Source organism: Marmota flaviventris, chromosome 12, assembly GCF_047511675.1.
Source record: "Marmota flaviventris isolate mMarFla1 chromosome 12, mMarFla1.hap1, whole genome shotgun sequence".
NCBI classification, from domain to species: Eukaryota; Metazoa; Chordata; class Mammalia; order Rodentia; family Sciuridae; genus Marmota; species Marmota flaviventris.
In genome coordinates this window covers 13,873,245-13,944,471 of record NC_092509.1, presented here as the reverse complement: position 1 = coordinate 13,944,471, position 71,227 = coordinate 13,873,245, and the positions used below count along the sequence as shown (strand labels likewise).

At 46.2% G+C, this 71,227-nt stretch overlaps 1 protein-coding gene and 1 long non-coding RNA gene across 3 annotated transcripts; one reads left to right on the top strand and one right to left on the bottom strand.

Moving 5' to 3' along the window:
* The first annotated feature begins 3,826 nt into the window (after positions 1 to 3,826).
* Positions 3,827 to 11,366, top strand: LOC114102565 (uncharacterized). Its single transcript, XR_003584532.2, has 3 exons — positions 3,827 to 4,454; positions 10,690 to 10,857; positions 11,294 to 11,366. It is a non-coding gene; the product is annotated as an uncharacterized lncRNA (long non-coding RNA).
* A 3,932-nt stretch (positions 11,367 to 15,298) lies between these two features.
* On the bottom strand, positions 15,299 to 68,863 carry Edaradd (EDAR associated via death domain). Of its 2 annotated transcripts, none has more exons than XM_027948038.2 (6): positions 68,744 to 68,863; positions 55,791 to 55,849; positions 52,337 to 52,376; positions 48,247 to 48,305; positions 30,385 to 30,430; positions 15,299 to 20,391 (listed from the first exon to the last, which is right to left on the bottom strand). In XM_027948038.2, the coding sequence occupies exons 1-6, from the start codon at positions 68,802 to 68,804 to the stop codon at positions 20,009 to 20,011; spliced, it is 648 nt and encodes a 215-aa protein (XP_027803839.1). In that variant the 5' UTR covers positions 68,805 to 68,863; the 3' UTR covers positions 15,299 to 20,008. The 2 variants fall into 2 exon arrangements, with proteins under 2 accessions (XP_027803839.1, XP_027803840.1); XM_027948039.2 differs by lacking the exon at positions 68,744 to 68,863 and adding an exon at positions 67,624 to 67,935.
* Between the last annotated feature and the right edge of the window lie 2,364 nt (positions 68,864 to 71,227).

The following is a 71,227-nucleotide window of genomic DNA, read 5'->3' as shown; positions in this document are numbered from 1 at the left end:
AAAAGCCAATAAAAGAAAATGCCAGTAAGTGGCTAAGAGGGGGCAGTGGTGAGTGGCATCATATAAGACAAAAAAGAGGAACAGCCAGTTATGCCAATGCCCTGAGGTCATGGTTGATAAAGTGACCAGTGGGCTTAACGACATGGAGGTCAGTCCCTGTGACTGAAGAAGAGAAATGCAAGGTGGAGAAGTGGAAGAAAGGGTGAGCAAAAATATTTAAAGAAATTTTGCTATTTCGAGAACAAAGAAACAACGTCACTGAGAAATCACTGAGGTAAAGGGTAGATTTTAGTTTTCTTGTGTTTAAAGAGAAAAAATACACAATGGTAGCTTTTTGACTTTGTTCATGAGTCACAGTAAGAACTACATAATAATTATATTTATAATTAAAATTATAGAATAAAAAATTCCACAAAACAATGCTTTTGTTATGTGTGAAACAATCTTTTTCACTTAAGAAAAATGCTATTCATAATCCACTAAGATATTTGCAAGACCTGCTAACTGGTGTGACCTGAAGTCTGAGGAATACTTTCAGTGGTGTGTTGGACTCCATTCATTACTGGCCTGTGAGAACCAATTTTGTACATCTTTTCCATGTTGATACCTTGAAATTGGCCAGGATGGGAGTATTTATCATGGAAATAGGCAACTGCTACAAATTAGGATTTTCCCACCTTGAGGCCAGATGTTAAACATTTATCAGCACTCAATTGACTGTGCTCATGTGATGATTGAGAAGCAAGGACATATTCATGCAGGAGAGAAGATGGGTACAAGAGTGATTCTTGAGATGATTTTACCCAAAAAAACAGGCTTAAAAGTTGTTCTCACAAAACAGTGTAGATGTTACAAGTGATTTGCCACAATTACCTTGAGATCTCCAAAGATAAAAGGATCACTTCTGGTTGAATCAACTCATTTTTCTTTTAAATATTTTTTTAGTTGTTGATGGACCTTTATTTGTATGCAGTTCTGAGAATCAAACCCAGTGTCTCACTCATATTAGGCAAGTGCTCTTCTACTGAGCTACAACCCTAGCCCCCTCATTTTTCTTTTCTTTCTTTTTTTCTTTTCTTGGTACTGGGGATTGAGTGAGGGGTGTTTTATCACTGAGCCACAAATCTGGTTCTTTATAGTTGTATTTTGATACAAGGTCTCACTATGTTGCTGAGGCTGACCTGGAGCTTGGGATCTTCCTGCCTTATCTTCCCAAGTAGCTAGGATTATAGGCCTGTATCACTAACACCTGGGTTTTCAACTGTCTTCTCCTCTTATCCAATAAGCCATGGTTATATAGCTCAAAGTAAATTTTATATTACATATTTAGAATAATGTGATATATTTTCGTACAAGAAAATACAAAGTAATTATATATTGCCCACATTTTTTCTAAAAACTTATAGAAATCACAATTTTAGACTTCTGAATTATAAACTCTATGCTCTTGCTACTTGGCAGCATTAAACACCTGCCACATTTCATCAATGATATCAGCCATAGTGTTTCAAGCTGAGAAACATCTGGAAGTGATTTTGCTTATTATAGTGTTGTCATGCTATTTTTGTTGTTCCTATAACTTAAAAACTTTTTTGACCTTTTATTAAATAGTGGTGCCAATGCTGGAAAAATATTCACCAAATCAATAATTTTGAAATGCAAATTAGATACAATAAAACACTGAAGAACTTTAAATAACTGCCTTGATATATCCTGGCCTAAATTTAGAAGCCCAGAACCTGAGACAATATTTTTTTTTAAAGAAAGTAGTATTAAAGCAAAAATTTACCATAATAGCATAGATTCCAGAGCACTAAGAACACATACCTATTTTCCAATTATTCCCATGAGAAAAATAGTCTTGAACTAGGTAGGTTTTAAATTATGACAAGTCTTTGGAAATTCGTTCTTTACTAAACCACAACACTCAAACACCTCATACTGATGGCTACTTCCCTGGGAAGTTTTATGGTTTATGCCATTTGCCTCATCTGATCATCCTCCCAGTCTCAGTGGACACTTGAACTCCTCTTGCTGGACCTAGTATCTCCCACACCCAGGAGCACTGAACTCCTTTCTCCCCTCCCAAACTCCCTGTGTTTGAATTCACCAAGCTTACCTCTTAAGTTCTATAGGATCATGTCCCAAATCTAATCTTCTCAGGTGCAAGAAACAACCTTCTAGAACTAATGATTTTGTCATAAAATAAAAGAATCTTAGTGATGGGAGAAATCTTATGGGGAGTGTAAATTGACTTGTGTCAATGATTCAAGGATGAGGTGCTCTCCTGTTTTTTCAGTACTCTTATATGGCTTGTAGACTATTGTATGCTAATACTATCTCAGCTATTTAACAGGAGAAAGTGTATCTGAAATGACTTAGATTTCAAAGGCAAAACAATGCTAAACATGCAGTATATGTGTTTATAGGTAGAATGTAAAATATATACAATAATGTACATACATATATGTTCTATACAGATTCAATAAATGTAAGCCCTGGAAATAACAGTAAGTTAAAAACAATTAGATCTCCTGGAGCTTAAAATCTAGTTAGGGGCAGTACAATGGTTACACATAGGTATATTTAATGAAGTGCAAAAGAAAGGTTGGGGACTGTGAGCACTCACTGTTATCTCTGTTCCCTTCCTGTGAAGTTGCTGAGGTTCACTGCAAGTGTTCCCTTGGCAGCCCAATCTCAGTTTTAACCAACCCTCCTTCACATAACTAGTCCACTTCAGGCTGTGTTTACACAGCTCTTTGTCAAAGTGATAACTGGAACCTTAATAGTAAGTTTTCTGTGAGAAGTTGAATCAAGGAAGAAATTGAGGTGGTTTTTCAAATAGAAAAAAAAAAAAAAACTTACTGAGTCTGAGTACTTGTTTAATCACTTTAAAGCCTACCTAGAAGTACATATGTGTGGTGATCCCCATGCTCTCACTGTCCAGCTCCAGCAACTCTCAACACAGCAGTCTTGTCTCACACATACCTCACCCACTTCCTGTCCACCACTGGCTCATTTTGAAGCACATCTCACGCTTCATTTTGTCCACAAAAACTTCAGTACCATTTGTTAAAACTTGAAGGCTTATCAAGACACCAATTTCAGTGTTTGGGCCCGAAGACTGCTTGGGTGATTTTTTTTATACTTCTTTGCAATGTGCCTGACCAGTACGTGCAAAATGTTTGATTGTTTCTCTCTCTCTCTCTCTCTTTCTCTCTCTCTCTTTAGATCAGAACTGATCAGTGGTTTTGGATATCATTAGATTGATCCAACAACTATTACAATGTTCCCATTGGTTTTTGCTCAGGTGATTTTAGTACCTAGCTATTGATGGTCATTACCTAGATCCATTATTTCACTGGGAACTGAAAGATAATAGTATCTCAATTCTAGCATTCCTCCTAAACTCATTCTTCTATAACTCTTCTGTAAGGAAATACTGCTACTTTCATCAACTCTTTGGTGACCCCAATATGAAGTTTATTCCAGAACAGCAGAGTAAGTGCTTGATTCTTTTCCTTTACTTAGGGACTTTCAGAAGGATTTGGTTCTCCCAGCCTCCACCAAAAAAGTTAATTGTGTTAGTCAGCTTTCTGTTACTGTAACAAATGCCTAAGATAGATCAACTTAAAGTTTATTTTAGCTCACAGTTTTGGAGGTTTCAGTCCTGGGCTGGCCCTTCTGCTTTCAAGGCTGTGGCGAGGAACACATCATAGCAGGAGCACGTAGTGGAGAAGAACTGCCCACTTCTTGGCCCAGAATGGGAGAAGAGAGGACGGGAGGACTGGGTATGAGTCCAAGCACTTTTTGAGAGTTCATTTAAATCCCCTTCTTGCTCTAGCTTAGGGGGAGGCCCAGTATAAGGACGGCCTTAGGCCTTAGCCTAAGCAACTCCATTTTAAAAAACCTGCAGTCTCCCCAGGCACAAGCTTACAGAGCCCTCCAATATGCCATCAGGCATAGCCTTATAAACAAGTCACTTTCCACAATGCTGACAAGAGTCAGAGTGAAGCCACTTAGTATAAACATGTCACTCACTTGCCTTAACCCTGATAAGAGTCAAGAGTGTAAAATCAGGGCAGAAGCCACCAAACCATATGGCTTGGCTCTAAAATGTAAAACGTCACTAAGAAACCTGGTAACAGCTGATAGGGACCCAAAGGGCAAGCAGAAGCTCCAAAAATTAGTATAAATAATAGAGCAAAAGGACAGACATTCAGCCAGCTGACACTGATGCACACTTGCTGGAGAGCCTGATGAGGACCTGAACTAACATCCCAATTCTTCTCATCATCTTCCTGATCCTCTTCACTTCCTCACCACTCTCAAGCTCTACGGCAGCCTCTTGACCCTGTTGAGAACAGCAACCTCTCCTTACATCTCCTTGACAGCCATCAACCCTACTCCAGAAGAAGCCTCCACCGGTTGCTGACCTGATCGCTGTGGTCTGAGTGAGTGTGCATCTGCTGGACTTAAGGCCTAAGGCTTAAGGCTTTAGATCTGGCACTTGAGCTTAGCACACAGAGGGAATGTCTGTCATGAGTCTGTCCTGATTAAGTGTGTCTGCAGTGCCTGGAGTTAACTTAGAATTGTTTGCTTTGAATTGATTATGTCTGTTGTAGTGCCCAGCATTAAGGGTTGTCACTTCTTGATTAAGAACCTATTGAGTGAATTGTATTGAGTGATTTGAATGAATAAAGCATGTAGGGCAGAAGCGCGTGAACATTCTTTATTTCTCCCCTCAACTGCATAAGTTTCACCTTTGCCCATTGTGATCGCCAGGATACTATGGTGGTAGTGAGGGCCAAGAGACTGATGGGAAAACTCAGAGATGACAGGGACTAGAATCAAGGGCATGCGTGGGATCAGGAACCACACAGAAAGCCAAAGACAAGGAGGATCCAGGAAGGAAACCTGGGGAGATTTGAATAGGAGCCAAGAGAAGATATGGAAGCTTCCATCCAGGAGTGGAAATGGTGATCTGTCTGTAATTCTAGCTACTTGGGAAGCTGAGGCAGGAGGATCTCAAGTTTGAGGCCAGCCTCAGCAACTTAGACCCTAAACAACTTAATGAGACTCTATCTCAAAAACTAAGAAGGGCTGAGGATATAGGTCAGTGGCTAAATATCCCTGGGTTCAATTCCTAGTACCAAGAGAGAGAATGAGAGACAGGAATGAATGTGGCAATAATGCTAAGAGCAGGTTTGGGGCAGGTTGGGAAGGGTTTGAGGTAATTACCCAGAACAGCAGCTGCTCTTCCACATTTTTTCCTGGCTGGCTGGACCCTAGAGCAAAGCCCCAAGGTCGTAGCTTGTGTATAATGCACTGGGGCAGCCAGCTAAAAGAGAGTTTGGGAGCTAACTCAAATCTGTGCTTTATGTGGCATTGAGGCTGGTACTACTTCCCTTCCAGACCAAAACCACATTTTTCTAATTTGCAGAAAAGTACATTTGGCCTGTGACTGCAGAATGGGCAAGAATTGCCCCAAACCTCCTTTCGTGTTAGTGGTAATATCATTTTTTTCCTCTATAATTTGGCTATAATTTTAGCCATTGTCACTTGGTTGAAACATGTTTGTTTCTCTTACACTCAACAATCTTTTTTTAGATGTTTTTCCCTGTGGGTGACTGACCTATTCCCCAGTGATAAGCAGAGTCAATATAAGAGAAGAATTGGCACTTTGGTCCCCATCTCATGGTGCTTAGCTGACTGGACAGATCACGAGGAATGTGCTTGTGATAGTCAAAGGGTGAAGGGACAGTTTTCAGGGTTGTGTAAGTGCTTCCTGGTATCCGAAATGAACTTCTGAGTCCTCATGATGAGGCAAAAACAACCATAAATACTCAGGAGCCCTGTATCTCACATGTGATCCGTATATCATCACCTTCTTCATCTATGGAACAAATTTGTCAGAAAACGATTAATATAGTGTGGAAAGCTGTTGGTGACCCAGGTCAGATTGTGATCCAGCTGTTGCAGGAGGCTCTGTGGGACTCTGGAGGATGGAGATTTTAGGAGAATAGATTGTAGAAAACAAAAACAAAACCACCCAGATGATTTAGCACCAGGGCTTGGAATTTGAGACCAGCAGCCCTCTTCCTGTTTTTCTTTCTATCATTGAACACGTATTAGGCACACATTTTGTGGGCATGCAGGACAGAGGTGTACTAAGATATCACATGTAGAACTGGACCACTCAATATGTCAGTATTGTCGAAACTCTGCCCATCAAAGCTTCATCCTCAGAGCTGCCTTCCTGGTGGAAATTTCCAAGTAGACGCTAACACTGGACCTCCTAGGAGAAGAGACCATGGCCAGGGTGATCAGAAAGCCAGGCTGTTTCTGGAAACATGGCAGTGTTTTGTGTAGGGTGGATTTATAGGTCCAATTTGACCTTTGGTACTTAAGGCAGTTAGTGTATTAGTTTAGCTCCTCTTAATGGCCAGATAATTCAAGACTGTGCGTGTGACAGAGCAACCATTGAGGCAGCCAGCCCCTTGAGGTTTTTCAAGGATGAACCCCTGATTGGGGAACAGAACTGTGCAAGGATGCAAGTTCAGGAATTTAGAACTGGATTCATTTAGAAACTAAATATTTTGAAGAAGTAAAGCAATGAACCTTAAAACTCCAACAACTCCCAGTTCTCACTTGCTTTCTTCCTGTTTGTTTCTGCCAGTAAGTTACAAGGAGAAAAGACATAAAGAGTTTACCACACAGTCCCTGAGGGTAGAGCAGACTTCTCCAGCAGGAGAGAAAGATGAAGCTGAGAGACTGGGCATATCAAGGCATCCGGCTGCTGCATTCAAAGAGGACACTTACCCCAGTGTTAGAGGCCTGGGCCAGGCAGTAGGGTTTTTCTGTTTTAGGACAAGTGAGTGCTGAATTTTTTTTTCAAGTTGTAGATGGACACAATCCTTTTATTTTATTTATTTATTTCTATGTGGTGCTGAGAATCAAACCCAGTGCCTCACATGTGGAGCAAGCGCTCTGCCACTGAGCTACAACCCCAACCCTGAGTACTGGATTTAACCGGATATTTCCCTTGTATCATAGTGGGGGAGTGGAGGGAAGAATCTGAGCTCCCCCAGCCACCTCCATAGGCTCCATTCCATAAGCACACATTCATCTTGCTGGGATGACCCCACTCTACTGCCCAGTGGGGAAGAAATATGTTGCTTTAAAAAGATGAACCCCAATGATTTGGGAAACAGAAACCAGCCAGATGATTTAGCACCAGGACTTGGAACTTGAGACCACTATCCCTCTTCCCGTTGTTTTAAAAGATGTGTTCAGATGCCTGTAATACTTCAAATACATGTACTATCTCAATTCCACCTGGGAATATGAGCTATAAAGTTGAGACCAATGTGCTTGAGATCTTAGGCCTTTAGGGATAATTTGTATTTTGGAGTTTTTAGATGAAATTTTTAATTTGGGATTTTTTAATAAAAATAATGTCCAGGGGCTGAGGCTGGGCTCAGTAATAGAACGCTCGTCTCACATGTGTGAGGCCCTGGGTTTGATCCTCAGCACCACATAAATAAAAAAAATAAAATAAAAAGGAATTGTGTCCACCTACAACTAAAAAAATATTTAAAGAAAAAAAAAAGAATAATGTCCATTTATGCTAGAACATTCTTACAGAGTCTCACTTGACCCTGCCTAGTATGTGAAGGATCTGATTAACCATCTGATTAATCTTCATTGTGGATACATGAAGGTGTAGCTTTGCCCATGCTGTACATGCTACCTGTCTGCTAGTCTCCTAATAGCCATCCTGGTTGTCAGATCAACTCTCATGGTACTGCAGTGCTTGTGTTCACCTAGCAGTCTCATGCTATGTTACAATGCCCTGTTTCATTTGCCTTGCTGTATATCATCATAGGCATTTTATCATCTCATATCATCCCAGAAGAATGGTGAGTATAGTACATGAAGATATTTTGAGAGAGAAACAACATTCACATAACATTTATTACTGCCTATTATTATACTTGTTCTCTTTTATTATTATTGTTAATCTCTTATTGTGCCAAATTTATTAATTAAACCTTGTCATAGGTACATATAGCAAAAAGCATGCATAGGGTTTGGTACTTTCCATAGTTTCAGGTATCCCTAGGGGTCTTGGAATGTGTCCCTGGAGATGAGGGGGACTACTATACTCTGTCACATAAGACCCATACTCTAGTCCATCTGTTCAGGAGGATGTCAAGTCCAATGTTTCAGGTCATTTCTGGCCACTTAGCTTAGAATTCCTGACTGGCCAGCTGAGCACTCTGCCAGGAACTCCATCAAGACCATCAGAACAACTGGCTCTGTCCTACACACTCCTGCAGGCAGACAGCTCCATCACTAAAGGACATTAGATTGCTCTTCCATCCCCATTCTTCTCTGCCAACCTCAGAATGTAGCAATGTGTTTCACCAAAGGAAAATTTCAGTTCCTGGCTTGAGGATCTGCTCAGCTTGCATCTTGATTCTTGTCTGGCTCATGGCTGCCCTCCCTTAGCTAAGCAGTGTGAGCCTGTGGCCTCTTTAATGCACCACTTGCTTAGGGAATTTGGTAGTATGCCCCTGATGCAAAGATGCTTAATTGCAATTGCATATTTAATTGGCCTCTTGTTCTACCCATGAGGCCCGAGCAAGCTTTGAGACATTTCTAATCTTGAAAAAGTTTCCTATTTTATTTGAGTAGAAACAGTAGGCCTGTTTTTTTGTTGCAAAGGAAATTTTGTAGTTATTCCTTTGTTTTTAATAATATCATTATCAGTATGTATTTTTAATGTATTGGCTCATCCTCATTATAGAAGTAATGTATAATCCAGAAGAGTGTCATCCCAGTTACATGGGGTGGCCACAAAGAATAATCCTTCATACATCAAGAAAGACACTGTGCTGTTCCTCCAACATCTTTTTTTTTTTTTTAGAACTGAGGATTGGAACCAGTGCTCACACATGCTAGGAAATCACTTTACCATTGAGCTATATCCCCAGACCTTCTTATTTTTTGAGCCAGGGTCTTGCTAAGTTGTCCAGGTTGGCCTTGAACTTGTGATCCTCCTGCCTCAGGGCCTCCAAGTAGCTGGGTGTATGTCATTGTACCCAGCTTGCAACATCAGTTTTCATGGTAGAGTCCTATGAATAGGCAGAGTTTTTTTTTTTTTTTAAATTCTCCAATAACCTAAGTCTTATAAATATCTAATCTGAACTTTTTAATACATGTAATATATAACTAAAAAAATCAAACAGTCATGACAAGATTTAAGGGTCCCTAAAAGTGTTTCCAGATAATCATCACACTAATAATGTGTGTCTTCCTCAAAACCCAAAGACTCAGGCTCAGGTTGTGGCTCAGTAGTGAAGTGCTTTCCTAGCATGTGTTAGGCACTGGGTTCAATCCTCAGCACCACATAAAAATAAATAAAATAAAAGTATTGTGTCCATCTACAACTAAAAATAAAATTTTAAATAAAATTTTAAAAAATTCCAAAGACTGAACCTGTTCACATTTCTGACCTCAATCAGCTGCCACCTGTGTTGCCGCCTACAATTCTCAGCAGAACACATCCAGCCCATCCTTCCTGCCCACTTCACACTCCTACCCACTGCCAAGACAAACACTCAGGTCCTAGTCTCCTCTCTCCCTTCCTCCTGCCCTCCCTTCTTCCTTCCTTCCTACGTAGGTTTTACTAATTCACTTGAGGGAAACAGAGCTTTTGAAAAATGCTAAGCAGAAGTGAAATTATAGGCATCCCTGGAATGTCCTCCTGGTGTCATTTCTGGGCGAAACACACACATTCACCAGATTACTGGTTTGGAATCCTTGTTGCACCCCTACTAGAAATTTGACCTTAGGCAAGTGACTTAAACTTTCTGTGCCTCAGTTGTCTCATCTTAAAGTGGGGATAAGGAGAATGCTTGCCTTATAGAGCGTGAGGACCAAGTGAGCTAACACACAGAATCTACGTAAACATGGTAAACACCAAGGAAGAACATGAGCTATTATTACTTTTCAAAATCCAGAAATGTTTTGAAGGAAATTCCTTTGGTTTGCAGATACCTTTAACTCCTGGAGAATCAGGTGGAACAACAGGAATCATGTAAGGCCATAGTGCTTCCATCTTGAAGGTACTGCTGAATACCTTCCAAAGACATAGAACATCAAATTAAGCTTTACCCTGGCTTGACATTTCTCATATTTTATGTAGGTGGTCTTTGCAAAATAAAATAACTTAAGAAAGCACCACAGTGGGGCTGTAAGCAGTGGAAACATGGCTTCTGACCCAAACCATAAAGCAGAGAAGGTTGCCTTCCCAGCCAGAGAGGCCAGGGCAGCTCTAGGGATGGGCACTGATTCTCCAAGTCAGGGGAGATCTTGTGCTTCACTATTCTTGGCATTTCCCATTTCTAGAAGTTCTGTGGAAGTGTTTCTTCATCCTTGTGCCAGTCACTCTCATTTGTAATATGAAGAATGAAAAAAAATATAATTTTACCAGTGAGTCTCAGTTTATTACCTAACGATTTTAGCAGTATACTCTAAACAGCATAACTAACAGCTAGATAGAGCTACCATTTGGGTTTCCCAAATTGAGTGAAGCTAAGAATAGTACTCTTGCTTTTGTTCAACCCAATGAAATCCTTTTTTTTTTTTTTATTAAAACATCTCGACTGTAAATACCTGAAGTACATCTTTGAAGATTTCCTTTGAGGATTCTCTGACTGGAGGCCTTCATAACTTTAAAAAAATACATAAAGCTGGTACTTCCTCAAAAACTTCTGGGTGCAATCAAGCATGTTGACAGGCATTTTGAAGAGGCCCTCTTTGCTCACTGTGATGGGGAAGCCTGACCAGGTAGGTTGGAAGTTGCCTGGTATAACACTTTTAGGGAGAGTCAGCTCTGAGGGCATGTGGTATGGACATGGGCCTCCCTACACGGGGTCCATGCTATGCTCCAAAGTGGGCCCTGGGCAGAAGACAGGTCACTCGGGACTGGTTCCTTGGGGGCTGGCATTTGCTCTGTAGCCTCAACTGTTACATGAATTAACCTTTTGGAGAATTCCTGGTGAATCTGCCCCTCTTTTTTTATTGTTATTTTAGTTGTAAATGTATCTTTTATTTTATTTGTTTATCTATATTTCTATTTATTTATTTATTTATTTATATGAGGTATGAGGATTAAACCCAGGGCCTCACACATGCCAGGCAAGTGTTCTATACCACTGAGCCACAACTCCAGCCCCTGAATCTGCCCCCTCTTATCTGAAATCTTTCTAATTATGTGTTCAAGTGTCATCGTGGAGCAAAACATCATCTCCATGGATACTCAGCTTGTTCCCAAATAAGTAGTCGCTGCCAAGAACAGGTAAAACAACGACCATTATGTATTTTCTGTCGAGTAGTGTGTAAAAGGACTTTTTGTTTTCATGAATGAAAGTAAAATAAATCTGTCAGGGCCCTGCACAGAATTTTACTGCTAGTTACCAAGAATGTGTTTGACTTGGACTGGATTTTGAAACTGTTTTTAAATAGAATTTTACTTGAGGTTTTAACTGTAGTTAGACTAGGCTGACAGTGAGACCTCATCACTATGGCTTGAGTAAAGCTGTGATATGTTTTCAGGACAAACACGCATTATGTCCCTGGGAAAGACTCCCTCACCAACAAGGACAGTTATTTTATTTGGCTGTAGTGGAAGGGTAGGAAGACTAATCAGGGAATTAAGCAGGTACGTTTGACTTGGTTTTGATTTCGGATCATTCTAGCATGTGCATGAAAGATGAGCTGTGGTGCAGGCAAAGGGAAGCTGGAGGAGGGACCAGTTTCCGCCACAGCAGTGGCCCAGGCAAGCAGAGATGGGGCTGTGGGCTGCTTGGGGTAGACAGGGCTGAGGATGGGTTCACAGAATTGATCAACGGGATGTGGTCCTGGAGAGGAGTGCAATGCCAAGCTTGAATCCCCAGTTTCTTACTGGCATGGACACTTCGCACAGAGGAAGGTAACCTGGGGTAAAAGCAGATGTTCAGAAGAAACAACGCCTATCATTTTAGACATTTGAAGCACCTGGGACTTCTATTTGATGGAGAGTCAGCATGTGGGTGGAAATGGAGCTAGAGAGACTGGGTAGCAGTGGAAGGACAGGGAAGAAACAAGGCCACATTGAAGGCCACCGTCACTTAGTGATACAGGTGAAGCAGAGGGATCTAGGAAGGAGATGAGAAAGAAAAGAACTAGGAGATAATGGAGCCCCACAGGCCAATGCAGGGTGATTTAATTTAAATCACTTCCACCTACAGACACAAGGCCTCAGTGCCTGCTGAGTCCCCCCCAAGAAGTGGTTTCCTGGGAGTCTTTGCAGGATTGCCCCGGCATCTCGCCCACAGGATTCTCAGGCTTCTCTGGGTGAGGTACTTTCCGCTGGGCATGGTTGACCATTCTCCAGCCATGTGGCCGTGGCTCTTCCCCACTCTGCCATTCCTAATCCTGCTCTGCTGGTGGCCACCTGAGCAATCAGTGCCCTAGAATTTCACAGTGGCCTGTGACGGTGAGGATGTGGTTCCTTTCCTTTAAGTCATAGTGTCTTAGAGAGAGGTATGTTATTTTTTGGAGGGATTCTCAAAGCTTGGGGTATTCATTGGGGGAAGATTCTAGAAGCATCCACTATACTATTTAAAATCCTACTTCTTTCCAGTGAATCTGTCTTGCTTCCTGAATAGTTTGTCTTGGTTCCTTTTCTCAGAATATGCTCTTCTGCATGGTCTGTGTGAGTGACTTCTGAGGGAAGACACTCCCATTGCCTTGATATGCCCAGAGCCACTGAGCAGTGGCCCTGGCTTGCATTCCATCTCACGGGCTCCTTGGACCCATGGTGCCCTCTGTCATGCTATTCTGTTACTCATGGACACTAGGAACCACACGGAGCAAGCTGAGCTCTTCTCCACACAGGACAGGGCTGGGGGTGGGAGAAGGGCCTTGTGCTTCTCTGCCAGACACTTCCCCTGTCACAGAACACTATGGGAAGGGAAGAGTGGGGGAAGGGAAGATTTGGAGATGGGAAGAGCAAACAGCTCTTTCTAGAGGCATGGTCGTGAAGGAAAAGAAAAAGGACAGTTGGTGACTGTCACACATCATGAAATTTAGGAACTTTGGGTCCCATGTTTTAAAGATAATTTAACTTGTGTCTTTGATTTACTCTCCCCTCTGTGTGGTCCAGTTGTTTTCCTTTTGTTGTTTTGTATGAGCCCACATCAAATAATATAGTGACATTCCATGACTTGCACCAGTCCAAGTGCTCCAGCCTCAGCCACCTGGAACTCTTCAGCCTGTGTTCCTGTCCTGGGAAGGAGGAGTTGTCAGCCACAGGTGGAGGTGGTTGGATGGAGGGCTGGACCCTCAAGCAGGAACAGGGTCTTTAGCCCCAAGGAAAGCCAACAAGAGAGCGGTAGCAACAGGGCCCCATGGGACTTTGGTTTGTGTTAGCTGTCACTAGGAGTGGACCTGCCAGCTGCCCAGTGGGCTCACAGGAGTAGAGCCTCTCTGGCTGTCACGACCAGCCTCTTCTCCCAGCACCTTCCCTCTTCCTCTCCGCTGCCCACTCAGACCCCTGCAGTCTCTGCCTCACTTGCCACTGTGGAAACAGCTTCGATATTGTTCAATTATGTTTTTTTCAATTGGGATATAATTCATGTAACATGAAATTCACCATTTTAAATTGATCTATTCAGTGGCTTTAATATTTTCACAATGCTGTGTCCCCACCACTACCTAATTCCAGTACACTTTAGCTTTGATCTCTTGAGCCCAGAAGATAAATGAAAGGGGGTGGACCTCATCAAAAGAAATAAAAATTCCCCATACAGAGGATCCACAGTTTGGTGAGCAAATCCCCTCATTTTGTATTTTCTATTTGTAACATTTTTTTCCCCTTCTTGGGGGCTATAAAATTGTAATGAACTGTATTGCTTTGCTGGCATTATTTATTTATTCCATTAATTCTGTGTATTTAGCATCTCTTCTAGGCCAGGTACTCAGTGCTGGCAAGAGGTAAGTAAGATGAGGTAAATAAGCGAACGAGGCCCCTGTGCTCTGGGATTTGTAGTCTAACAGGGACCATAGATAGTAATCTAGCAATGATTATCACAAGGGTAACAGAAAGACCCCAGTCTAGAGGTCAAGTGCAGTTTCCCTGAGAAAGCAGTAAGGTGAGAGCTGGGGGTGGAGCAGGCTTAGCCAGGGAAGGACAGTGTGAGTGTAGCTGAGGCAGGAGGAGGACACCTGAGTGTGGACTGGGCAAAAGAAGCAGCCTTTGGTGACACCTTCAGCAGGAAAGAGAATGCTGGCCGTTGGGACCCAGAGGTATAAGGTGGCTGAAGCATTAGAGCTGCAGGGGAGTGGAGCAAGATGGCTCCAGGTGATGGAGGCAGGGGGTATCTTGAACCCATGTTGATGATTTGGGATCTTATCTTCAAAATGGGAATCTACTGGTGGGTTGATGGTGGGGATGATAGGATCAACCAACTGTGTGGAGACCAGCTGGGATGTCACTGTAGGGTGGGAAACCATGGTTGCTTGGGTTATGATGGCAGCCTTAAGGTTGGAGACGAGGGAATGGATTTAAGAAGTGATTAGGAGATAAAATAGATGGAAGGAGAGTGAAATCTTATTTATTTTCTTATTTTAGTTGTAGGTGGATACAATACTTTTATTTATCTTTTTTTATGTAGTGCTGAGGATGGAACCCAGTTCCTCACATGTGCTAGGCAAGTGCTCTACCACTGAGCCACAACCCCAGCCCCAGAGAGGGAAGTCTTAAGGGTGACTTGAGCAGGTAGGTGCAGGGAAGACAAGGAACTCTGGTGAGAAACAAGTTTAGAAGGAAGGATCTTGTGTTCAGCTTGGGAAAAAAGGAGACAGGAAATTGCTATTAGACAGGGATATCTGGCAGTTCAGAGGAGAGGCAGAGGGTAACTGAAATCGCCCTTCATACCAATGACAGCACCCGAGATACTTACTGGGTGGTCATTACCTGTCTCTCCTCCTAGCTCAGTACTTCTGGGCCTTGTTGTGCCCACTCCTAGACCATGTTTGCCCTGATCTTTCCAGTCCTGTCTCTGTATGTATACAGTGGCTCTCCTTAGTCTCTAGCTTGAGAGTAGCCCCGTGTTGCTTATTTTTATATCCTTAGCATTCAGGAGCATTTTAGAAACCCACCAGGTATTCAGATGATGGATGACTGACCAGCAGGACACACGAGTCAACGAGTGGGTTGGAATCTACACACAGTATACGTTAGAAATAGTGGTGGACATCAGTCTTTAATTTTGTAGCACCCATTATTATAGTTATAACAATCCTTATTTAGAAGAAAGACAAAGTCATACAGGAGATCAGAACGTAGGCAGCTTTAGAAGTACAGTACAAAGGAATATATAAACAAAGCTCCCCAAGACTTGGTAGTTCAGAAGCACCACCTTCATTATTGCAAATGTCTTCCTTAAAGCTTTGGAGGACATGCTTCAGAGGACTGTGGTCACTGGGATGTCACCTAAGAGCACAGCTTAGCTCAGGAAGTACCAAAGAAGCCGTCCTCTTATATTTCCAAACAAGCTGACAAGCCTAATCATTTCATTTCACGTTGCATGGTTGATGGCTTAGATCTCTTCAGATCAACTGTGGAGCTGGATTCTAGGATGCACCCTGTCTAGACACGGCCCTAGATCCATGACCCTCCACGCCATGGGGAGGAAGAGAACAGACAGGCTCTGCTTTACTATGGTCCTTCCTGACCAGTAGTACCAGCTCACAGCCCCGTATCTTGGCCACAATGCTCTCTAAACCCAGGGGAGACTAGACCCACCCCAGCCATGTGCAACCAAGTGCATGAGGTTTAGGAGGGTGCTGCTGAGTTCCCAAGAAGGAGATGGAAGAACAAATGGGGTGCTTCTCTGTCACTGCTTCCATCCACTCATGTGGGTATGTGCATTTCAGTTACAAAGGCCAAAAATAATTTCAACATGATCAGGCCCAAAGCAGCATTTAAAAAGGAAAGGAAAAGGAGAGGAAATCTGTGCGTGTTCTTGTTGAACGTGTCATGGAGGAAGGGGTGAGACTCCTGCTCCAGAGAGGCAGACCCTTTGCCACTTGGCATCACAGCGCCCCCACTCGGGTGCTAACGTGAAAAGGAGAGAGACCCAACATCCACAGCAACTGACGTCTGTCTGCACAGAGGGAAGGCCCTTCTGAGCGCTCACAGTCATTCCCAGGGCACAGGATCGCACTGAGCTGAACACAGCCCTGAATGGCAGGGTGTACAGTGCTGGGCAAGTCCAGGGGACAGGAACCCATCACAGTCATGCTGCCCTTGTTCTGCCTGTCTGCCAAGCAGTAAAGCAACTGCAGTCTTCCTCTTCAGCAAGACTGCCTGTAAGGCGCCTAACATGGCCCAAACCCAGGCCCAAGGTTGGTGGGAGCTGGCATCTGGAAGAGGCAGGTGTAGATTTTGTACTCCAGCAGAGGGCAGTGCCACAAAGGTTTACTATGAAGGACCAGTGGGGGAGCAGCATCTTTTGTCTATTGCCACATTCTCTGTATTATTAAATAATGATTAGTGTCACAAAAATAGGTGACCCCTTCTTACATTTGCCTTTATAGGTGGGAGGTCCTAGGGAAGATTAAACCCTAACAATTTAAAACCTTACTGTTTTAAATACCATGTGCCCCATTTGGTCTTTTTCCTCCAATGTAGGCCTCCCGTGTAGATCTGTCCCTGGCATGTGATGTCCTCTGTGACTTCCCCTACTCTTTTGTGTGGTACTTTGCTACTGCAACCAAACAAAACCCATATTGCCTAGAGCCTTGTCATGGAATGTTACAGATGGGAGTTTTAAGACGAGCCTGTTACTCTAAAAACCAAAAGGACTTCATCCCAAACAGCTTAGTTTACAGTGAGGTTAATTTAACATAGATCCCTAGGACAGAATGAAGAGCAAAGCTGTGACGTGTTCATGGACTGGCCTTTAACGACTGTTCTATTGGTCATAAAGCAATCTCTTCCCTTTCCACTCCCTGTGCAGTGTCAGGGCGTTATGCGATCACAGTATGTGCTTTCATAAACCGACTCTAAGTGTGGTTGTCTGGGATTCCTGCACGGACAGCTTGTACCTGCACCTCAGTTGAGAATTCGTGTCTGGCACTTTCCCACATGACACAGATCAAAGTCACCCTGCCTTCTCGCAGAGTCTGAAAGAACTTTAGAAAATCTTAGGTTATATTTCTCTCTGCTGACATCATGATGCTAATAATTAAAAATCCTCACAAGGTCAATGTTAACAATTCAGATGTCCATATGTATAAATAATGATATAGGTAAAGCAAATTTATATTAATTCCCCTGTTTTAAAAATCCCTTCTACCTGGGCACTTCCTCATGGAATTATAATAGGAATTTTTAAAAAAGAAGATGGCATTAAAAGCTTTCTAGCTCCCTGGCAGTGAAGTGGTGATAGATCCAGGGGTAGAGGTTATTAGCTGCCAGGACTCTGTACATAATGGCACCAGGTGGGGATGGGAGGCTGCTGTACTTCTGACATAGGAGGTTTTCTGCTCTGGAATTGAACACAAAGGTGCAGACTCCACCATCAAGTCTGGTTGGTCTGAGTGCTGTGTCTTGCTTGAACAAGAAGGGCAAGTTCAGCCGACACAGACAGTAGCTGTGTTTGAGATGTAAAATGGCAAGTCAGTTTAAGGTCAGATTGGGGACTGGACTTGAGGCTGAATATTATTTTTGTTGCCAAGGCCCTGTGGGAGGGGTGGGGAGTCCACCTCTTTAGCTGCTGTTCCAAACCACCACGTGTAATCCTGTGGCTTCACGTGGTTGGGGCTTCAGAGGAGCTGGGGACCAGGCTGAGGCCCAGGAAGGCCTGGAGCAGCAGGGAGGAGGCAGGGTGGATGGCACCGTGTCATCCTTCCCTCTGCTGCACTCTGCCCTCGTCCATCCCGGGCGGAAGGGTAAGGAGGAAGGCCAACCTTCCCGGTCGCCCCGCCACCCAGCTGTCCTGTGTCTCATCTGCTCCTCCTGTTCTGTCTGCATGGGGGAGGCCCTGAGGTGAAGGAGAAAAGGGAACAGGGCAGGTTTTCCCTCCGGCCTCCTCTCCCGCCCCTCACCACTGCCTCTGTGATGGCCAGACTGTGCTGGCCATAGTTGGGCTGAGGGGACCAGTTGGCTGGGAGATGGAGTGAGGAAGAGCTTCCTGGAGGCATTGGCCAGGCAGGGCAGGCAGGGCATTTCCTGGTCTGGGAGCTACCCCTTACATCCAGAGTGGCAGGACACAAGGAGAGATGACTGCCCACTGAAATGTGGGGAGTTGGTGCCTCACAATGCGAAATAATCCCAACCTCTTTAGTTCCATTTCCCCCCAATGCCAAAAATGAATAACACGTTTTCCCACAGCTACGATGTAAGAGCTTGTCATAGGTAGCTCAGCAAGAACGTACTCATACATCAAATCAGATTCCCGGAAGATCAGAACTCCCCCTAACTAGTTCTGTACAGAGCCAGGATCCTGGCCAACAGTACCCATTTTAAAAGCACCTCATCAACCACCAATTTACCAGAGATTCTATTTTTTTAAAATCTGTTTTATTACTGGCTGTTACTTAACTACATCTAGTGATAAGTGACATTTATCTGTAAATCTCACCAGGGAAATGAGCATGGTGTAATCAGCACTGAATCAGAAGGGATGAGTCAGTCTCTAGTAGATTTTGCTACTTAGAGTTTACATTTAGGGGACAGCTGACTCTGCATATTAGCAACCTAACAAAAACCACCATAATTATTAGTGAAAATAAATAGTGGTTCAGAACTTTCTGCTGAGTTAATCCCAATCTTTCTGTGGTACTTTATCAGTCTTATTTACCTCCCTTATTTTATCAGGGACTAAACTGAACAGAGTGCTTAACTTCCAGAGAACCAAACAGCACTGCCATGGGCCCGCCAACCAAACCAAGTCTTTGCCTTGTTCTCTCTTTCCCCTCAAATCTAGAAAATCTGACCTCTCCCATTACAACCCCTTTTGTCCCCACATTTGCCCTTTCCCCAGATGATCAAATAAGGTCACTGAATATCCTTTGAGCCAAATTTTCTTCTGGTTTAAGGTTGGTTTTCAACCTGCCCTCCCTCCTGGCAGGCCTCAGGGTGCCCCTCTTGGTCATCCTGTGAGTGTTGGCGAGGCTCAGCGGGGAGCATCGCCAGTGAGCCCGGTGATTTTTTATTTATTGATTAATTAAGTTTCATCTCAGGGATGAAGTATTCAGACTTATGTAAAAGAAGATGAAGTCAATATTAATTTTATAAAGGTCATAGGTAACAAAAGGGCATTTTGAGTATAATTCATTTTCAAATACCATTCCTGTGGTACTTACAAACGCATGAATTTCTCACTCTGCCCTCCCAGTAATCATCAGTTTGTGTGCTTCTTTTAAAAATACCAAAGTAAATGACATTATCGATAGTCCACATATCATAAAAATGCTTGGATAAAAATGACAGTAGCATAGGACCACATGCTACCGCATCTGTTCATTACCTAAGCACTTTATAACCCAAACAGTAATGAATGGACAGATGAGGTAACATCCCGTTGCTTCTTCCTCTGAGCTTTGAGTGCCCCGGCTCACCTGTGCGCGTCTAGACTGCTGGGTCTGGGACTGAAATCTTCAGCAGTATTCACAGAGAGGAACGTTTTATTTTCATCATGTCATGAACCCATTCTGACCCCTATGTGAGCCTACAAAATATTCTTTCTCAAGTCCAGATTCAAATATTAAATTAAAATAGATGTGCAAAAAGAAAGAAAGATCTGCCACCAAAACATAGCCTACCCCTCCACAGAACCACCAGCGTGGGGGAAAACCAGTGTCCACTGTTCCGTGTCCTCATCCAAGCTCTTAAAGAACAGGCTCACATTCTTCGTGACCCACGGATGTCCCAGCGTGCAGAGGAGCACTAGAAGTGTGCAGGGTGGTCTGCACGCCCCCGCCGGGGCCATTCCTCATCCACCCACCTGCGAAGCACCTTCTCCACGTCGGCCCTGTGATAGAGCCTGCACAGCTCCATCAGCTGGCCTACTGTCCTCTGGCTGTTGCGGAACAGGAACTCCAGGGTGGGGCTCTGGGGCCTCTGCTCCAGGAAGCACAGTTCATCATAGGACATGCCCCATTTGCTTGCAAAATTCCTCCAGTTCTTCACCGTTGGGTGACATGGATCCAGCTTTATCCTGATCACATCTAGCAAGTCCTGATCATTGAGCAAGTCACTGATGGTGGGGGCCCGGAGCGAGCAGGAAGAGCAAGTGCAGTCTTCCCTACAGGACTGGTCCTTAGTAACACCTGCAGGAAGAAACAGAGTTACATGGGAGGCCTGACCTTCACACTCGTTTCTCATCACCTTCATTTTCTGCTGACCTGTCGAAAGCATCAATCAGAGCACATAGCTTTTTCTTAGAAATAGTTCAGAACACTCATTTCTCAGTGTTCAACAACAGTGTTCTTCATCACAGCCAAAGACAAATTGTTTTACTGGAAGCAGTTGTAAGATTTTATAAAGTCAGTCTCCCTTTCTGTCCCAACGCCCAACTGTGGGACCACTGGCCAGAACAAGGGCTCCCAAGGAGTAGGGGCTCTCAAGGGCAGAGCACTAGTCCAGTCCCCACTGGAACCCACCTACACTGTGAGTACCTCCACCCTTGCCCTCAAAGCTTCTTAACAGAAACACAGAGTGTCAGGTTGTGATGGATTGAACAGTTCTTTAAAAAATGAAAACTGGAATATCCACTCCATATGCATATTTGAAAACAAGGGTAACTGAGAGTGCCAGAAACAGACTTCAGATTTATGGCCACCTTATCATCCCTTCCTTTATCTATCTTTTCTTCACCAAGGGGCTCCCTTTGAAGGGGAGCCAAGTGCCTGGGGCATGTGCAGTGAGTTGAACAGGCAGAGGAGAGCTGGGCCTCCCCATGAGAGCACGCCCCCTGCAGAGGGAGGGAGGGTAGCCTCTCACATCTAGTCCTCCACCTCGTTTCACCACCAGGCTCGTGAGTGGGAGGAAGTCGGTGGGCAAGAGATGCTGCCAAGTCATCTATGATAAAGTACTAAGCAGTGACTACACAACATGGCACACCAAGCAACTGAAATTCTGTCACACTGACTCATGAGTCCTTTGGATTTGGGTTTTAAGGGCTACTTAGAGATCACTGACTGGGAAGATTCCGGGAAAGTAATGATGTCCTTGTGTTACTCAGCTTTTTGTTGCTGTGACCAACATATCTGGTAAGAACAACTTAGAGGAGGAAGGAGTTACTTTGGCTCATGACTCAGAAGTTTCAACCCGGGGTCTGATGGCTCCACTGCTCTGGGCCTGAAGTGGGGCAGAACATCATGGTGGAAGGGTTGGTGGAGGAAAGCTGCTTGACTTGTGGAAGCTGGGAAGCAAAGAGGAAAGAGCAAGAGAAAAGATAACCCCTTCCAGTGACCTACTTCCTCCAAGAAGGTTCCACCTCCCAGTAGTCCATTCAGTCATCAAGGGATCAATCCACTGATGAGGTCAGAGCCCTCATGATCCAACCACTTCCCAAAGCCCTACCTCTGTACACTGTTGCATTTCAACATGAGACTCTAGGGAACATTCCAGGCCCAAACCCTAACCTGAACTGCATATGCTATCACACTGGGCAGAGACCTTCCCAATTTAGGAAAGTGAAGAAGTCAGTATCACTTTGGTCATTAAGTTGAGAGCCAGCCATTCTGAGGCAAGTACAAATTCAAAGGCTAAAAAACAAGAGCCATGACAATTATACTCATATTCTTTGACCAAGGGATGTGACCTCTGGGAGTCCAGCTCAAGGAGACTGCTCAAGATATGTACATACATGAACATTTCCATGACACTGTTAGTCATATTATCAAGTTTTTTCTTTTTGGGGGGGATGGGGGGTGTAACTAGGGCTTGAATCCAGAAGTGCTTAACCACTGAGCAACATCCCCAGCCCTTTTTATTTTTTATTTTGAGACAGGGTCTCACTAAGTTGCATAGGGCCTTGCTAAATTGCTGAGGCTGGCTTTGAACTTGTGATCCTCCTGCCTCAGCCTCCCCAGTCACTGTGATCATAGGCAGCTCAATTTTTAAAAACAACTTAAATGCATAAGACTAGGGAACTAGTGATACATGACTGCATTCCTCGATGGAATATGACCTCAATAATCATGAAGACTACATGGCAACCTAGAAAGTGCTTGACATGTTAAGCAAGAAATGTAAGATCTAAAAAACATGTACTCCATGTTTTTTACTGTACTCCAGGATCAGCACAAAGTGTACAGACAAGGTGATATCACAATGGAAGGAGACGTGCAGAAATAATAGCCATTGCCTCAACTTGGCAGGATGTTTCTATGTTTCAAACTTTCTCTGGCACACTTTGTGCTTCTGTAATGATTAAATGACTTGTCAGCATGGAGAGGACTCCTTAGTAGAGCATCCCCTCTCCTAGCCACACTGTGGCCATAACCCTGAGCCTACACTTCCCACCTTGTCTGGGACTCATTTCATCTAGTATTCTTTCTTTCTCCTCATCTTCAGCCACGTTCTCTCTTCTTCATCTACAAATATGTACAGATATCCTCTACCCTAAAAAATAAGAACCTCAAGCTACCAACCTCTGGTCTCATAACATTCTGAAGCCACTTTCTCTTTTTCTTCTTTTATTCACTGTTGAACTACTAGCACAAATATGCAAAACTTGTGGCCTCCTGGTTGCCTCATGTTCTTAATGGTCCTCTTCTTTGGCTTTGAGTCCATCTGACCCAGCCTAGCTCCCGCCAAACCTTGTGAAGACTGGACCCAGTTCCCTGCATCCCACTTTCTGGCCAGAGACCAGTTCTGATCAGGTAGGAAAATCTGGATCTATACTTGACTCTGTAGATGCCCTGGGCCTCCTGCTGCTACTGTCTCCATGCTGTCAGCTCTGTGAAGGCCAGCTCTGGAGCCAGGCCTGAGACTCCTCTGCCCCTGTGGATGCTGTATGTCACATGGCAGGGCTCATCCTCCCTGTGGGTCTCTTCTAGAAGACGGTCGAGCCCCATCATGTCCTAGCCGTGTTCTCCTTCTGCTTGATGTGCCAAGACCCCCGCCGGTTTCTGTGGACCCTGAGGAGCTTCAAGGAGGTGCTCAGGTCCCATTCCTGTCCCGCAGCCTTCCCCTTCCACACCCTCTCCATATGGTGATCTCCACTCCAATGGCTGCTTACAAGACTCTCCCACCAGGCCTCAGGCCCTTCCTTTTGCATCCTTTTGGGACTGACGCAGCCCTTGGCATACAGCACATGCCTAACCACTGTTTTTACCACAGAGGGGAACGAACGCGTGTGAACTCTCCCGGCTCCAGAGCTAAATGCTGAGAGCTCCTCCTGGTGCCCAGAGGATGCCAACTCAACGCACCAAACCAGTACTTAAAATCTGCCCCCAAGCACCCAAATGCTCGACTGCTCTGTGCACACCTCCAGGTCCCCGGAGTCCTGGAAGACTTTTCACCACATCCTCCACTGCCAAGCTCCAAACGTCCGCTCCATGCTGCTCTTCCCATTTCATCCCTGAGGCTGTCCAAACCAAACCACTCGGTTCCCTATGTTTTGTCTTTTAAAGCTTAATTTAAAAAAATTTAAAGCTAATATAATCACAATATAGAAAAATTGGAAAATATGTATAATTATGGACTTTGAGAAACTATTGAACACTTGGGTTTTTCCAGATTTTCACAAATGAGCAGTGGTGCAATGCAGACCTTCCACGTGCATGTTTGACCACAGCAATAGGATCATGGGGTCAGAAGTATGGGTCTCCTAAGGCCGCAGATGCACCTACCCAGGGTCCCTCTCCAGAGGCAAAGTTTGGGCCAGTTTACATCCCAATCCGAGCAGTTAGGGTTCATCTTGCTCACCTTCAGCACCAGGTTCTAGTTCTAAACATCTCCCCAGTTTCATAGGCTAAAAGATCCACTCATGTTTTGTTTCTGTGCTTTCAATAACACAAGTGCCAGAGTATTTACTGAGTTGGCCAATATGAGGGAATTTAAAGCTGTCCTTTAAAAATCACAGACTGAAGTTAGCTCTCTGGATTACTTAAACAGGGAAACAAGTATTTTTTTCAAATACACTTTGTCCTGCTATACTTTAATAGCATGTACTAATATATGTAAGAGGGCAAATGGGGTGAGGTCTTGGGGAAGGAAGAAAAAGATTCAGGATCAAAGAAATCTTCATCAGAAATGGGGAAGATTAAATGATCACTTGATGCCTCTCCAATGACAAGCACTGAGTGGATCTTAGCCACTGGTAAATGATGGTCACTGAATAATGAGAAATGGGCCCTTCCTCGAAATTCAAAATTCATTTACTAAATGAATATATGAATGAATGAGAACTGTGTTTCTCCATGGGGGATAAGGTAGACTGTGCTGTATGAATTTTAGAAATGAATGAGGGAAAGGAAGAGGCATATACCTGGTATCTACTGACAGTTAATAAGGACTGGGGGAAACAATATAGAACGCATCTTAAAATACAAAAAGGTGAGTCACTTCTAGATATGGAGAAGAGAGTGTTGTTGAAATTTTTAAATTTTCTATAAAAAGCTCATTTAGATTCTCTAGGGGCTGGGGCTGGGTCAGTGGTAGAGCGCTTGCCTCGCATGTGTGAGGCACTGGGTTCGATCCTCAGCACCACATTAAAAAATAAATAAATAGGTCCTCTAAACATTAGGGTCCTCATTTGCCATGTGTGGACACCTGACAACTGTTTTCACTGACATAAAGCAAAGGTGAGATACACTGATAACTAGTGACAACTGCTTATGTGAAAAGCCAAACCCCAGAGACCCGATGTCTCTCAACTGGTTGGCTCGTGCTAAGAAAGACTGTCAGGGCAGGAAGGGCCTGCAGTAACCACCCTTTACCAGGGTCTTCTGTGCACCAGCTCTATGCAAAGAACTCGTCCTGAACAATCCTGGAGCCTGGGTCTCTGAAGGGTGGCGCACCTCAAATTCTTGCAATCTAACTGCCCAGAGGCTTGGCTTCTCGGGCCACGCGGCATCTATGGATTTCAGATTGGTCCTCTGTGAAATGGAGATGAAGTGATTCCTGTAGCTCATAAGATCAATGGTGAGAGCAATGATGAGAAAACATTTTTGTCATTTAATGATGCTAAGTTTTCATTAAAAAAATTTTTTTTTTACTTGTACTTGGATACAATACCTTTATTTATTTAGTTTTATGTGGTGCTGAGGATCAAACCAGTGCCTCACATGTGCTAGGTAAGCACTCTTCCACTGAGCCACAAGCCCAGCCCCTAAGCTTTCATTTCTTAAGTAGACAGCAGAAGGAGTCCTCACACTGTCTCTCAGCTCCCTTTTCTACTGCACTTTGCCCACTCCTGTCCCAGAGCAGGAAGCCTTTGCACTGCAAGTTCCTTTTGCATGGTCCTTCTCCTTCTCATCTCACATGGCAGCTCCATGGCACTGTTTGGGTCTTGTGCCCCTTCTTAGCACAGTAGCAGTACCCACTGCTAGGCACAACCCTGTTATCCTTGTTCACCTTCGGTGAGGCCCCTACCACCATCTGACATTACCACTGGTTCCATGTTTACTATCTGTCTCAGTTAGAACATAAGCTCCAAGAGGAAGAGGACTTTGATTTCTGATGTCCCTGTTGCTTGCCGGGCACACAGTAGGTGCTCAATAAATAGCTATTGAATAAAATATGTGACATAATTAAATGAATTAAAAGGGTAACATAAAGAAAAAATCCAATCAGAAACTTTGTGCGGTCATGAAGCACTATTTAGAAATTTTCAAACCGACAGACACCTATTTATTTTAGTGTTGACTTAGCATACACACGGAGGAGAAGGGAATCACTGTGTACCTGCAGATTACTTGCACGAGCCTCCTGGGCATAGGCACGCACAGGCGCGCAACTTGGACGGTCCTGAGCATGCTGAACCCGCGTCTCACTCTCTGACCAGGGAGAACAACACCTTCTCATGCACTGGTTGTGGGATTAAAGGAGATAATCCATTAAAGCCCTGGCCCAGCACATGGCAAGCAAGGAACAACAGAGAGCCAGAGAGCTGTGGGTGAGGGATAATAACCCACAGCCTTTGAAAAGCAGTTAGTTATCAACTCTGGTTGGGGGATGAAACCCACCAACTCCCTCAACCCCCTGGGGGAAATTTACAAATCCTGATGTCTGGCCCCACCTGCCAAGATCCTCAGTTAATTAGTCTGGGGTGCAGGCATGGGAGCTTCTAAAGTGCCGCCAGGGTTGAAAACCCTTGTCTCAAAGATCCTCCAAAGTGTGTGTTTGGTCAGGAGAGCCTGCCAGAATTAGACACTGGGATTACAGCCACTTCTCTTTGAGAGACCCCATGTCTGGTGCAGATTAAGAGTCCTTGGAGATATGCAGGGTAGGGGGTGTGCACCAGTGGTCCCAGCTACTTGGGAGGCTGAGAAAGGAGGACCACTCGATCCAGGGGTTCAAGACCAGCCTGAACAGGTTGGGGATGGAGCTCAGGGATGGAGCATTGCCTACCATGCACGATGTCCTGAGAGTGGCCCCTGGGGGAGGGAGGAAACCTGAACAACATAGTGTCCCTTGGGAAGGAGGGCAGGGAGAGAGAGGAGGGAGGACCTCAGGTTTCACACTCAGTGACAGGTAACAGGGACGGCCTTCCCTGGGAGCATTCCCTCCGTTCCCCTCCCCTCCCCTGACTCTTCACCCTTTCTCATATCTATATTTTTACATCATACTTTGAAGAAGAGTTTGAGAGCCAAGTATGCTCATCCACAGGGAGGTCAAGGTCATTTAGAACAGTAAGAAACAGTTAGTGTCCAATAGTGGAACTCTTACCTTTGGGGCTGGCAGGCTATAAATGCCAGTAAATTAACATTTAACTGTGGATTGGAACAAGGTTCAAAATTCACAAAGGTCATGATTCGTTGAGCCTAGAAGTAGCTTCAGTCAGGATATTGGCAGTGGATCACACGTGGACTTAATGGTCTCCCTGCAGAGGAGGCGCCCTTTTATCTCGCACACTCTGGCGTCTCCGGAGCTCTTACTGCGTTGGCGTTTCCCTCCCATTCTCCAGGACCCCGTTAGCTCCTGGCTGCATCATAATGATGCTCCCCAGGAGTTGGTTCAACAAACAGTAAAAATTTTATATTTGCCACTTTATAGATAGCAAAATATTGTGGTTCTGAAATAAAATAACCCTATCCTAGCTGTCTATAAATTATCAGCGTTGGAGTCTGTGAAATACCAAGAGGTGTCCAAGGAGTCTCCCGCTTCTGTTGTGATGCTTACTAAGGGTGCAAAATCATGCCTTTTTCTGCATGTGGTTTCACATATGGTTACTGTTAAAATGCCAGTTCTGGTTTTGATGATCATTGGATTGGGGCGTGCACACACCACAGTATTTGTTAGGTTAGTTTTATGGTATGAGCTGGAAGTGATGAGTAATTATTTTTATCTACCAAGAAATGGACTCAAGGGCATTTGGTGGGTGTTTGATCTCTGCACCAAAGGAGAAATCAACATGATTTCATTCTTCTCTCCTTAAGGAGACATCAAGTTGGCGGCAGCATGGGAGGGTCTCATGGACAAATTGGGTGGATACTGGCAAATAAATCACACTGGACCTCAATTCTGTCTTCAAGCTGTGTGAAAAAAATAAGCTCTTCTATAGTAAAGGACCTGAGTTAAAATTTGTGTAGATTTTTACATGAATTTGAATCATGTGATTCTGAAGAGATGAGACACAGCAAATATACAAGTGTCACTTCACAGACCTAATCTGAAAAAAAATCACCATCCTACTCTGCATTCAGTTCTATGGGGAGGTTATTTAGGGTAGCAAGTGTCAAATTAATTGAGGTCACCAGAAAGTCATCCTTGAAAAACTGGCGATGGGTACCAAAGCATCAGGGCATGTGTCCTATCACTGCTCCTCAAAGGGCATGAACAACCAGGGTTTTTGTCAATTGTTGCTTCATATTTTAAACCCAGGAGTGATGCTTCAGTTTACTGGGCACACTGGGGAAATGAAGTCTTCCAATTTGGGGAACGTTTTGCATATTATATAATGGAGGCTTATTGCTTTCATGCCCACGTTTTCCTTTAGCATATTTGAGTGACAGCACTGTAAAACTCTCGGGCCTCCATTAGCAGGGTCAGCTGAATGGTCACTGCTGCTGCTCTAGCCAGGGCATCTATAGCAATGCCTTACTTGGGGGCCTGCTGGGTGCTGGCTTCTGTCTTCACTTGCTTTTCCAGTGGTAGCTGGTTCTACGCTGCATCTTCTCTCTTTCCTTGATGACCATCTGTTGCTATCATTCGTCACTCCTGTCTAGTCCCTCGTTCCACCCCAGTGCTCTCCACCCTGCCCATGTCCCTTATTTTAACCCCTAAGGACTTCAAAGGGCAAGAATTAAATAAAAGCCAGACCTGGGTTAAGACCAGGGACCTTGTCCATGGAAAGTAGCAAGCTTTTGTGAAAAATGGCTCAGATACTGACTTCTGGGGGTTTGGGTAGACTTCTGGGGAGTTGGGGTAGGCTCTGTTCCAGCTGAAGACTCTGAGAGAGCAGAAGTCTCAACCTCACCCTCTCGCAGGACGCTCAGCACTCAATGGCTGAACTATACAGGGATGCATTTTGCAGGCCCCAGAGGCAGCCTGCTGCCCAGACCTTGAATCCCATTTACTCCTGGGTGATCCTGTGATGCTCCCAACTACTTTTGTATAATAAGAAAATAACAGGGCCTTATGTGCAGGGCTGTCATTCACATTAGTGCCTGGTACATGGAAGGTGCCCAATTAGTGCTTATAAGTACCATAGAATAAAATAAATCTCTCTTAAGGTACAACCCTCATTCAAACACAAAATTTGCAGATCTGCTTTTGCCAGCTTGCATGAAGAGCAAAGCTACTAAATCCATATTTCTCACTTATCTGTTTTTGGAAAACAAGCGGGCCAGACACTATGGGAGGGGCTGAGACCCCCACTTGAATCACACAGTTCCTGCTCCCAAGAGCACCACAGGCAAGCCCATCACACACCATTGTGTTACTCGCTGTTGTGGTGAGAAGTTCAGCCTCCCTGAAAGGCTCCTGTTTCATTCTGAGACGACCACAGCTTGATTAAAGTTTATCTATTAATTAAGAATGACCCTGACTCATAAAAGAACTTGATAGCTATTCCTAAACAAATTTGCTTATTCATTTTTATTTTAGCTAACATGTCAGTGTGGAGGATGTTAGTCCTTTAAAAGTTTAAATATATATATTTTAATTAGAAAAGAATAATATGTCCTGGGGATAGATGGGCTCAGTGGCAGTGCACTTGCCTAGTGTGCCTGAGGCCCAGGGTCCAATCCCTACCACAGGAAGAAAAGGGGGGACAACCTTTAAAGTGTCTTAGGCTAGAGACACAAAAGCAGAAAAGGAGAAGGAACGGGGACAACTTGTGACCTAATGCTGTAAGCTCATTTGGCTGCTGCTACTAGAGGAGGAGAGGGAATGGAGGCGGCTGTAGCCCAATGGGTCCCTCCCATGCTGCCATCTCATGGGTGGGGGAGGGCGGGTCTGTGGGAACGTTTATTTGTCTTTAGCCAATTCAGAACCTGCTGTCCCCTTCCGAAGCAAAGGAGGGTTAGCTTGGAGAAAACACTCCTCGAAGACTTGAGAGGTTTTGTTAGGATGCCTTTCCCTGCATGCCACGGCACGGAGAGTGCTCTGCTCTGCAGTGCAGATTTTAAAAGTCTACGACAGGCTTTCCCTCTCCCCAAACCCTTGCCCTTTTCCTTTCCAACCCAGGCCCTGCAGAAGGGTTCCTGCAAAGAAGGGAGGCCGAGAAGATGGGCCATTCTGCCACCAACAAGGTGTTGAACCAAGAATTCACCAGCAACATTCACAGCGTGTCCATGGTGTGGCCTTCAAGAAACGAGCCTCTCAGCACTCAGAGGCCAGGAAATTTCCTTGGAGGAGACGGGGACTCCAGATGGGTACACTGGTACTGGGCTCAACAGAGCTGCTTGGCCCAGAGGAACCAGGGTGTCCTGTACTGTATCTGTGTGCAGTTGTCCAGAGGACAGTGAGGACAGAGCAAGGCCAACAAGCCCTGCCCTTGGTTACTCATGTGCCCGTTACTGCTCTCAAAATGCCGTGATGATCAAAGTTATCAAGCCACACACACAACAGTTCATGACCAACACATTCTCAACTGAGCCACGCTAGCTGTTGCTGCAGCCCCGGTGGCTTTACAATGGATCATGTACCTGAAAGGGGTTCTCCAGTGCTGTCCGGAAGGCCATTTTCTTCTCCCTAAAAACCAAAAAGTGACTGTCATTAAAATCACGAGCACATGTGAACGGTGCTATCGTCAACTTTCCTCTTCAGTTGAATTTCTACCAAGACTTATGAGCAGGATGGATGTTTAGAAGAGCACTTCAATGGGATGTAGGGGTGCGGAGAGCTGAGCTGTGCGACTCCCTCTGAAATCTAACCTTCTCAAGGGAGCAGCTTTTGTTTATTTGCTCCCTGGCTCAGTCCCAGTGCCCAGAACAGAGCTGCCGGAGGAAAGCTGTGTAAGTGTTCATCAGATGCATTAAGGTCCTGTTTAAACAAATGATGATGCATGTAATGATGTGCTACCTTTTAATTTTTACTTCATATTATGGCTTATTTCCCTTTCTGCTTTGTGATGGGCTGGGTTTTGCCTAGATTACAATTCTTTTATCTATTATATTGATTTTTAAGGTATCTATTGCAAAGCAGCTGAAATGAACTGGGAAAAAGCAGTGTCTAGGTCCTTGGAGGGTGATGGCACTTCCGCCCGTCCAACTGGGGTTCCTGCTTACAACCAAGGCCATGCCATGTGCACCTGGCAGGAGGGACCTGCTGGGATCTTCCTGGAGCGGCGTGTGTCTTCCATGGCGAGGCCCATCCCAGCACACCTCCTTTTCTGTGACTGCACCTTCATGCACCTGAAGCCTCCCTGGCAGCCAGTGTGGCCCCATCCATGCTACAGAGAGGCAGCACTGGGTAGCCTCCACCCATCCTGTGGTCAGGGCTGCTGGATTGGCACAGCCTGATGGGGCCTCTAATCCTCAGGTCTCTGAGAACTTTGCTCTTAAGGAAGTGCTAACTCCACGGTGTCATGAACTCTTTTTCTTCATCTCTGCCTCCCACCAAGCCCCCTCCCCCTTCCTCTGGCTCAGCAGTGTGGTCACATTTATCTAACCTCCCCGCCCGCCTGCCCGCCCCCCCAAGCATTTCCATGCCTTACTAGCTGAGAATTTCCCCCAGGGAGTCTACACAGTTCTCACTCTGGTGTGATTCCTCTTCCTGGCACTCATTGTCACAGTGGAAACAACAACAAAAGCAATGCTTATCACAATTCATAAAAATTCTTTAAAAAAATTCACTTGAGATTGTACTTTGTTCTCACATTTCCCTCACTCAGGGAGGTATGTGTGTGAGAGAGAAATAGAGAGAGAGGAAGCAGCACAGGAGTCCTTTGCAGGAACAGAAGTGTCTCTTTGCACAATTGTGTACATTCACAACCTCAGGAGGCCCAATGCCAGGGCTTGTTCCCGAGGACCTGGCTCTCCTGTGTGCGCTCCAGCAGGCCGGGCAGGTCTGCTCACGCTCTCCTCAGCACTGGCAGCTCTGCCTCCTGCCCTGGAACCTGGGCTGTGGGAACGGGAACTTCAGGTCACGTGCAGACACACAGATGTTAGAACTTGACAGATTAAATGGTATGAGGTCCCTGCTAAAACACAATGTTTTCCAGAAGTGAAAGCTACATTACAATGCATGTTTGCCTTGATTTTTCGTAATCCAGAGAGAACTTTTCTGAAGTCAGTGTTTGGCCACAGCCATCCCTGTGATGTAGACAAGGAACATGGCCCAGGAGGGCCGTGAAGGGTGATGAGGACAGGATTTAAATCGACATCTAGACCCTGTTCTCGGCTCTGATTATTAGGTTGTGCCACTTCATAGGTTAGTTGTCAAGAGTAATAGCTGCATCTTGCCAAATCCACAGTGATGCCTCATTCTCTACCCCGGGTTAATCACGAGCACTGCTGTCAGTGCTCACGTGAACCCACGTCAGTCACCGAGCATCGATCGAGATGTTCAAGTCCCATGTTGGAACCATACTCCAAGGTAAGGACCTGGGCCCTGCCCTCAAGGGAGGCACGGGCACCACCAGAGAGAAGAGGTTTCTGCCAGCTGAAGTATCGGAGGCTGTCTCTGGGGCGCAGAGGTGTCTGAGAAGGGGCCTGCTGGGGCAGGGCCAAGGAGGTGGAAAGAGGAACAGGATTTGGAGAGGTCGTGGACAACACAGGAAGTTAGGCTCCCTCTCGTCTGAAATGCTGGTGGGGTTTCTTGGAGAAGCCCAGACAGAAGATGGAAATAAGGCGTTGAGGTGGTCATGGGAGAAAAGACTGGCAGTGGAGAGCAGGCTGGGTGGGCACGAGCCAAGGGCACTGAAGAGCCTACGTTTGGGTGGCAGAGGCAGAAATGAGGAGAAAGGTCAGACAAGGGACAAGAAGCAGGAGGTGACAGCTGGATCTTGCCAAAACCGGTGCAGGAAGGCCCCAGGCTCTGAAGGTCAGGAGCAGACAAGACTTGGAGGTGGGGAGTGGTGCCCAGTGCCCAAGAGAGCAGTACCTGCAGAGGGCAGAGGGAAGGCAGCCTTCCCCAAGGATCAGGGAGAGCTGCCCACAGCCACCCAGCCCTTCAGCCTGCCCAGGCCTCAGCTTAGATGGCACTTCCTTAGGTGCCTTCTCCCACCCCCAGTCTGGGTTTGTGCCTGGGTGTCCCCCAAGTACCTCGTCGAACTGTGCTTTGGGGCTAGCACAGGTCTGAGCCAGTTAACACCACGTATCTGTGGAGGGAGGGAGGGCCGAGGTCATCAGCAGATGCTGTCAGCACTGTCCAGGTCAGGGCACGGGCTGCAGTTCAACACAGTGCTCTCCCTGCCCCTCCCATCCTGCCACCCTGCCCTAGGGCCTCATCTCCACAAGCCCCCTACGGTCCTACTGTATTCCTGTCCACACACCTGCTGGCTAGTTCTTTCTGCCAGTGAGGGCCACTGGCCAATCCTCAGCTCTCCCAGGCTTGCTCTGAATGGATCTGAAGGCTAAGGCAGGAGGATCTCAAGTTCAAGGCCAGCCTCAGTAACTGAGCAAGATCCTAAGCAACTAAGTTATCTAAAGGGAAGGCGGGGTCCTCTGCAGGGCCACATGGCCTGGTGAGATGCTCAAACACTGTCCAGGATGTCAGAGGGACTCTGTGAGTGGCATTTACCCATGGGAAAGAAGAGGGGAGAGCTACACTTGCAAATTACAGTAATCTGTGATTTTAAATGTGCATAAATTAATTTAAACCAAATAAGCATTGGCATGGATCAAATATGGTTTGTCCCCAAGGATTCATGTACTAGAAGCTTGGGTCCCCAGTGTGGCAATGTTGAGAAGTGGTGGGACCAGTGGAAGTCGTTAGGGTACTAGGACCCTGCTCAGAGGGATTAAGTTAGTTTTCTGAGACCCTGGTTATAGTCTCTTGAGAGGGTTGTTATGAAAGAGCCCCCCAGCTCTCTGGCTTCCTGTCTTGCCATGTGATCTTCCCTTTCTCATGTACTCTGCCAGGATACTATGAGGCCCTTCTAGTTTCTTGGAACAAGGGAACCATCCAACCTTGGACTTTCAGCCTCCAAAACTGTTGGCAACATATACCTCTTTTCTTTATAAAGTACCCAGTCTCAGGTATTTATTATAGCAATTGGAAACAGATTAATACTCATATGCATTTGGAAAGATCGTCTACCACCCTGAAACATGTTAACTTTTCTCAACTCTGAGAAGAGATTATCATTTAATTGGTGTATTGTGGGACCCAGGTAAGGGTTATTTTTTAAAAATTGTAATAAGTTTTAAAGTAAAGCAGGGTTGAACACCAATATTTTATATATTCAAATAGGCTAAGAAAAACCCCATTTTACAAAACCTTCTCATTGTGGATATAACAGAATTATTTTAGTACTGGGCAAAATGTGTTAACTACTGCCAAGAATTCTTTCAACAGAGAGAAAATTGGCAAGGTTTCAGGAATTTTGTCCTCTGTTTGGTTTATAAGCTGATAGGTCCCGTTTTTAATCAGGGAGCTGAGAACTCTGTGTGCTGTAGAACAGCTGCCTGTAAAGATTTACATGAAGATTTCACACCAGACTCTAAGCAGAGAAAGTCTGGGGCCCAGAGCATGGCCTGGGAAAGACTCTCAACTCAGAGCTCAACATGTAGCCCACCTGGGGATGGAATGACATGACTGGGTACTGACATTAATAGGGAAGTTCTGTTAAATAAGATTCACAGGAGGCCATTGATTTGAACTGCACTCTTACAGTAGACCCTAACCAACCAACCCAAAATGGAGCCACTCATGCCAGGAACCCACATCACCAAAGTAAAACCTAAGCTCCCAAGATCCGACTTCCTCTAGAACCAGAAGAGAGATCTCCAAACAGGCCAGTAAAAAAAAAAAAAAAAAGACACAAGATTTGCAAGAACTGATCCAAAGTCCACCTGAGCTGGCAGATAAGGGAATCCGTTCTGCTCCAACCCCAACAAGGAAACTGATCTGAGACAACCTCATGTCAACCCATCCACCTTTTGTGCTGTGCTATTCCCTTCTTCCTGCTCAAGCTGCCTTTAAAAAACTGAATTCTCTGCCATGCCCATTGCATCACCTCTGTTTTGCAGACTGCCCAGTTCATGAACCAACTATAAAAGCCGATTAGGGTCTGGGGGCATTGCTCAGTGGCAGAGCGATTCCCTTGCATGTGTTGAGGGGCAAGAAAGGCCCTGGGTTTGACCAAACTAAAATGCTAAAAAGATCTTTCAAACAAAACACATTGAAATCTTGGTCTTTGCTGAGTACCCATGGGTACTCAGAAGCTAGTTTTCTACAAAACGTATCTTTCAGGATAGTCCAGTTTGGTCTTTAAATATATATGCTTAGGCTAATTAATAAAGAGTTCATTTTTTGTTCTCTATTTTTTTCCTTAACCTCTTTGAATAAGGACCCCGTGTGTCATCCTGTGCAGGGGCCACACCAATCGTCTCTGTATCGGTCCAATTCCAGTATACGAGCTGCTGAAGGAGCACTAAAAGAGCCCGTCTTTATCATTCTGCAATCTGAGGGGAAAGGAACTGAATGTGAAAGCACACCTTAGGTTGCTTAAACTGACAGAGCCAACCCTGGCTGGAGCCACCATGGACACCAAAATCAAGCTGTCACTGCCCACTGGGCAATGGCAACCTCCACTACGGTTCAAGAACCTGAAAAGGGGCTGCGGTGTGGCTCAGTGGCAGAGCGCTTGCCTTGCATGTGGGAGGCACTGGGTTCGATCCTCAGCACCACATAAAAATAAATAAAAGTATGTGTCCATCTAAAACTAAAAAAATATATATTAAAAAAAAGAACCTGAAAAGATTCTAAAACAGAGCTTTTCTAACAAGGGTTTAGACTATGCAAAACCTTCTCGTGTCACCTGGCCATTGAAAGCCAAGTAGCTTTTAGTGGTGAGAACTCCCAAGGCAGACCCATTACCTGCGTGACTCTGCCGAACAGTTACCAACCTCCACCTCAAAATACTCCTACTACACTGTGAACCACCTCCTAAGAAAACCAATTTATATCAGTTATTTTTCTGCAAATCAATTGCTATAATTGCAACAACAATATCCATTTTTACTTTTTGTTGAAATATATCTATAGAAAAATGGACATGTATTCAATTATCTGAAAGTATATTCAGGAAACTGGCTTTCAGAAATGTAGTTAATTTGAGATACATTTACTGAGCACCTACTCTGTGTAAGAAACATTCTCAGCCCTGGCATGTAGAGACTGAGGCCTGCTGCCTCAAGATTGAAATCGAGGAATGGAACAAAGACAGGTATGATTACTGATATCACAGGAACCAAGTGTTGAAGAGCACACACAGAATAAAGACGGCACAAAGGTGGGCAGGGAGTCGGGGGAGACCTTGGGGTTGGGGCGTTCCACTGAGGATGAAGAACTAAATGGGAAGAACACACATCTGAGAGCCCTGACAGGTCACTGGGCACGTTTAGCTCTTTCCTCCAGCAGGAGTTGAAGTGGGGGTCAAGGACCACAGCGACTCTGCCACCCAGCAGGGCACGCTCGGGTGTAAGTTCACACGTCTGCTATGGTTCAAAGATGAAATATCAACAGGCTTTCCCTTTGTGTGTGAAGCACACTCAATCACTGTTCAGAAATGTCACAAAGGATTGTGCAGGAGATTCTGGTCTGTACACGAACATGGAGGTAGACCACGGGGTGCGGTACTGCAGAGGCAGAGCTTTCGCAGGTGTCTGTTCCTTTCCCAATCCCTGGCGACAGGAGGCAAGTGATGCCAGGCGCAGGGGTGACGGAAGGCAGCGTCAACACTCTCCCTGCTCTGCGCTTTTCCTGTGGTGCTTATCACGTTCTGGCTGAAGAGAGCCTCCTAGTGCCATGTGTCACTGAATGAAAAGCGCTCTGAGCCTTAATATTTATTAAGTGGTTTATCCTAAGACTTTATTTTTAATTTGAAAAACTACTCAAAATCATGCTTTTTTTTTTTTTGGTACTGGGGATTGCACTCAGGCACACTTGACTACTGAGCCACATCCCCAGCCCTTTTTTGTATTTTATTTAGAGACAGGGTCTTACTGAGTTGCTTAATGCCTCACTGAATTGCTGAGGCTGGCTTTGAACTCACGAATCTCCAGTCTCATCCTCCCTAGCTACTGGAATTATAGGATGCACTACAGTGCCTAGCTTTTTTTTTTTTTTTTTTTTAAACAAAGCAAAAAGAGATGCAATAATTCTTTTCTGTCAATCTCTCATCCCATCCTGCAATTCCACCTAGCCCTGACAGGTTACTGGTGACAGTCTACACACATCCTTTCTGATCCCTGAGTCACCTTAGTGACATATGGCCATAGTCACCATCCGCAGAAACATTTTTAAGTCCTAAACCATATTGGTCTACAAATGGCTTCATCTGTTTAACAATATATCACACACAGTTTTCAAAGCTAGCTGTCTCTCTCCTTAATGTTTAATAATGTTGCAGTGTCCACTCAACCAGTTCCTGCCAGTGGGCCCGGAAGAGATGCACTCTTGTTGTGAGGGTTGCAACGGTCTTGACCTCCCTTTGATTTCTGTAATGGTATCCCCAAAGGGAGACTGCTAGATCCATTAGTTGTGGGTGCTACCAAATAATTTTCTAAAAAGTGTGCCAGTTCAGATCCCGACAAGTGTGAGGGTGGCCACACCTGAAACCTGCCAACTGAAGTCTGAGGGACACTCTAACCCACCATGAACTCCAAAGGCGTTAGTCAACACAGCCCTTAAGGAGAATGAGGAGAACCCCCGTGTCAAGGCAGTGGAGCTGGTCAGATGGAGAGCCGCTGACTTCACTGGGAACTCTGAAAGCCCCTGTGTGTCCTTGGGAAGCAACTAGGTGCCGAGAAGGCAGCATCACCCTGGGCTTCTCCATGTCTTACCTCTGACATTTTATCTTGATGCGTTCACGAGCAGAAATAAGTCAAAGCCTTTAGCATTAATAGGCCAGATCAAATAAGAATACTGTGATTTTTCTTCTAGAATTTCGATTCTGGGAAATTTCATTATACAAAAATATCCTCTAGGCCCTGGATGGTGGTAGGGACTCATCATAGGACAGATGGGAATAGCAACTTACATCCATTATTTTCTCCAGTCAACAGAGGAAGCAGGTGGGTCCTGGTCCACCCAAGCCTAGGACCGGGCAAGGCAAGTTTGCAAGAAACCAGCAAGTGCTGACCGGGGCATCAAGCCGGGTTCACTGAAGTCAGAGGAGGGCCGGGAACAGGGATGAGAGGCCGGGAAAGCAGGAGCCTCTCCACAGGCTGTGAGTGAGGCCAGGAGAGCGGACACTTGAACACGGGACGCGTGAAGGCTAAACATACCTGCAGAGGGAGGGAGGGGACTGGAAGACACAGGAGGCAAGGCTGAGGTCAGAGATGGGAGCTTGGAGTCTGGGCTAGAGGGCTTGTTCCCAGTGACAGCGTGATCTAAGAGATCATGGCTGTGGATGGTGTGTGCGTGAAGAGGAGAAGGGTCACAGCAAGCTCACGGCCTGGGACAAATAAACTTAGTCTAGAAAGATAAGACAGCATACTCTGAGGAAGTGCAGCACCAACAAGCAGAGGCACAGTCAGGTTCACCTGCTTTGGGCAAAACCATCCAAGATTCCCAAAAGGTGGAAGTTCCATGGCTTTTAAAGATCCGAGCCATCTTCACTGGTGTTACTCATATCTAGTGGTTAGCGTGTCTATCCTAATGTAGCACCCTAGATCCCCTTCTTAGAGGCAGGATGGCTAGCTCTGTAGGCTAATGTGGAAGGCTGATCCACAAAGAACAGAGGGAACAGGGTTCAAGGCCAAGTTCAAAGCACAGAGCAGTAATCTCCATCCTGTGAAATCAACCCCTTGAGAGTCCTGCTCTCCTCCTAGGTACCCAGACAGCACCGTGTCAAGGGCCCTTTCATGGCCTGGCTTAAGAAAGGGCTATCTGTTAGGACTGTCAGACTAGCTGAATGGTTAAGTGAGTCCCTCTCATCAGAGTTAAAGATACCAAGTACATATCCCAGGGCAAGTTTATAGTTACCTGCTAGCACCGGCTCTTCATTGTATACATTCCATATCAGAGGTAAAGTAAGTATTACCAAACAAACCAGAGCTATCTGATTTTTCCCTTAGAGAAAAAAGCTAAAGGACTTACCAATCAATTAAACAGATTCTGTTAGAGCTTGCCAGGATTGCTGAATACCAAAAGGAGCATGTAGAGGCCTGCCAGGTGACTCACATCAGACACCAGCTACACAGGGCTGGCTGGGCCCATGCCCTGTTATTATCACGCACATAATTGCTTCCAGTTTGCAGAATCTGATGGGCCACTGCTCTGCCGAGGCAATGAGGCTGTTGGACGGAATTCTGCCTACTGTAAAGAAAGGCAGGATGACCCCTCCATTTACTGATTCTGCTCTAGAACCATTCACACATGCTATTCTGCAGTCTGATATTAATCACCAGAATTAATATCTGGTGAAAAAGTGGAAAAGCCTACTATCTCCTTAGATTTAGGCAAGGTGACCTTGGTAACACTGACTGTTAACAAGTCTGGGAGTGGGGGGGTGGTGCTGGACAAAGTCACAGACTCCAACTCTGCCCATCATCAACTGCCTCAGGTTCCCTCCTCTGTAAGTAAGGGAGTCAAGAGAATGACTTCTTGGGTCCTTGTTAGCTGCCTTAGTCTGTTTTCTGTTGCTATAATTGAATTTCATAAAGGACTGGGAAATTTATAAAGAAAAAAAGTTTGGCTTACAGTTCTGGAGTCTGGGAAGTTCAAGGTGGAGGGGCCACAGCTGGTTGAGGGCCTCATGCTGTATACACCACACCATGGCAGAAAGGGACCGAGTACGCGGGAGGAGAGGAAAAACACGGGGCAGCCTTGCTTCATAAGAACTTGCTCTTGCGATCATCAACTCACTCTGAGAATGATATTAATCTATTCACGTGGGCGCTGCCTCCGTGAACTGATCACCTTTTATAGATCCCTTACCATTTTTTAAAAACTTTAATTTGTTTATTAAAAAATTTGTTTTTGGTACCAGGGATTGAGCCCAGGGGTGCCCAACCACTGAGCCACATACCCAACCTATTTTTATTTTTTTTATTTTGAGACAGGTCTTGCTAAGTTGCTTAGGGCCTCTCTAAATTGCCAAGTCTGGCTTTGAATTTGCAATTCTCTTGCCTCAGCCTCTCAAGCCTCTGGGATTACAAGTGTGCCATCGCACCCATCTCCCTACCTCTTAATACTGCCACACTGAGGACAAATGTTCCAAAACACAAATCCAAGAACCCATTCAAACCAAGGCAAACTCTAAAGATGTCAACTTGCCAAACTGGGTAAGTGGGCCCAGACCCATTTCCTAAACTGTACAGTTAGCAACGCTAAGCCACCCTCCAATATACCACTGGCCGGCGCTCAGCTTAGGGTAAGGTTCAATAGAGAAGGCTGTGCCTCTTTATGTCAGGGTGTGCAGGGAGCTAGGAAGAAGGGGGGAATCCTGGAATCCCAAAGGAAGGTATGGCAGTGGGAGAGGTCAAAGCCACAGGGGAATCCTACCTAAGATACAAAATATGTGTCCTTGGAAATACAAAACTTTGGTGGAAAAAAAAAAAGATATGAAATTAGTTCCCATTTCTTGAGCAGCTATTTAAGCATCATTTATCAATTAAGACAGTTTTCTGGCAAATGATGGACTGAAAACTTCTGTGTCGGCCACCATATTGTAATACCAACAACAGACAAGCAAGCTTGGGCTTCCATAGTCCCTAGCCCTCCACTTATTTTGGGTAACATAATGCAGAACTTTATTTTTAAAATATTTATTTATTTTTTAGAATATAATTGTAAGATTTTTTGAATTTTATTTAAAAGACTTATTTAATTTCAAAGAAATTAATTGCTTACTGCTGGGCTTTCAACAAATACGCCTTGTGGTTTTCCTATTTGGTGACTTTTTTTTTTTTTTAAATGAGAAATGGACATAGGGCCCTTTGGCTTGCTTCATGGAAGAAGGAACCGGCAGTCTGGGCCTGGGTCTCTTCTGTAAATACCGACATCAGTGTGGCCTAAGGAAGCAGACAGCCTTACCAGGGGCTGACCGGCAGGGACCAAAACTCCAGTGTTCACCTAAGCAGTATTTTTAACAGAAAAATAAAAACCTGAAGCTATCTCCAAGTCCCTTATCAGGGAAATCTGTCGTAATCCAGTGGCATAGGCTGCAGCAGAATATGCCAGAAGATGTTTTCCTGGTGTCTGAAGAGTTCTGCGGACCCAAGCAGAGGATAGTGGGGTGTCTACATTCTACAGAGAGCTGCTCTCAGCCCCACCCAAGGGCCTCTTGAGGGGTGCTTGCCAGCAGAGGAGACCAGGTCTCCCTCCCCACTGGGTGACCATCGCCTGTGGGTACCCACAGCCTACCCCTTTGGCCACTGTGTGTGCAAGAGGGAGAGAAGCTGACTGCGGCTGCCTGTTGGTGGGATGTTTCCATGGCCAAGTGGACCCTGGAACAGGGAAATTTAACCCAAGGACAGAGATTTATCCTCCTGTTCAATTATTTTATTTGGGGGTGGAATCACCTAGGAGGCTTTTAAAAATTACTCCCTCCATGAGAAGGACAGCTGGGGGCAGGGACAGGGAGAAGGAAGGCTGGGTTGCCTGCTCTTGCTGTCTGGAAGCTCAAAGCCTCTGCACCTGGCCCACTTCCTTCCCTCTACCTCGCCGGCGGCCTCTGTTCTCAATGGCTGCCAACTGGCCAGCTGTGTGCTCTGGCTATTGCCTCTTCTCCACTGCTCAGAAATGGTATGGACCCCCTGTAGGAGGGAGTCCCGGAATACCTACAGTGTGCCAGTCCTGGGGTGCCTGTGTCTGAAGGAGCCCTGCAGCCAGTTCTTGAGCTGTGCCTGTCCCCCATGCACAGGCCTCGCCAGCTCAGCTCCACCCTGGGTTTCTGGAGGGAGGAAGCTGTCTCTGTGCATCCTCTGCAAACCTTCTGCTCACACCACCATGGTGCAGCAGGAGAGGCCAGGCTTCCTGAACCCGAGTTGGCACAGCCTGTGATTTCGCCACTCCTCCCGCTTCCTCTGCTTTCTTTAAGATTTTCTAAGAGTCCCTTGAGCACAGCTGTTTGTTTCAGATTCCCAATTAAAAACAGCACTCCCCAGGCCCGTCTCTGCTCTATTCTTCTCCGCAGCACCTGTTACCATTGGAAGTGCTCTGTGCGGTGCAAATCTGCTCCTGGTTAATCTCATCTATTCGTTGCATCAGGCATTGATGATGTACTTGATATTTCAAGAGCTTGAAAAGTATTAGTTCACTTTGTCACCACAACGCTTTGAGTAGGTACTACTGGTGTGGCCCCACTGCTTTACAGATGGGGGAAACAAAGGAACTGAGAGGCTTGGGGGTGCTATATAGGTCACAGGGCCAGTGGACAGAGAGTTGCCTCCTCATGCACTAGAATGTCAGGTCCAGATGGCAGGGAATCTGCCATCCTTTTTACCACCTTGATCCCAGTGTTGTGAGCAGGACCTAGCACAACCTGAGAATACTGTCATTCAGACACTACAGTGAGTACCCACTGTGCAAGCAGGACAGGACAGGCATGGCCTCCATGACAAGGAGGTGTGTAAACAGTGGGGCAGTAATGGCAGGGCAGTGCTGTCCAGATGCCAGGTCTCCCAGCCGATGCTCTGAATCAACACAATCCCAACTAAAATCCCAGCAAGTTATGTTTTGGGTATGGAGAAAATAATTCTAAAGTTCATATGGACAGTTGATAGACCCAGAGAGCCACCTGAAGGACTGCAGTGCGGGGACTCATGCCATCGACTTTCAGACCTACAAAGTTGCAGTGGCCCCCAATAGAGGTGCGGGGAAGAACACACAGATACATCAGTGGAACAGAAAGGAGAGTCCAGAAGTCAGCTCACACAAGTATGTCAAGTGGTCTTTGACAAAGGAGCATGGCAAGGCTAGTATTAAAAAAAAAAGAAAAAAAAAAAAAAAAAACAGGTGCTGAAACAACTGGACATCCATGGAGAGAGAGAGAGAGAGAGAACGCGCGAGCACAAGACCTCTCGCCCTTCACAAAACCAGCTCCATCTGGATGACAGACCTAAAGGTATAACACACAGGAGAAAATCTAGATGACCTCAGCAGTGACTTCTGAGGTTCAACAGCAAAGGCACCACCCACGAAGCAAAGAGCTGATAAACCAACTTTGATAAAATTAAAATTTTTGGCTTGGCAAAGGACACTGTCAAAAGGACAGACAAGGCAAGACACAGACTGGGAAAAAATATCTGTAAAAGATATATTTGATAAATATTCAAAGAAACCTCAAACTCAACAAGAAGAACACAAACCAACCAAAATTGAGAAAGGCCTGAGCAGACACCCATGGAAGAAGACACACAGGTGGAAACTCCGCGTGTGAAAAGATGTTCCAGTCCTGTGTCATCAAGGAAATGTGAACAAAACGACAACAGACACCAGCAGGCAGCTGCTGGAATGGCCAGGGCCCAGAACTCCAGATGCTGGAGGACAGGGGCAGCAGCAGGGGCTCTTTCATCCCCTGCAGGAACCAAAAACAGAACAGGCTCTTGGGAAGACAGCCAGCTGCTTCTTACAAAAGTCAGCTCCCTCTTACCCCATGAGCCAGCATTCACAGAGGAATTAACACAGACAGTGCACATGCATGTGGACGGCAGCTTTCTTCATAATCCAAATTTGAAACAATTAGGATGACCTTGAGCAGGTGAGTGGCTAAGTGACAATGGATGTCACTCAGCCCTGGAAAGCAGTGCTCTAGGCCATGAAGAGGCCCGAGGAACCCTGGGGGCACACTGAAAGTGAAAGCAGCCAGTTTGAAAAGGCCATATGTGTGTGTGACGCCACCTCCAGGACATTCTGGAAAAGGCAAGACTATGGAGCCAGAGAAAAGATCCTAGGTTGCCAGGGGATAGGGGAGGAACAAAAAGGCAGAACTGAGTGATTTTTTCAGGCAAGTGAAACTATCCTACAATCATGACACAAAAGGCCAAAGCCACAGAAGGCACATACCACGTGACCCTAATGGACACTAAGACTTCTGGAGATAATGACTGTCTCCACGGGTTCACTGACCATAACAAGCGTGGCTGGGCATTAAGGGGATGTGGACAGAGGGGAAGGCTGTGTGTGTAGGGGCAGGTGGCAAATGAGAAATCTCTGTCCTTTTCTCTCCATTTTGCTGTGAATCTAAAACTGCTCTAAAAAAATTAAGTGCATTGAATTCTAAAAAGAAAAATAGGAAAAAAACAAACAAACAAACAAAAACAAAGAACAATCCACTGGCTAGATGAGATGGGTCCCCAGGGTGTGGGGGGACACAGAAGCTTCAACTTCTGTTGCTTCTGACTATGCCTTTGCTTTTCCACTGGCCAGACAAGCCACCTTCCCACTGACAGCCCCACCACAGGCCTGGCCACAGGCTGGGACACAGGCAACCTGCAGTACCTCTCTCCCTCAGTCCTGCCGGCTGCTGGGCCTGTTCATCTTCCTTTGGGATGTGTTGCTGCTGAGTAGTCCTCATTTTGTTTTACTTTCCCATCTTGTAGATTGACTGAAGTCCCTGCAGAGGTCCCCTGAGCCTTTGTACCTCAGAAGGTGCTTTGTTTACAGATACAGTGGAAAAAAAGACTCACAATGAGGTCACGGGGCAGGGGGCCCTAACCTGAAATGACTGGTGTCCTAGGGAAAGGGCCATTGGTACACCAGGAGCAGATCCTTCCCACACTGCCTCCCTGATTTCAGACAGTGGCCTCCAGAACTGAGTCCCCTCAGCTGGCCCACACGAGGGGCAGGGCCCGGTCACAGCAGCCCTTGCTCCCTGACAGAAGGGTTTCGAATTGCACATTTGCCTTCTGGTTTCCCCCTTCCAAGCTTGAATCCAGGCCCTCCTTGAATGACCACAATGGTGGTTGGGGTCTCCAGCCTCAGAGTTTCTCCCTACCCAGCCCTGAACACGCCTCTGCTAGGAGAACATTCCCAGGACCCTCTGAAGCTCCCATGGAACCATCTCCTCCTCCCCAGCACACACAGACCTGACCTCCCTGAATTCTCTGTTTACACTGTTAATAGCAACTTTCTTCCAGCCTGTCTCATCTTGCCTGTCTCCTGGGGTCCCAGATATGGTCAAGAGGCCAACCCCTTCCACTCACCCCTCTCTCACACTCAAGGCTCCAGGGTCCCGCCATTCACTATCCTTCCAGCCCACTCCTAAGGTCTTCAAGGACAGCTGCAGCTCCTGGCCACACCCACTGTCACAGAGTCCCCTCACAGCCTCACTCACACCATCCCACCACCAGAGGACTCTGGCCCTGGCTCATCACCCCCAGCACCATTTCCAAGTCACACGTGATCCTATGTTGCTGCCACTGACCAGGACAGTGAGCCACATGGAGCCACAGGGTGGATGGTATGCTGAGTGAAGTGCCCACAAAGTATCAAACAACAAAACCCGGGAAGAGAACAACATGCAATTATTTGCAGTTTTCTTTATAACTGCACATAAAAATGTAGGTGGGAATTTATCCAAGTGACAAATAGTTTGTACTGAATGGTAGAATCGTGGGTGAGTTCTTCCACTTTCCTACTGAATTTTATTTATCATCTTCATTTTAAAATAAACTTTTTATTTTAGAATAGTTTTAGATTTACAGAAAGTTTGAGAAGACAGTCGGAAGAGCTCCTATGTATGCTACACTCACTTTTTCTTATTATAACATCTCACATTAGGATAACTATAGGGGCCAATCATTAATGTGGTTTCTAAAACTTAAAAATAAAACCCTTAGTTTTGTAAAGCCAAGAAAACAACATGGAGGAAAGTGTTGGTCCTTCCATGGCCTCTCAGCTCCAATTTAAATATTGACTATTTTCCTCATTTTCAGTGTTACTTCAGACCCTGCTTGGCACGGGTTCCTGACTACAAACTGGATCCAATTCTGCACTTCCTCATTAGCCCATGTGCTTGTGTGTGTAGAAAAGTTAAGAATGTCACTGCCTGGTGATGAAGGTCACAGGAAATGTCCTCTGGATCCTTTGAACAGCGAGCCCACCTCCTGGGATCTCATCTTCTTTGCAGTCCTCCCCAGCAAATCTGTAAGTTCTGCCAGGGCTCCTGCCTCCCTTCACCCCCTCCTGCTGCCTTATGTCCAAGAGCACTCAGTCCACAGCTTGGGACATGGCTAGGTGGTAGAGAGCCTGCCTGGCATACAGGAGGCCTGGAGTCCCCTCCCCAGCACCACACACATCAAAAACAGAAAACCTGAGTCCAGATGGTCTCAGATTCCATAGTCAATAATCAATAATTGCAGGGCAGGGCAGCTCTAGTACTCAGGGCATCGAGTGAATGACTGAAAGAGGAGGGTCATTCCCACAGCTTTGTCTTAGACATCAGGTGCATCAGGAATCAGAGAAAGGCAGTTGAAATTAAGCCTTACTGGGAGAGGATATTAGTGTTCAAACCAAGAATCGTTTCCAGCTTGTTTTAGTGTCTCAACTATAGAAAATGGAGGGTAGATTACCTTTTTTGTTTTTTTTTTCTCTCTCTCTCCTCTTTAAATGTTTCTTCCCTAGTGAGTTTTCTTTGTTCTAAGTGCCAAGTTAGTTTCAAAGAATCTTTCTGTCTCTAGCAGTTAGAACAAATCTTATAGATTATAAAAGAAATAGCCAACTGAAGTAGCTAGCTTTGTATTTCCACTTTTACAGGAAGAGAAGACATTTGATTTTAAAATAGAACTTCAGAAGTCTCAAATAGATCTTTCCTCCTTTTTTTAGTTGATACATACATTTTCATCTTTGAGGACAGTCCTTAGTGATATAGCCAGAACTGTAACACTAATGTTAGGGAAAACACTGATCTACACCTAATCTGAAGTGATTTTGGAAAACCCCTAAAAATAAACACATCATTCTTTTCAATTTCAAGGAAACCTATGTCGTGTCACACACACACAAAAAAAAGGTAAGGAGAAAAAGATATTGAAGGCTACTTGGAAGGGAAAATTTTTACTTTGGGTTTATCGAAAAGTACAAATTCAGCAAGTCACTAGGTTGTCATTTCGAGGAAGGTGCTGACTGTGAAAACTGGGAGGAAGAGTCCCACATTCACAGTCTGCAGCTGAGCCCCTGCTCCCCCCATTAAAAGCACCATTGGCTGTGTTTTGCAATTAAAATTACTTGTTCTACCAAATACTAACTTCACTTTACCACAGAGGTGATCTGCTTGCCCAAGAATATCATTACTGAAGATTTATTATAGACTGATGTTTTTAGAGCAAGACCAAACAAAACTTGTTAAAAATCAACTTGGTTTATGAAAGGAACAGGTATGAACCAGCCTGTCTTGGGGCAAGACATGCTTCTGAGACATTTAATGCTTCAACCAGATCTTAGCAGATTTCAGGGATTGCGCAACTTTGCTGGTATGCCCCAGCAAGCGAACAGAGGTGGGCTGGGTGGGGCAAGAAGGAAGCCTCTGGAAGGATGTGTAGCCAAAGGGCAACAGCAGGATCACAGGCAATCCTCCCTGGGTTCTGCTGCTATGGCTACTTTTTTGGTTATTATTATTTTTTGCACAATCTAAACTTTAAAATAATAAATCATTTCTCATGATCGGAACACAATGAACACTTGCTTTAGGGAAACAGACATCATGTGAAAGTCTGACAAGAGAGATCAGTATGGTAGAGCAAGCAGATTCCAGGAGGGTGGTGGGCAGGGACAGGGAGGTACCAGGAGTGGGATTTGCCAAATGATGTCACGCCCATGTGTGAAAACAGCACAGCCAGTCCCACTGTAGTGTATGATTATAATGCCCAGATGAAGTAATTTTTAACAAAGGATAAAAATAAAAACAAAAGTTTTTTGACTTCTGAAATCTGAAAAAAGTAAAATTTTACAAACCATTATAAAAATGTTGCATTATGCTATCTAGTTTTGTGATGTCTTAAAAAAAAATTTCACACCTAACAACAGCCAGCCAACCACATGAAGGAAAGCTACTCCCCTTTCTAACTCACTAACATCAATTTTCTGTTCTTTGCAAGCTATATGGTTACTACAAGTAATAGAGGTTCCTGGATATACTGCTGAACTGGACACTTAGAAAACATTTTCCATCTTACTTCCTTATGTAGAAATCCCATTATTCATTCTTTAAAAAAAAATTTAGGTGTAGTTGGACACAATATCTTTATTTATTTATTTTTATGTGGTGCTGAAATCAAACCCAGCGCCTCACATCACAAGTGCTAGGCAAGGGCTCTACCACTGAGCCACAACCGCCCCCACCCCACCCCATTATTCATTCTTTATGTTTAAGACTATTTGGTCATTCTTGCAATCCTTCTGGGTGGATTACCATGTAGCTGGGGGTAATAAGAAACAGTTGAAATTTTTCTTACCTGGTCTTGCTCATCAGGATTTGGTGGGCTGCTCAAAGTAACCGTGTCACTCTCTTCAACTGGAGGGGAGGGAAAAAAAAACTCAACGCTTGAAGAAAGCACCCACTGTGGTGTAAGACCCAGAAGGCAGGCCTGACATCACCTGCTACCATGTCGTCACGTGCATCACGTGGGGCCCTGACGTCTCACAAAGCGGTGAGGCCTTGAGTGGCGGCCTGCATGTTCTCTTCCCAACTCTTCCTAAGGTTGGTCCCACACTCCTCATCCAGGGATGAGGCACACTTCTGCCCACGTCTGAGCAGCAGGTTTCAGTTCCTGGCCAGCTCATGGAATTATTAAACCAACCCACCATGTCCTCTCATGGGAACCAGAAGTACCCCATTCTGTGGATTTTACAAAGCCCTGGCTGTCCCCTGTTCCCAAGAGCAACCTGGTATGCATGGTGCAGAGTCCTTCTCCCCATTTGTGAGTATGTGTGGCTTGCAAGCCACTGTCTGTGTCATCTGTCCAGGGCCAAATGTCACGTGTTTGGCCATCACCAGAACCCTAGGATGGGATCCCTCCCTGACCATGGGACAAAGAAGAGGCCATCAGGCCAAATGTCATAATGAACAGGATGGCCTGTCTCTGAAGACCCTTGAAGACATTTGGTCAGATTTGATTGACTTCTCTGATGATTAACTTTGCCAACACACCGAAGGCTGCCTGGGACAGACACCAATGCTGTTGGTCTTGAACTCTGGCCTGGGGTGCTGCATTGTCTTTATCTTGGGGGTTTTCCACCTCTTCTCATCTAAAGTGCTCCCTCATCCCAGATGTAAACTGCTATGACCAAGAGCTGGGTGTGGAACGCTGTCAGTGCCAGCCTGCATCTGGCAGGTGGTCTCTGAGCACCCACCTTTCAACTCACTATATGATTTTTTGAGAAATACAGGGAAGGTTAGAACTGGTCCACCAAAGAAAAGGAAATGGCCAGATCTTGATTGATTTCTGGGAACACCTATCTACATGCAAGTTCTCTCCCCTGTCAATAGTGGCTGAGGTATCAAAGTTCTTTGGAAGGTGGGTCACACTTGCTCCAGAGCACTCAAGCCAGCAGTTTCTATGAACAAGCAGGATCTGTGGGAGTAAAGTAAGGCAGTCTCACTTGAGTCCTGAGTCCTGTGCCTGCACATACCCAGCTAAGCCACCAGAAAAGAGGCTCTGCAGAATAAACACCGGAACCCCCCAAGACCTGGGATGAAAAGGAAGGTCTGCATTTTACCCTAGAGAGATGAGACAGGCTTAGTAATAACTCAGATGCAGATGGTTCAAATTACACTAGGTTCCCTGGTTGACTTATGGGTAAATGGCTCTACTTTGGCCTGTGTTCCAGAACCCCTTCATGCTGTTTGTGAATAGAGCAGGGATATGAAAGTAGGATAATAAAGACTGTGAAACATGCTCAACCAGCTTGGGAAAATGAACTTTGAGGACTTTTAAACCATATGGAAATTATTAAAGCTAATGATACATAACTCCTCTATTAAATCAAGTGTCCCCTCAAATCACTCGAATGTTGGAATCCTAGTGGGTACTTAATTTGATTACATTTATCTTGCAGGTCTATAAATTAGTCTCTTTACTAATCCGTATGGATTTTCTTTCTCCAAAAACAACTTTAAATACCAGAAATGTCTAATGATGATATTGTCCCTGTTTGTGAAATTAAAGAAAAATATGAACAGACATAAAATTGTTATATTACTAAATACCAATGTTGGAGTATGATTTCAACTTCGAACAATGGTTCATTTACCTACACAATGATATATTTATCTGGAAATGAGCAATTATTCATTTAATATTTTTCATTGTGAATGAGGACAAAGGAAAGGTCTACGATATGGTTATCAAAGTCACATTTCGGGCACTCACAATGGCTTTCAGTTGAGGTTCTGTGAAATTCAAATTCTAGGAGAAACCCAGCAGTACTACAAGCATGGGATCGGGTTGCTAAACAACAGCCTTTTCCTTTCAAAACAGGAAATTGCAATCAAAGGCTGATAAAGGAAGATCTTGAGTCGGATGCAGTGTGACACTGCACCAAGACAGTCCCACCCTGGCCACTCTGCTTGGAGGGAGCCTTTGAGAGTCCTCTGACCTCAGTTCCCACCATCCTTTGGCCATCTTTTCCACCACCCCTGGGTCACATGTGCCAGGCACCCTTCTGCACTCCCATCAGCACCCTTGGAGGCGGGTGCTCACCTTGTTCTTTCGGCTCCACAGGTGAGGAACTGGAGACCCTGAGACCCGGAGTCATTGGGCACTCTGAGCAGCCCCAGCAAGTCCTCTCTTCTCTGGCAGGCTCTCAAAAGGCTCTGTCCCCATCCCACAGCTGTGAGCTCAAGGGCAGTCCTGGGTCCAATCCCAAACCCAAAAAGCCATGATCCCAGGACAGCAGGGCCCAGGATCTGCATTTCAGACAAGCTCCCCTGATGACTCCAGACTGACTGCAACTAAAGTCTGCAAACCAAGCACTTTCCACTTCTGCTGAGATAGAGTCCCACATGTGGGACCCAGAGATTCTGAGGTCATTCATGGAGAGGGCAAAGGGGAAGGGAATGTGCCTCCCCAGCACAGCCTGGGTCCCAACAGTTTTTTCTGTACACCACTGCCACTCCAGAGGCATGTACAAGAGAATAATGACACTCTAATGGTGTCACTTCAAGGGCCAGCAAGAAAAACCTGGGGGTAGGGGAAGGAGAACCTTGGCCAAACCTGGACTTACCACAGACTGACCCAGGTGGGAAGCTCCCTGTGGTCCCCATGACCACAAGAACTGCCAGGGAAGCCCATGAGAGCAGGAGCTGGGCAGGCCCACCTCCATGGGGATCAGAAGCCAGGTGCCCCTGTTGTTCCTGAAGCTGGACACAACTAATGGTCCTTACCCCACATCATCTCTGGGTGGTCAGCAGAGTACAAGGTAAGTGCTCCCATGTGACAACCAGCAACTTAGGCTCTATAACATGTGACGTGGAAAGCCATACTGTAGATCTTCTCTTTTTCTTCATTCAGTGTGAAAATACTGAGTGCATAGTTTCTCATCTCCAAATTAAAAAGAATGAAAAACTAGGGTCTCGCCCCCCAATGGCCTAACGGTACCTAAACCTGAGACTACGGGTTAGATTTTGTGCCTGGTCAGCCTCCCCTCTCCCTTGCTGGCCACAGAACACTCTTTCCTGTGGTTTGGGTGGAATCTACCTCATGCCCATTCCCATCTGACCGTAAGAACCAGACTTGACCAACCTCCCCCATCCTCCTGATGGTAGTAAGTGACTCGGGATGGACACAAGACCCAACTTGACCCCTCACAGTCATCCCTATAGTGGTGCTATGGGTTCTGGGGAGGCTCCTCCCTCCCCCCCTCTGTCCTCTGGAAGAGCACAGCCTGAAGCTGGCAGCTCCTTCCCTCCAGGTGGGGATCTCCTGCCTCGGAACCAAACCATCACAGTAGGCAGAGCCCTGAGGCAGAGAGACTGAGTCCAGGAGCCTCCTTAAGCATTTGGACCCAGCAGGACGCAGGGGCCCCTGAGCCAGTAGGCCCCTCCCCTACTTCTAAAACCAACTTGTATTAGATTTCTGTCACTCAGGATAGAGATCTGGCTATCTTCATTTTATGCTTAGTAAAAACCCCATTGGAATTTATTTTATAAAATCTGGTATAAAATAATTTACACATTTTAATGAAAATTCATTTGTGAACTTTTTCAGGCTGACATATATATTTTTAATTAATTAGTTAATTAATTAACTTGTTCTGATCAGTCATACATGACAGCAGAATGCTCTTCAATTCCTTGTACACAAATGGAGCACAATTTTTCACTTCTCTGGTTATGAACTAGGGTCACACCATTTGTGCAATCATACATATACCTAGGGTAATGATGTCCACTCCTTTGTGAACTTTTTTAGTCATGTAACAGGTGAGCTAAATTATCATTGTTTCTGTTTGACAACTTTAAATAGTGAAGAATGACTTAGACTAGTGCTTTGTTCGAGATACTAAAGCGTCACAAATTCAAGGAGTTACATTAATCATACATACCTTTAGGGAGTCCCGTGTCTTGAATGGGATATTTGTCTGACTGCAGAAACCAACAAAAGAGGAGAGTTATTTTTAAATGTCGGTTATAAGATCAAAGTGAAAAGAAAGCTTTGTTTTTCAATTTAAAACATGGTTTCAATTTAAAACTTTGGAAATGGTTAGTCTTAGATCTATTAGTCCAGACCCATTGATTGTTTTTCTTCTCAATTTGTAGAAAGAAAATCAAGGTTGACAAGAAGCTAGTGTTGAAACGTGAAATAGAAAAAGGCTCTCTCTAATTTCCTCGGCTTTGACCACTAAACCACACTTCCTCTTTTCTACAGTGCTAATCTCCCTACCTCCTTCCTGCAGTTTAAAGCTTTTATTTCCGGGCATGATGGGCAGACCCATTTCTTCTCCCCATTTCTGTGGCAGTCTTTAGGGCCAACAGCATGTGTTCTGGGCAGTGTTCCACTCTGGGTTTGAATCCTAGGACAGATCCCAAGGTGACCTGCCATCACCTACACGAGATGGCACTAAAGCTCAGCCCCTGACCAGCACAGCTGACCAGCACAGCTGCCCAGCCTCAGCAGACTAGTGCAGGGCAGCCCCACTACAGGAAGTTCAAATCGCAAATGCTCTTACGATCACACTGTTTAATTCCCTCGTACCTATCTGTTGGCATCTAATGTTCCAGAAACTTGTTTCAGATTAAATAACGCAGCCATTCTCTGAAGACTTCCGTGAGAGGAGTCCCTGTCCTGCCCCAAGCCCTGCTTGGCTCACACTCCATTGTCCCCTGTCCTCCACCCTGAACAGTCACTGTTTCCACATATCCAGCAGGTCCCACCAGGCCCTTTGACAAGGGGAACATTAGTACAAGTGGCCTGTTTCAGTGCCTGTCCATGGAGGTCCTCTGAACTGGGCAGTTAAGTTTCGGGACCTGCAGAAGCATCCAACTGTCTCCCAACACAACTAAGTAGGTCAGAATCCACTGCAGGTAACTGGGAAGACCATTCTGCCCCCAGGAAATCGGCTCCTCTCCTCCCCCTTCCAGAGCATGGAACACCCTGTGCTCTGCACTCAGCAGTCTGGTTGGAAAGCACTCCTCGTTTCCTCAGAGAGACAGTGAGTTTTTCCACAGAAGGGACTATGATCGCTGCACCCCCAGACGTGGACTCAGAAAGACCGTGTGGATGAACACACAGGTGCAGGAGTGCGGGTCTCTAGAGGAAGCAATGCTTGGGTGAGGCAAGCCCAGGCCCAGCACATGGGTGAACCCAAAGGAAGGAGCAAGGTCACTGCGAACAGCAGATGCAGCAGGAGCAAGGGGACCATCAGCCTGAGCAGAGCTGTCTACTGCAGATGGACAGAGGAAGGTGGGGCCGAACATAAACAAGGGAGACAGCTTCCAAGAGGACCATGACCGCAAAGCCCAGGGATTTAGATACAGGTTCTCAGGAAGCTACTTCATCGAATGTCAGGTACTATCAGTCCTGTGCCCGCCTCTGCACGTGGAAGGTGAACAACACAGTGTTTGTGAAGTCAGACAACCAAGTGACTAGAGAAAACGTAAGGGTGAGGTGACAAAGGAGGGAGCACTGAAAGATCCCAAGAAGTCAGGATGCACAGGAGTCAGTCGGGAGGAGGCAAGGGATTTCCTTGCCAGAGGGAATGGCATGATCGGTGTCCCAGGAAGGTGTGAGGATGTGCTGTGGCCAAACCCCAGCAGACAGCTGCACACACCTGGCTCAGCAGGTGAGCCGGGGATGCTCAGATGAAGCCACTGAGGACTCACCTGCCAGGCCAGGGAGGATGCATGGCGTCCCGCACACAGCAGGGATGTCACAAGTTGGATTGTGTCTCCCATAAAAGGACATGTTGAAGTTCCAGCCCCTCATATCTCAGAGTGTAGTCTTATTTGGAAACAGATGTTATGATGTAATTCATTAAGATGAGTTCATACTAAAGCAGGGGGGACCCTTAACCCAGTAGGACAGATGTCCTCATAAGGCTGGGGTGTGGTCAGTGTGGAGAGCTTGCCTAGCATGTGCAAGGCTTTGGGTTCCATCCCCAGCCCTGAGAAAAAGAAGAAAGAGAGAAGAGACTGCGGTGAACACAGGAGAAGAGGCCACCTGCTCACAGTGTGAGATGCAGGGGAGACGTCCACAAGCCCAGGAGGCCCGGGTGGCCTGCGACCTCTGGCACTGCCCACACCTGACCTTGGACTTCAACCTCCAGGCCTGTGACAGAACACATGCTGTCGTTCCAAGCTGTCCAGTACAAGGAGGGTTGTTCCCACAGCCCTTGGAGACTAGTAACAGAGATGCTTTGGTAGAGCTCACTCACCCCCAGGGTGGAGAGGTGACCAGAGGGCCCACATTAGTGGTGGGGAGAGGGGCTCCGAGGAAGGGTGACCTGTCACCAGGATATGAATAGGAGGCCTTGACACTCCCTGTGGACCAAGGGATACTTTACAGGATGACAGGCCACATCTGAGAGGATCCCAGTCACAACCCAGGTTGTTCTGCATTGCACATGTATGAGGCTGAGAGAAGTTTTCCTTATTACTTTCCACTGTGTGTCAAAGCTTGATCCCCTCGCCACCCATGCTTACCAAACTGCAGGTCCCTGGCACACCCGGGAAGGGAAGCCACTTAATCTGATGACACTAAGTATATCTTAGGTCATTGGCACTTTCCAGGTCTCAGTGGCCCTGTCTTCAGAAGCGTGGAAGAGAAGGAACGTGGCGTACACTGTACCACAGAGACAACTGTGCTGGTGTCCAGGGCCATGACTGGGTTCCAAACAAGAGGCACAGGACAGCAGGGCCCCTGCTGTACACATCAGCTAACTGCTACTTCTCACCTGTGGAATAGGGACAAATACCTGCCCCAGCATCTCATAGGATATTTGGTGGGTGAGAAAAAAACACATGGAGAATCTCTGGCAACCCAAAGCAGTAGAGAGTGCAGGGAAGGCAGGCCAGGAGCCAGCTCTGGAATTAGAGGTGACACCAGAGGCAAATCAAATAGCACTTGCCAATCTCTGCTCAGCTGCTGCAAAAGAGTCCTATTTTTTTTTCCTTCAATCTTACATTAAATATTTTGAGTTTTGAAGAGGGATTAGTAGAAAGTAAGACCAATATGGACTGAGGGTATACCAGTGGCAGAACACTTGCCTGGCATTTGCGAGGCCCTGGGTTTACTCTCTAGCAACACACACACACACATACACAACTAGTATTAAAGTAGACAAAAACCTCACAAAATCTAAGAAGGTCACTTCTGGTATGCACAAAACAACACCATTTTAGCCTGGAGAAATTCAAAGTTCATTATGCCATATAAATAAAGAAATTTCTCTTGGGAGAATCTTGCTGTTGGGTTTCTAGACCTCATAAAATACTCTAATGAAAATGGGAGAGAAATACAAAATAAGGGGTGTGGCTATGAAGGTAAAATGTGTGACCTACCACGTGAAAAGATAAAGTGCTGGGGTCCGTGTCTTCTACTGGCTCCTTTGCCATCTGATCTGCAGAGAAAAAAAAAGGAAAGCATTTTCCCTCATGGAGAAACACTCGTGGTACCTCAGGGTTATCCTCCTACCAGTGTGAGCTATGACGGGCAGCAGGGGCTAGAGAACTGCTCCCTTTCCATCCCCTGCAGGCCAAGTGAGGGGCGGAATCAGATTGTGCTGAGAACAAGAAAAAGAAACCTTGCAAAACACAAACACAGAAACCTATGCTATTTTGGAACATGACACCTAAAAATATCTCCAAATAATCCAATTATGCAGATGTGATATTGACGACTTTTTACATATTGGATTGGACACAACTTTGGGCAGGAAAGATTTAACTCTGGATTCAGCTTCTTTCTATTCTTGATAATTTTAAAATTTTTTATATCATTTTGAGATACTAGCATTCCTTAGAACACGTAACCTAGCATGAATAAGACTGCAGGTTTAATCCCTGTACAAGAGAAAATAAAATTATATGCTGTTACGATTTGAATCTTAAATATCTCCCAAGGCTAATCCCCAGCTGAGCCTTGGGAGGTATTGGGAGTTGGGTCCTAGCTGGAGGAAATATGTTGCCGAGGACATGTTCTTAAAGGGTTTATCTTGTCCCCGACCCCTTCCCATCTCCTTCTGCCTCCTGGCCAATGTGAGGTGAACAGCTCTGCTCTCCCACACCCCCTCCCAGGCCCAAAGCAATGGAACCAAGTGACCATGGGCTGAATCCTCTGAAATTATGAGCCAAAATAAATCTTTCCTCGTTTCAGTTGAGTTTCTCAGGTATTTTGTCACAGCAATGAACAGCTAACATGTACATGCATGAAGCTTTTTGATGCAGTTCATGGGAACTTTATTTTTTTTTAAATTTTTTTATTAGTTGCTCAAAACATTACAATGATCTTGACATATCATACATTTGATTCAAATGGGGTACGTAATCTTAATCTTATTTTTCCACGTGTACAGATTGCAGGATCACATTGGTTATACAGCCACGTTTATACATAGGGCCATATAGTGTCTATTGTATTGTGCTGTCCTTCCTATACCCCCCTCCCCTCCCCTTCCCTTTCTACCCAATCTACTGTGACACGTTTCTCTCTCTTTTTTCTTCCCTCTCACGCCATCTTATATGTAATTTTGCATAACAATGAGGGTCTCCTACCATCTTCTGTGCAATTCCCCTTCTCTCTCCCATTCCCATGCACCTCTCGTCCCTATTTAATGGTAATCTTCTTCTCATGCTCTTCTTCCCAGCTCTGTTTTGAGTCGCCCTCATGGGAACTTTAATAAAGGAAATATACCTCATAATATTTTTATCAAAAATTGATCTTGATTTCTCAATATTTTTCTTCTTATGCTTTGTCAATGCTTTTTTTTTTTTTTGCATTTAAGAAATCTAATGAAGAAGTACAGAAAAAAAATCAAATGTGGAAATATAGAAAAAGGTACGGGCCTCAATCAGACTACTGCCAGATCATATGAATTTGTACACATAAGAAATAGCTCCCCTTTTCTAAGATGCTTTACAAGACACCTGTCAGAAAACCCTAACAATAACCAAATCTGCTTATGCAAGGTCTTCTAGATTTGTGCAGTATACAACCTGTATCTATCTACCACCAAATTTCAACAGCCAAAAAATTCACTTTTTATCCAAATTCTCATTAAGTACATACTGTACATTAGGCTCTAGGTCCGGGAATACCTCTGGGGATCCAGGTGAGCCTCACAGGACAATTTTGTTTTATTGATTTGCTTTTTATTGATTTGCTGCATTATAGTTTTATGAATAAAAGTGGAATTCATTGTGATACATTCATACATGCACATGATATAGCTTTGTTAATATCATTCTGGTGTTCCTTCCCTTCTCCATCCCTTCTTCCTCTCTCTCATTCCTTTCCTCCACTCCACTGTTCAATGGGACCATTTCTTGAGACAATCATCTGTTTGTTCTCCCTGGATGTTTCCCTGCTGAGAGAAGGTCTGGACTTTCTATTTTCTTTGCTTCAAGTGTTGACAATGTCTAAAGGAGATGCTCATGGAGGCAACATCTCTATTTGTTTTATGACACCAACTGTCAGTCATTGGAGAGAAGTGGGGACAAATGGAGAAAACTTTGCCCAGCGTCCTCCTTTGACAGGGGGCCATTCCCTGGTTGCAGCAGAGCAGATAGCAGTAAGACCACAATGGAGAAAGCATGGAACAGATTAGACCCTAGCTCAGGATCCACCCAACAATGTAGATGACTGTGCGTAGTGTCCAGAAGACACAGACGTCCTCTGACCTCACAGGACCTCTCAGTGTGGACAGCATGGATAAATGCCTACCTGGAGCAATGTAAAGCCAAGGTCCCTCCTAGAGTCCAAGCACCACATTAGCCTCAGGTCCCTCATGACCCTAAGGGGAGGCAGAGCACCAATTCTATCTGAAATGGGATTTCCTGCTGGTCTAATGCAACACAGACTCAGATTTGAAATTAAAATGACATAAAGACAATACAAGACAAATTGTGTTGTAATTCCACCCTGAGTTTGTAGAACTCCTGCTGCCCAGGTAATCAGGGACTAGCACAGGGCACCAAGTGTCTGACAGTGGAAGAGAAAGCTCCACAGGGCAGTGGAGCTGATGCCTGAGTCCTCAAGAGCCAGCTGACCAGGAGGAGCTGAGAGATAGAGTGTTCTAGACAGAGGGACTAGGTGGCCTGTACATGTCCTGGGGACAGGGCAGTGGAGCTGACGCCAGAGTCCTCAAGGGCCAGCTGACCAGGAGAAGGAACTGATAGGAAGAGCATCCTAGACAGAGGGACTAGGTAGGCCAAGGCCAGGAGAGGAAAGAGAATATGCTTTGGTGGGTCCTTCCAGCCAGACAGCCCAGATCTCATTTCCTAGTTTTTATTCTATGTTTCTCACAATCTTGATCCTGGCTGGGTCAGGGGCAAGAGAAACCATCATTAAGCAGCTTCAACTCCCTTCTCTGCTTCTCTTATCACAGCCTCTCCTCAAATATGTCATCTTCACTGAAGGGGTCCTGCATGCCAGTACTTTAAAATGCCACACACCAGCAGCAAGGGATTCTAGCAGGTGTCGACACAATGGGCTCTCAGGTGCGCAGCTACGCAGAACTTGGGGTGCACGGGCTTAATTGCCTCAACTGCTTCCTGTAAAGACACTAGGTTAGTCTAATTTCTTACAGAAGAATTAGTATAAGAGGGAGGAAAAAGAAAAAGACTTGGAGGAAGATGGAGGAGACCACTGGGAAAGGCAGCAGAGAAAAGCAAACAGAATAGCTAAAGGGAGGAGTGCTGGGTGAGGTGTGGAGGTCTGGGTCCACACCAGCACTCCACCGGGAGCCAGGGCTGGCCTTGACCAGCCTGGTGCTTGACCTCAGACAGGCCTGGATGTGACCTTGACCATCCTAGTGCTGTGACCTCAGATAACCCTGGAGGTGTGACCTTCATCATCCTGGTGCTCTGACCTCAGGCAGGCCTGGAGATGTGACCTTGACCATTCTAGTGCTGTGCCCTCAGATAGGCTTGGGTGTGACTTTGGCTAACCTGGTGCTTGACCTCAGTCAGGCCTGCAGCCTTGGACCAACCCAATGCTGTGGCCCCAGGTGAGCTTTCCCAGCCCCAGGCTTCTCCTCTGCACAGGACAAGCCCAGGTCTCTCACTGCCATACAGGGCTGATGACAGTTATTCTGGTCCGGCCAGGTCTGGGAAGCACAGGTGTGGCACCCTGCTGCTGCTCAGGTCCTGAGCGACTTCAGGGCCTATCAAGGCACATCTGGGAGGGCTATGAGGCTGGCCGAGATACAGGTGGAAGACAGGGCCTCTTGCTTTGGTCTGACACCTCTGGGAACTCACAGAGGCCGAGAAGGGAAGATAGGTAGAGTCCAGGGTTTCCTGTTCTAAATGCAGCAATTGGTGGGGGGTGTTGAGGACTCACATTAAAGGCATTTCAGGTCTCCCTTCACTCCAAATACTCTGACCATGTCCCCCTTTGCCACACAGGACTGTGGAAGAATTCCAAGGTCCCAGCTGCCTGCAGACCCAGGCCCATGCAGCATCCCACACTCTGAATCTGTTCTAGAACCTTCTCTGGACAGTTGTTGTAGGTCAAGCCGAAGTACTTCTATTCTCACAGGCTCAGATTTTTCTATGCCAAGAAAATTACTGAGCCAGGTGGGGAGGCGGCTCCCAGTTGTTTGAGACTGATCTAGAAGAGAAGTTTTCCTAAGGTCTTACCTACAGGCCTTGGAATTGCATATTTGCAATACTATTAAGTATGATATCAAATTGTTTATTTAAAGCTTCAAAATGTTTGTTTCCATAATTCCTGGGTAGTAGCAGGCGGAGCCTGCCAGGCAAGCTCTGGTAGTGCATGGGACATGGGGCACGGAGGGGCAAAAATGGCCACCCTGCCCAGGCTGGCAGGGCTCCCCTGCTCCTGTCATTTAGTGCCTGGTCAAGCCTCACTCCCAAAGCTATCCAGACTCCTCAGGATCATGGCCTGACCAAGCTCAGATCAACACGATTCCCAGGCTGCCAAGACGCACAGCCGGCCTACTGGTTAGTCCCTGTGGAGAAGCAACAGTGGAGTGGTGGACCAGCAGCCTGGGTGAGTTGGAACTCGGGTGGCAAGCGCAGCCCAAGGCCACTTAGAGCAGGCAGAGCAGGCCTGAGGCACCTCGGGCCAGCACCAAGGTGGCCAGGGGCAAGCCTATCCGTCACCCCACAGCAGTCTGGCCTGCACACAGTGGGGATGCCTCTGCAGATACAGAAGTGCACTCTAAGCAGCGTGGCCGCTCTAGATAGATACCCCCTGAGCACGTGCATCAATGACTTCAACCTCCAGTTTCAAGCGGGGAGAAAAGGGAAGCAAGGCAAATCTGAATGGCATTCAGGGCTGACCAACACCATCGGTAAGTTTCCAAGCCTAAGTGTGGACCAACATCAGCGAGACCAGCACACTCAGTGGGAAACGGCGCTGAATGCAGTTCCCTTGCAGAGCCAGAGCCCTGTTCCTCAAGAAATCCTGAGGCCACACTAACCTATCCTGGTCTGAGGCTTTCAGTTCTTGAACTCCTAAGACAAGAACCTGGAGAGGAGAAATTGAAGATGAGTCTGGTGGGCATGGCCCGCCATCGAGAGCTACATCAGCTCTGGGCGGAGGGCTGTAGCTGGTGCAGACCCCACCTGCCAGCAGAAGCAGTGAATACAGTTTGATTCTGAAATGCTTGTTTCAGGGTCACCATCCTTGACTGACAATGGACAGGCGGGACACTTGGGGTGAGATTGATGTGCACTGCCAGGAGCACAGTCAGGACAGCAGTGGGCACTGGGGGTCGCCAGGCTGCTCTCAGCCCAGGTGACAGCAGCAGCTGGAGGCAGGAGGGCTGTACAACCATTTGGTTTCTGTGGACTGCATGTGCCTATCCTGTGATGTCAGGGTGTGAGAACCTCTGTCAGCCTTAGGTGTGAGTCTGTGAGTGGTGTCTAGCAGGACTATACAGATAGATGGGGGGCATCCCTAGGTAAGGGCCCACGGCACTGTGCCTGAGCAAAGGGCTGCGGCACGCTTCTCCCTTGTGTCTGGTGCCAGGATATCCGTGACTGGGTCTTTTCCCACCTTTCCTGGCTCTTTACGCCCTCCCCAAGGCAAGACAGGATGCGGCAACCTCAGCCTCCCCGCCTGGCTGCCTTGCAGCTGGCCATAAGAAACCCCTCTGACCTGCCTTGCCTGACAGTGGAGCGGGAGACTCCATTTGAAAAGGGTCCTGCCCCACACCTGGGAGGGGACAAGCTGCACAGAGGCCAGGATTTGTGCAGAGGCCTTGCTGGGTTTCCCATCCAGTCTATAAGTGGCAGAGCAGACCCTGATGGTTTGGATGTTAAATGTCCCCTAAAGGCCAGGTGCTAAAGGCTTGGTCACCAGCTTGCAGGGCTACTGGAAGGTGGTGGGACCCAGTGGAAGGATGCTATGTCACTAGAACATGCTCTTGAAGGGGATATTGGGACCCCAGCCTTCCCCTCTGCTTCCCAGCTGCATGAGGTGAACAGGTTTCTTTTACCATGTGGGTGGCCACAGGGCCAAGTGACCCTGGACTGAAACCTGAACATGGGACAAAATCAACCCTTGATTGAACCCAGAGATGCTTAACACTGAGCCACATCTCTGGCCCTTTCAAAAAATATTTTATTTTGAGACAGGGTCTTGTTAAGTTGCTTAGCACCTCACTAAGTTTTTGAGGCTGGCTTTGAACTAGCAATCCTCCTGTCTCACCTTGTGGAGCTGCTGGAATTACAGGTGTCCACCACCATGCCCAGCCAATTTTCTTCCTTTAAGTTGATTCACTCATGGTGAGGAAAAACTAACACACCGTTTTAGTCAGGTTTTTTGTTACTGGGACCAAAAGACCTGACGAGAACAATGTAGAGGAGGGGAAAGTTTATTTGGCTGTTTCAGAGGTCTCAGTCCAAATGTGGGTGACTATTGTTCTGACCCAACATCAGGCAGAATATCATGGTAGAAGGGCTTGGCAGTGGAAAGGGCTCAGGACATGGCAATCAGGAAGCAGAGCGCTCTGCTCACCAGAGGCAAAACATAAATCCCTCAAATCACACCCCAGTGTCCTACTTCTTCCAGTTACATCCTCCCTGCCTACAGTTATCGCCATGTTAGTGGATTAATCCATTGATTAGTTAAAGCTCTCATTTCACCTCTGAACTTTCTTGCATTGTCTCACACATGAGCTTTTGGGGGACATATCATCTCTAAACCATAACTCAAACCCTCCATGTCCAACCACATCTCTAAGTGTTGTCATGCTTCAGTTGTGCCTACAACAGTGAAATTGCCACAACAACCCAAAGGACAGGGTTCAAGGAGCTTCTGGACAGTTGACCATGCCAAATGCAGGTTCCCGGAGAGCAGTGCCCAGAGGGCACGGAAGCTTTGAGCCCTTTGGACCCCTGCATGTATTCCAGCTGCTCAGTCAGAAGCAGGGGTAAAGCGATCTGGGGTTTGCAACTGGTGTTCTGAGGGTGCGGTCTCAGGGACAGAGTCCACATCTCAACCTGTGGGACCTAATGCTGTCTAAAGTCAGGGTCAGAGGACACCCAGCTAGGGATTGCTTGCTTGATGGTGGTGACAAACTCAACACTTCTGGGGTCACAGAAGCCTTCTGAGTGGACTGTTGCAGTGTGACAATGTCTGGGTGAGGCCTGACAGTACCCTGAGGAAGGGACTAGAGGCCCCTTACACACACCCAGTGCTGGGCTCACAGAGAAGTGGAAGACCCAGACTTCAGTCCCAGACCCTCTGGCTTCCGAGTCCGCCTGTTCTCCAGCAACATCAGCTTCTAGAAGCAGCTCAGGCACTGACAGCTTGACAGAGTCCTGATGTACCATTCACACTGCCCATTCCCATAGGGACGCAGCCATGCCGGCTTAGAACCCACTCTGATGACCCTACTTTAACTCGGTTACCTTAGAGAAAACTTTCCAAAGTAGGTTACATTCTGAGGTACTGGGGGATGGGGGTTAGGACTGCAAAGCATTTCTGGGGAACACAATCAAAACCTGCAACAGTCCACCCTTTGTCCCCCAAAGTCACATACTTGCCACAGGCAGAGTGCATTCACCATCAGGACCTCCCCCAAAGCCTCAATCATTCCAGCATTGGCTCTAAATCCAACACCTCCTCCACCTCAAGACCCAAACCAGCAGCCTGGGTGGGAGGGTGGGAGGGTGGGAAAGGCTACCTGCCACCTAGAGAAGTCTCCCTTTGTTTGCCACACTAAAGAGGGGCCACAGCTGCTAGAAGCAGCTACTCACAAGAAGCTCAAACATCTTCTCCAAAGATGTCCTTTGAGAAAACAAAGAGGGAAGCTTGTCAAAGGTTCCGGCTTTCTGAGCCATAAGAGTGAGGCCCTTTGTGCTTTCTAGAATTAAATGCAGCTCTTTGAACCTGTGATTTTTTTTTTTTAAGTGCCATAGCTTTCTTCCAACCCAGGACTATTTTCATGAATGGCTCTCAAGGAGCCTGGAGTCCCATGCCACACAAGCTCTTGGAACCAGGGAAGGCTGCGGTACTGCTGATAGCCTCTTCCCTGGCCACAGGGCTGGACAGCTGCAGAAGGAGCAGAGGCCAAGCAAACACATTTCTACAGGGACAACTAGAGTGGCCTTGCCCAGTGACAGGGACCAGACTGTGGAGGGGCAGGGCAGGGGAGGAGGGGGAAGAGATGAAGCAAAGGGGCGTGAGGAGGTTCCTGCTAGTGAAGAAAACTTAGGAAGCCAAGGTGCCACAGGAAAGCAAGGGTAGGAAATGAAGAAAAATTGGGCAAACCCACAGGGCAGGGAACAGGAGAGGCGAGGCAAGGAGGAAGGGAGGAGGGAAGAGAGGAGCCCCTCTCTTCCTGGCTTTGGAAGAACAGACTGGTTCAGCATTGTGAATGTGAGTGCTCCTGAGGGGTTCACCTATCAATCCTGGGTACTGCCCTCTGCGCCACCTTGGACTCACATGCACCCACAGGAGGGCTGGGAAGGGCCAATGGCAGGTGAGAAACCTTCAAAAGGCTGCCTTGAGCTGGGGGCCAGGGCTCCAGGGAGCAGCCATGCTGCGTGGTACACACAGGACCCCAGAACAAAGGGAGAGCTGCTGCCATGATTTGTGAAATGGGTGCTCAGCTCACCACAACAGAGCACCAAAGTCTGCACATCCTCAGCAGACCTCCTCCTTTGTTCTGTCTTTAACATCCTTGACTGACAGTTCTATTTCAGCCAGTGCTGGATTGTTATTAGCGGTAGAGAGAGTGAGTAACCGCTGCTCTGTAACCAGCTAACCATTTTCCTTCCCTGTGACTTCAACAGTCTTGTGATTTTTTTTTAGAGTAAAAGCTGCTTTTGAAGCTAACCTCATTATAAGTTATATATACACACATATATATACAGCAGTATATGCCTTATTTTATACATGTAGAAATACACACATCTATTTTCTTTTTAAGCTTTACAAGGTAAACTTAGTTACACCTGAACTGATGAATAAGTTCCTAAGATATCAATATGGGAAAAGCACTTTCTTTTTTTCTTTTGGTTCCAGGGGCACTTAACCACCGAGCCACATCCCCAGCCCTTTTTTTCATATTTTATTTAGAGACAGGGTCTCACTGAGTTGCTTAGGGCCTCACTAAGTTGCTGAGGCTGGCTTTAAACTTGCCATCCTTCTGTTTCAGCCTCCTGACCTGCTGGAATTACAGGTGTGCACTACCCACTGTGCCCAGCTGGGAAGAGTACTCTTTGGCCCATGGTTTGAAGCATATTTGATTAAACTGACTTTCACTGAAATAAAATTTTGTGCAGGGTAACTATGTGCTACACACTTGCCGGATATTAGAGACAAGCTCGGTGAAACATGGACTTTATCCAGGAGCTTATACTCCAATGGGAGAAAGTGACATTGGCCAAACAATCATACCTAGAAACATGGGGCCCGGGCTGGGTCAACTTTGAGCTAAAGTCTGTAGGAGGTAAAGGTGTGTTTGTGTGCAGAGGGGAGGCAGGGTGTCCAGGCAGCAGAAATAACCTCTGCAAAGGTCCTGGGCCACAAGAGTGTGATGACTTTCGAGGCAATGAAGGCAGGCAGAGTGGCAGCAGGGCCCACACAAGGTTGTATGTGAGGTGGTTGAAGAGAGGCGGGAATCAACAATACAGAGATAGAAACCACTGGAAGACTGGGGATTTGTTGGAAAGTGGCTCTAAGGAGAGGAAGGGCAGGATCTCACTTGTTTTTAGGAGATCACTGTGCTCACCTTTTGGAGAGTGGGTGGGCAGAGGGTAAGAGTGAGTGTGAATGCCAGTTGGGAGATGAGTGTAGGAAACTGGGTGAAGTCTGGTAACATAGTTGGGGGAGGAGAGGTTAAAATTCTGTATCTAGTTCCACATGTTGGCAACACCTGTGGTTTCATTACAGAAAAGGAAAGGAAAGGTGGGTGTGTCCTGTGGGTTGCAAAACTGAATGAAATGTTCAAAAGGGGAAAGGGCATGTGTGTCTAAACCCAGGAACAGTGATTTAACGGAAAGAATCCCATGTGGGAAGGGGCATCCGGATCATCTTTCAGAGGCCTGACTACTTTCTTCAACATTCTCTGCCAGGTGGCAGAGAGATTTCAACCTCCAGAGGCCTGCCTCCACTTTGTGGGGAACCCACGTCCATCTCTCCTTACATATTTCACTTGCAGGTTCATGTTCTACCTCTTGAAGTTAGAGACAGATCCCCATGTGCCATGTTCTCTCAATACCCCACAGATGCCGGGGTTCTCAAGTCCCTTTGCTCCAGGCTGTGTGCACCCCATTTTGGCTGGGACAAGCTGAGTCCAGGTACCACCCATGGAATTCCACATCCTATATACTATTGCTGGCCCTAACATCACACTGGTCTCACCACACTACTGTTACACTGAGCCTTTATATCACCTATGTCACTTCAGAGCTGGTTTCCAGCCCCATCTTCTTAGCTGCTGTTGATTTTGGGGGGCCCAAGCAGATTTTATATGTAATCCCCATTTTTAGTGAATCCTTCTCAAGATCTTTTTAAATTCTCCACCTGCATCATTTAGTGACATCCGAGGCCACTATTACTGAAAAGTAGCCAGAAACATCCAGTGGCACTTTGTCAATTAAGTGGATGTGGGTGGGAGTGGGAAGATTTTTCCTCCTTTATTTCCCCTTCAGTTTTCCAAACAAGGGAAATTATTTATTTTCCATCTCCAATCAATGAAATGTTTGCCACTCCCCACCTGAAGAATCCAAATCTTTCTTTGAAGTCTCACGGGGAAAATCCCTCCAAACTAGCACCTTACAATCTCAACTTTAACTGTTGGGTGCAATCTTCTGAACACCTCTAGACACATTCTGTCTTCTCCAGACTGTGGAAGCCACAATTCAGCACTACTGGAAAAGTCCAACATTGTCCCTGCCCAAGCTCAAAAAATTCAATCTATCCAAGCAGTAGCATCCGGTTCTGTGCGGCTCTCCCTAGCGCTTCCAGCTTACAGAAACCAGAGAAGGCCCCACGCGTGTGATCCGCGTGTGATCTGGTCCATGTGATTGCAAACACCGTGGCGTTTGCCGCCTAGGTTGTAGTGGACCAGAGAGAGGGAATTTCTGGAAGGGGAATTAAACCCAGGTGAGACATTAAAGAAAAATCTAGATGCGGGCCTTAGGTACAAATGTGCAACGTTTTAAAACAGGACAGGACTGAGGCCATTTTAATCAAAGTCCTGCACGGATGGGGATGGGATCCCTCTTAGATTCTGCCGGTACTGGTTTATGAAGTAGCTCCGGGGCCAATAAGTAGAAAAGCAAAACCGTTTCATAAAAGCGTAATGAGGAGCGAGGAAGAGGAGCAAGACAGCATGAGTGGGTTGAAAGGGAGTCGAAGGGAGTCGGAAGGAGTACGTGAGAGATCCACCCCTTCCCCTCTCTTCTGCCCGAGGTTTGCGGGGCTTGTTTCAACCTGGCGTCCCAGCCCAGAACAAAAGCGGCCGGGGCCACAGCGTGGGGAGGGACCGCGCGTCCTCGGTGCGAGCGGGGTGCGAGCGCTCTGCACCCAGGCAGCAGCGGCTCTAAAGGGTGGCCGGGGGCACCGCCGCCGTCCCCGCCAGCCTCGCGCGGCCTGAGTCCCAAGGTCCCGTGGCGCCCTCGAGGGTCGACTCCAGATCTCCCGGCCCGCGGTCCCCGCTCCAGGTGAGGGCGCGGCGGCGCGGTGTCAGTTTACCTGCGCGCAGAGGGTCGTTCGGAGAAGACATGGGGGCAGCGAGAGGACAGACGAGCGCCCCAGCAGGGTCGGGTGGCCTCCAGGGCCCGGAGGAGAGCGGCGCAGTGGGGACTGGACGTCCTGCGGTTCCGACGCGCCGGAGTGGACCTCCGCGGCTGTGCGCGCCGCGCTCCCGCTCCTCCTGCTCCTCCTCCACTGCTCCTCCTCCCGGGTCTCCTCGGCTTCTTGCTCGTGCTCACTTCCTGCTCTGGCAATTAGCAAAGCCCCTTCTCCGCGCGCCTCCCGCCCTCCAGCAGAGGCGCGAGGCGGGAGCCCGGCAGCCGGCTGGGGCGCGGGGAGGGGCCTCGGCGCGAGGGGTGCGCTTGGTGCTGCGTCCACGACTCCCGGGCGGTCCGGCTGCCAGGCTCGAGCGATGGCAGCACCGGACGGACTGCGAGGGAACCGCTGGCCTTGAAAGTCGGCGGCAGGGGCGCGCGGTTGGCTTTCCTGGCCCTCTTATCGCGCCCTCAGCGGGGACAGCAGAACGCTCCGCACACAGGCCGGGACTGAGACGCCTGCCGGCGATGAGATATTTAAACAGTTTCCTAATCTTTAGGCCGACTCTGCCGCTGCATGATGGCACTTGCCAACGCTTTCTATCCTGATATTTCTTTGGCATTAGTTATTGCCTGACCTCCTGGGTTAGTGCTGCACAAAGGAGCAGGAGGAAAACGCCAGACACGCGTTTCCCTGGCCTCTCTAGTAAAAAATAAAATAAAAACGCTTCCGGTTCTCTTGAAAACTCTAAATTAATCGATCCCTTTAAAAATTAGGGCTTAATTTAAATGATATTGTATCATTAAGTGATCCCAAATTGGGAACGTTTAAAATTACTGTATTTTAACTACACTTATCAAGTCCATTCCAGGAAGGTTACAGGCAATTTAAATTTAATAGGAATCGCTGAAAGGTATTAAATAATCTATATCTGCCTTCATAAATAAGATCAGAATCACAAAAATTGGTTTAAAAGCGATAAGAGTTTTTAGTGTACAATGTCATAGACAAATTATCACAGATAAGCGACTCTGTGTAAAACCCTAGCTCTGAAAACTGCAGAACAGCAGGTGAACATACCTACCCTTGTGACCAGGAGGTTGCTTTGTGCCTCTCCCCATTTGTTTCGTCGTCCTGAGGCCCATGGCTCCTTATTCTCCGGAGTACGCCATAGAAGAGCTTCAGAGAAGAGGATTGCTGGCTTGTGTGTCCACCCGAGTAAATGAAACCTTTCTGGGAAATTTGCTGGTGGGATGATAAACTTCCTCTTGCTCTGCCTTCTGACAGGAAGGGAAATTTTTTTAAAGGGCATTTTCTCTTGGAATCCATTTTGAGGTTTGGTTTGTGGTTCTTTCTGTACTTCACATGAAGTCGGAATTATTTTTGTGGTTTGATCATCAGGAACCACATATCAAGTTAGGCTGTCTTGTTGGCCCGACTTCAAGTGTGACTCTAATGCTGTCTTGCTTTTCAAAACTCTGCACTAGAAATTATCTTTTTATCACACCATTTTTAATCACAGCAAATAAAAGATGGTACTAGAAATGCATCTACATGCTAATGTTTTAGAGGAAGGTTAATTGGGTATGTCACTTATCATTCCCTTGTGCTGCCTTCCTTTTTTTTTTGATAGTGGGGATTGCACCCAGGGGTGCTTAACTACTCAACCACATCCCCAGCCCTTTTTATTTATTTATTTATTTATTTTTTAAATTTTGAGACAGGGTCTTACTGAGTTGCTGAGGGGGCATTGAACTCACGATCCTCCTGCCTCAGCCTTGGAGCTGCTGGAATTACAGGTGTGTGCCACTGTTTGTGCTTCTTAGCCCCAGGTTTTCCCATGTGCTTTGTAAACCATGAAGTGCAATGCAAATGAGAACTATTATTTTTTGCAGTTTACCCAAAAAGTAACTTAAAAATAACTGTCCTTCGATAAACTTCCCAAAGGGTTCCCTTATAATCCGTTTGCTGTCACATTATGGCCTTTGGGCTTCTACTTCTGTCACTGCCCAAAAAGTTTTTTTTAAACATTCTTTTGAAAATGGACATTTTTGACATTTCCTAATAGCATCCCTAAACTCACAAATCTTGGAGTCCTGTGTTAAATTTCATATTTCCATTGCTTCCTTGATATTTGAGGAACTTCCAATTTTTCTTTTCTAGCAAATGGGACAATCAGACCTGGTAGTCCTGGTGTCATACTGCCAGATTTGACCCAGACCTGTCACTTCACGTCTGTGTTAGCTTTAGTAAGAAATCCAAACTCTGAGTCTGAAGAATCTGCAAGATTGTGAAAACCCGCTGAAATAATGTATCTTTTAAAAGACCTAAACCAGTGCCTGTCACATAGTAGGTACAGACAAACCAGTTTCTTTATTTCCTTGGAGTTCAGTCTACTGGGAGAAACTCTTATTACCTTTGTTACAAGAAATGTTACAGTATTTACTACTGTGCTCACACAGAGCATGAACCAGGGCATTGACTGGTGACATTGTTACTACAATGTTTTTAACCCCACCCCATCCCCACAACAAACCCCAAGCCCTGGGGAAACCAAAACGGGAAGTCCCTTGTCTTAGGCTTGTGATCCAGAGGGATTTGCAAATATTGCTTGGTGATAGAATTGAGAAAGAAACATTCAAACCAGAAGGGGATGTGTGGTGGGAAGGCCTGGGAGAACTGTGGAGGCCCTGTGGCTGGATGGTGACCATCTCAGACCCGCCCTGAGCAGCGGCATCTGAGGCAAGTTCTGAGACCGTTATTCATGGCTATATGGCTGCAGCCTGAGGGGTGGGAAACCCATCTTGTGTTTTTTCATAAATACTGACAACTATCAGAAAAGTTATCTTTCAACTAAGAGAAAGGCGACTTAAAATATGTTCTATTTAATTCACTATAGAATATGTTGCTTTATTCATTTCACTCCATTTTGGATAATTGTTAAATTTCTGTTGTCTAAAATAAAAACTCCCATTATACAATCACGTATCTCCTTACTTCAAAGGATTTTGTACATTGTGTGTAGATGAGTCCAGCATACTGAGCCTGGCTGTCCCACAGGGTCTGGTTCAAAAGAAAGTGGCTAGAATTGCAAATGGTAGTCTTTGAGTTCAAGAACATAGATGATTCCCTAAGCCATAGGACAGGCAGCCATGACAGTTGGATTTGCTTGAAATACCCTCATGTGAATTGGTACAATGGAGGATCCCCCAAGGATAGTTACCAAGTTCACATGCCTCCTCAGTTTTGGAACAGATGTTTGTGAAATCTTGTCCAGGGTGCCATCTTATTATGTCTCATAGCAGTGGCCAGGTTTTCTTCTGGAGAATCAGGGTTCCACACAGCCTAGGAGAGTAGGTGGTGGGCCACATCCCCCAACCCCTGACTCTGGGAGGTGACATATTACTCAGTCATGGCCTTTCAGAGTGTTGCCACAGTGAATGATGAGCCAGGGAGATGGAAGGGAACTTTGCAGGGACATGGAGGGTGGGTTTTTAAATAACTAGCACAAGAGCACACCATCGGTGGTGAGAGAGAGGAGGAGTAAAAGGGGAGAGCCTTGGCTGTA

What these genes read in the sequence shown, in the direction of transcription:
- Edaradd (XM_027948038.2), bottom strand. Translation starts at nt 68,804, where the DNA reads ATGGGCCTCAGGACGACGAAACAAATGGGGAGAGGCACAAAGCAACCT. An exon ending in GCACTTTATCTTTTCACGTG is followed by an intron (nt 52,377 to 55,790) that starts GTAGGTCACACA and finishes TGGTTTCTGCAG; the next exon opens with TCAGACAAATATCCCATTCA. An exon ending in ATCCTGATGAGCAAGACCAG is followed by an intron (nt 30,431 to 48,246) that starts GTAAGAAAAATT and finishes TTTGGTTTTTAG; the next exon opens with GGAGAAGAAAATGGCCTTCC.